A 62,586-nucleotide genomic window follows, 5' to 3' on the forward strand; every position below is an offset into this window, starting at 1 on the left:
GGTTTTTTTTTTTTTGGTTGCAATGCTTGAAGGAATTAAACACAAAAATGGGTCAATGATGGCTCAATCATTCAATTGGTTTAAGGAAACATCACTATTAAGATCAGAGAAATCTTGAAATTAAACATTATGACTACAATTCTTGGTTCAAATAAACATATTCATTCTAGTGTATTGATGCTCATCAACAGATCAAATATTTTTAATGCTCATCCATATTGAAATGATGATGATGTAAATAAGACTGATTTGGATATTTGATTTCGTCTTCACATCACATCTTATTCTGTAGTGTGGTTCACCGGGGGAGAGAGAATTTTTCTTTTCAATTAATGGACTTGTATGCAAATAATTAACAAATTAAGGTTTAAAATTCTTATAACATACACAGAGATACGCGAATCTCCTAGATGTACTAATCTGAAGTTATCTGACGATGCAAAGGTGCGACAGTATTTTCACTCTCACGCGCGAGCTCGCGTGATAGCAGGACTCTTATAAAAATTGCCATAAAAACTGATTGAGTATGATTTCTTGCTAGCCGAGCAAATCATAAATAGTTAAATACGACCCTGTACAATTCTTCTTATCCAAATATTCACCTCCATGGAATATGCAAACCATGGCCAAGAGTTCCTTGTTAGATGTGAGTTAGTCAATTATGATCATACCAAAGAAATGAAGGCATTTGATGATACAAAAGCTGGTATCAAACGAATAGTTGATGCGGAAGCACTCAAGAAAATTCCTAAGATATTTGTCTGTTCGTGGGATGAGCATGCTAAGGATTAGAGATTGTTCATGCCTAACTCAAAGGTGTTGCACCAATGAATAACCGAATCAACAATGATTGTGATCAACAACTCTTTCAATGTTACTTCCGTCATCAACCACTAAACTCGACGGCATGCAGCATTTCTGTATTCCAGTATTATTATATTGTTGCGGGAAACCAATTTCTAAATTTCACGAACGCTGGTTAGTCATTATAGTCTGCATCTAACATAGCTCATGCGGCGATTTCTTTTAATCTGAAGAAAGTTATTGAGGTTATTAGTTTTGTATCTAAATCTGTAAAAAGTCGACAGATATCCAATTTAAAATCAATTGACAATAAGTGAAAAACCGTCTCTTATATTATATTCAACCACCGACTGGTGGAGTCCAGCTTGCATCCATCGAGTAGGTGTAAGTGATTCCATGCGTTAACATGAAGCTTAGTGTTAGTTACACCGATAATCGTACCATACATTCATATGTTTTGTTGAAGGTTAAACCAAGATACTACGTGAAGCAAACAGCAGCAAACAAAAGAAGTTTATTTGTTAAAGGAATGTCCGACAGTTTAATAAAGCAAACTGCTGAGTAAGGAAGGTCCATCAGTTTTATAAAACAAACGGCTGGGTAACTTAATATTTAAGAGTTTGAGTTTCTAGAATTGTCTTTGTTTAGAGTTTGATTTGTTGGGAAAGTTCTTTGCTTGAGAGTCAAGTTTGTTAAACTATAAATAAGTTGTTGAGCCATGAGATTATACACATCAATAGAAGCGAGTTTTTTTTTGAGTAGTTGTGTGTTTCATTAAGTCTTTGATATCAGATTTTCTACATCTGGTATCAGAGCACTGGTATCAGATTCTAGGGCTGTGGGTATGAGTTTTTGTTAAGTTGAAGAAGATGACAAGTTTAAGTTCAATTAAGGTGCTGGTGTTTGAAGGTAGAAACTTTGAACACTGGAGGTTACAGATGGAGAATATTTTCATATACCAAGAGGTATGGGATATCGTGAAAGATGTTTATGTAGAACCAGCAGAAGGAGTAGTACTTGAATGAGCTGAGCAAACTCTATTAACTGAAAACAGAAAGAAGAATTCTAAAACTATATATATTCTTCATCAGGGTATTCATGAATCTCTCATGGATAGAGTTATTTATTTTAAATAAGTTAAAAGAGCATGGGATGGTTTCATAAGCTACTACACAGGATCTGACAAGGTCAAGAAAGTTAGATTACAAACCCTGAAGAGAAAATATGAATTACTGCAGATGGAAACTACTGAAACAATATCAGTTTTTTTCTCAAAGACATTGAATCTTGTCAATGAGATGAAGGCTAATGGTGATATTGTAGAAGATTCAACAATTGTTGAAAAGATTTTAAGAAGCTTACCTGAGAAGTTTGAAGCAAAAGTAACTGCTATAAAGGAGTGTAACACTGCTGCAACTATGACTTTTAATGAGTTATTAGGTTCATTACAACATTAAGAACAAAGATTGTTAGAGAAAACATATGGTGCAAAACAAGTTGAAGAGGCACTTCAGAGTCAAGTTAGCTGGAGAAGCAATCAAGGAAAACCTAATAATGGAGGGAGATCTAATACTGGAGGTTATCAAGGAAGAAAACCAGTTGATAGATCAAAAATTCAATGTTACAACTGTGGAGATTTTGTGCACTTTGCTCCAGAATGTCCAAAACCTAGAAAGACTACTGAAAATAACTATAAATCAAATTTCAAGGCTAATATTGCTGAAAGCCAAGAAGAAGAAGAAGCAGAAGAGCAGAAGACTGAAAACATGCTACTAGCATGTCATACAACAGAAGAACAACCTCAACTGAAGTGGTACTTGGATATTGGTTGTAGCAATCATATGTGTGGAATAAAAGATTTATTTGATAAGCTTGATGAGTCTGTCAGATCAACAGTAAAGTTTGGCAACAGTTCTACAATTCCAGTTATGGGAAAAGGAATAATAGGAATTGTTCTTAAGAATGGTTCAAAACATACATCATGGATGTGTTTTATGTACCAGGTTTACATCAAAACTTACTGAGCATGGGTCAATTGTCTGAAAGAGGATACTCTATGAATATTTGCAATGGTTTGTGCTTCATCAGAGATAGAAGAAGAAGGTCGATAGCTAAAGTACAGATGACCAAAAACAGATTATTTCCCTTGAGTATTCAGCATCAAAGGGAAAGTTGTTACAGTAGCAGTGTGCATAATGATTCTTGGTTATGGCATAAGAGGATGGGACATGTGAACTTTAATATTTTACAAACCTTAGCAAAGAAGGAGATGGTGTCAGGATTACCTTTCATTGAATTTTCAGAATCAAGATGTGAAAATTGCATCTTTGGCAAGCAGCACAGAGATCCATTCCCAGTCAACAAAGCCAGAAGAGCTGATCAACAATTGGAGATTGTTCATAGTGATCTGTGTGGTCCTACTGAATTAACTTCACATGGAGGTAATAATTATTTTATAACTTTCATTGATGATTTTAGTAGAAAGGAATGGGTTTATTTGCTTATACAAAAGAGTGATGATTTTCAAGCTTTTAGAAGTTTCAAAGCTTATGCGGAGAAACAGATTGGTAAAAGCATCAACATATTAAGAACTGATAGAGGAAAAGAGTATACTGTAGTTGATAAATTTATGGAAGAGCATGGTATTCAACATCAATTAACTGCAAGATATACACCACAACAAAATGGAGTTGAAGAGAGGAAGAATAGAACCATAATGGAGATTGCAAGAACTATAATAAGAAAAAAAGATTTACCAAAGAATTTTTGGGGATATGCAGTTGACACGACGGTATACTTACTTAATAGATGTCCTACAAACAGTTTGAATAACATGACACCAGAAGAAGCTTGGAGAGGTGCAAGACCAAGTGTAAGACATCTGAGAGTCTTTGGACACTGCATATGCACATGAGCCTAAAGAACTTAGAAAGAAGTTAGATGACAAGAGTGAAAAGTGTATTCTTGTTGGTTATAGTTGAGTAACCAAAGGATATAAGTTATTTAATCCAGAAACAGGAAAAATAATTATAAGAAGAGATGCGATCTTTGATGAAGATTCACAATGGAATTGGAATACTGGATCAACAAACAATGTTGATCCACATGTTGTTGTCAGAACAATTCCAGTTGTAGTTAAAGAAGAAGTGCAGATTCAAGACAATGTTGAAGAACATCATGAAAAAGAAAGAACAAAAGCAGTACAACAATAAGAAACTACAAGACCAAGAAGAAAATATATCATACCTGCTATGTTGAATGATTATGTTTTAATAAGAGATGATGAAGATATTGATGAGGATGTGGTGAACTTTGCATTGTTTGGAGATTGTGATCATGTAACCTATGAAGAAGCATCAAAAGAACAAGGTTGGATTCAAGCCATGAATGAAGAACTGGAGTCAATTGAGAAGAATGACACATGGGAATTGACAACACTTCCACCAGGAAAGAAACCTTATTGGTGTTAAGTGGATTAATAAAACAAAATACAAGTCAAATGGTGAAATAGATAGACTGAAAGCAAGGTTAGTTGCTAAGGGATATAGACAGAGGCAAGGAGTTGATTACTCAAAAGTGTTTGCTCCAGTTGCAAGACTTGATACAATAAGAATGATAATTGCTTTAGCTGCACAGAAGCATTGGAAGATCTTTCAGATGGATGTTAAGTCAGCATTCTTGAATGGAGTATTGGAAGAAGAAGTTTATATTGAACAACCAGCAGGTTACATTATGGAGGGGAAGGAGAATGAAGTATACAAGCTAAACAAAGATTTGTATGGTTTGAAATAAGCACCAAGAGCTTGGTATACAAGAATAGATTCTTGTTTCATAGTATCTTTGTATGTGGATGATCTTATTTTCTCTGGAAATAGTTCTTAGATGATCAATGAATTCATGGAGGATATGGTGAAGGAATTTGAGATGACAGATCTTGGTTTAATGTCATATGTTCTTGGCATAGAAGTTCAACAAACTGAAAGAGGAATTTTTATCAATCAACAAAGATATGCAGAAGGAATACTAAAGCTTTCAAGATGGATAATTGCAATCCAATCTTAACACCAGTAGAGGAGAGATTGAAGTTGACAAAATAAGGGTCAGGAGAACTTGTGAATTCAACAGACTTTAAAGGTCTTGTTGGATGTTTGAGATATTTGCTGCTACAAGACCTGATATCATGTATGCAGTTGGATTAGTTAGTAGGTTTATGAAAGAACCTAGACAATCTCATTTACAAGCTGAAAAACTTATTTTGAGATATGTTAGAGGAACAACTAGCTTGGGAATTCTCTATAATGTTTCAGAAGATCCAAAATTGGTTGGATTTACTAATAGTGATTGGGCTGGTGATACATAAGGATGAAAGAGCACATCAGGTTATAGATTTCAGTTAGGAATTGGATTTTTCTCTTGGTCATCAAAGAAGCAACAAGTAGTTTCTTTATCTACAACAGAAGCTTAGTATATAGCTCCTAGCAACTGTGCTACACAAGCTGTATAGTTAAGAATGATGCTGAAGTATTTATTTCAAGAACAAAAGACACCAACAACAATAGTTTGTGATAACAAGTCTACAATTTCACTTACAAAGAATCCAGTGCTTCAAGGAAGGAGTAAGCACATTGATATTAAGTTTCATTACATCAGAGAGCTTGTCAGTAACAAGGAGATAGCTGTGGAGTTTTGTGAAAGTAAAGAGCAGGTATCTGATATTTTCACCAAGTCTTTGAAGTCCAATACTTTCATTACTTGCGTGGAAAACTTGGGATGATTAGTAAAGAGTATCTTGGTTTAAGAGAGGATGTTGAAGGTTAAACCAAGATACTATGTGAAGCAAACAACAGCAAACATAAGAAGTTTATTTGTTTAAGGAATGTCCGGCAGTTTAATAAAGGAAACTGCCGAGTAAGGAAGGTCCAGCAGTTTTATAAAAAAAGGGCTGGGTAACTTAATGTTTAAGAGTTTGAGAATTTGAGTTTTTAGAATTGTCTTTGTTTAGAGTTTGATTTGTTAGGAAAGTTCTTTGCTTAAGAGTCAAGTTTGTTAAAATATAAATAGGTTGTTGAGTCATGAGATTATACACATCAATAGAAGCGAGTTTTGTTTTGAGTAGTTGTGTGTTTCATTAAGTCTTTGATATCAAATTTTCTACATGTTTATTGTTTTCTCCGAAGATCTTATCATCGTATCATATATTGATCTTTATTGTTTTCTCCAATCAGAGATGCTAGAATATTATTGCAAGCGTTCATGGATACCATGCATATTTGGTAACAAGGTTTATACTATAAAACATTACCCAACAAGGAGAAAAGGAGAACAAATTTGTCGAATACATAGAAGCTGCAAAAACAGTGATGCTATACTTCAATTATGATTTAATCTTGCTTACTTTAATAATTAGTGCTAATTAATGTGGGTGGGAGAGTAGCACACAACAACTTGATAATTAGTGCTAGCTAGTGGGGTGGCTAAAAGAGAAGGTTTTCTTTTTTTTGGCGAATCTCACAAAAGAGGTTTAATTCAAGGAATCAAAGGAAAAAGAACGGAAAGGCAAGGCAAAAAAACAAGTTGATTCCGATGATGCATATACCTGGTACGTGGATATTCCAGCTTGAAGCACCGATACTTCAAATTTAATTTAATATTATTATTAGGTTTTAAAACCACCCGATAATGAAAACTAGTATTCTTCAAAATAGTACGATTCCAATAGTCAAATTAATCAATTGAAATGAACCACTCCAACAAATCATGTCATACGAAGTTTAATATTGTACAAGTGCCTCAACTTGCACCTCAATTAATGCTGGCGTATCTAAGGACGTCTTAACCTACGAGGCCCCGGGAGTGGCCAGAGGTAAAGTGGTCGTTAAATTAAAAAAAGATTCATGGTATTGCTTTCCAACTTGTAAATACAGTCCCTATGCACCAATACGCATATGAGTCTATGACCTCAAAATATAATTGTTCACTTGTTTGTGTAACTTGAATTTTTTTACCAGAGTTTTTGACTTAATGGAAGTGAATATTAATGCAATTTGTTTTTTAAGTGAATGATCTTAATAAAAACTTCAAAAGTGCCTTTAATGATATGTTTTTTTTAAGTAGACTCCGTCTGCATTTGTGACCGTCCCACTATTAGTTAATCTATTTCATAATTAAATTTAGTTATAAAGTAGATCAATTAATAATGGGACAGAGGGAGTACTAATTTGGCATTCTTGCTACGTGGTTCTGTGGAGGACTAGAAATTTTTAGGCCCAGGAGGAGATGATTTTTTTTTTCTAAAGCCGTCTTCCCCTAGAATAATCCCTATAAAAAGGTCATGCTGGTATGTGATTAGACATCCAAACTCGCATGTATCTCAAACATGCATCTCCAATGTGTTTTGGTCTCATTCTCACTGATAGGTTTTTACTACTTGAGAGTGCGACCTGAATTTTTCTTATTAGCCCCATTTCTATTACTTATTTCTTTGTATTCGAAACATAAGAAGAGTAATCAAGTTATAGTGCGTTGGCCAATTGTGAGTGTGTTTCCATCGATCTTCCAAAACATGCATCGTATTCATGATTGGACAGTCGATGTTGTCAACTTCTGCGGAAGCACGATAGTCGAAAGAGGAGCCATCTTTGGGTATTTCACTAGATTAGTCACTGCTGATCCTCGAAACATCGAGTACATACTCAAAACCAACTTCTCCAACTTCCCTAAAGGAGATGATTTTGCAGAACATTGGACATATTCGGCGATTCGCTAATTATGGATTCACCAACATGGAATTATCACCGGAGGATGACACGAAGAGTTCTCATGTCAAATATATCGCGTAACATTATTGCTAATACAAGCAAGAAGGTAGTGCAAGATTCTCTCATCCCTTTTCTACATCATGCTGTCGAAAATTCGTTGGTTATCGACTTACAAGATGTGTTCTTGAGGTACACCTTTGATACTTCATTCAGCGTCCTATTCGGAAGAAGCGCAAATTATCTTTCTCCCAGTCTTCTTCCTAATGAACTTGCTCAAGGTCTTGATGATGCTATGGAGGCTTTGTTTTATAGAAACGTAATGCCCAACTCATACTGGAAATTCTGTCGCCGATTGATGATTGGTAATGAGAGAAAGATGGATAAGGCGTGGAAGACTATAGATCGGTATCTGACGATGTACATTAAGGCCAAAAGAGAAGATATGAGTAAAGGGACTGCAGAAACAAGTAGTCTATTTGAAGGAGATATGAGCAACCTTATACAGAATGAGAATGATGAGGTATTAATACAAGATGACAAGATCTTTCGAGACAGTGCAATGTCATTTTTCATTGGAGGAAACGACACGACGGGTACAGCTCTTACTTGGTTCTTTTGGTTGGTTGCCAAAAATATGAACGTAGAGGCCAAGATTTTAGAAGAGCTACAGCTTATTGTATTCTCGAAAAAGTTACCACAGAAGAAACCGGTGGTGTTTGATATAAATGATTTGAAGGATGCTGTGTATCTCCACGCTGCAATATGTGAGTCTCTAAGGTTATACCCTCCGATTCCGCATAACCGGAGGACCTCTCTGGAGAAAGATGTTCTTCCAGACGGAACCATAGTTGATCCTGGTATGATGATTGTGATATCGATGTATGCCGCTGGAAGGATGGAGCACGTATGGGGAAAAGATTGCTTGGAGTTCAAGCCAGAACGATGGATCAGTGAAAATGGGAAGCTAAACCATGAAACCATGTCCAAGTTTTTTGGGTTCAGTATTGGTCCTCGGATTTGCTTAGGTCAAGAAATGGCTTTTGCGATGATGAAGTTAGCAGCTTCAGCCATGATTTTTAATTTCCATGTGGAAGCTTTGGTGGATCAAATTATCACGCCCAAACCATCTATTGTACTAAAAATGAAGAATGGTTTGATGGTTAGGGTTAAGGAAAGGGTCCTCATGGGTAATGCTTAAATTTGAAAAGAATTATTTATCATCTTACTGAGCATTATTTATCAATTGTACTAAAAATATTTATAAAAAACTAAAAATATTTATAATAACAAGGTATAATAAAGATAAGCGAGATTATCAACTAAAGAAAAAGATTTAGCTGTAGTAATAAATTAAAGATAGATTACCAATCTAAACTCTAAAGGCTTAAAGGCCTAAACAAATAAAGCTCTCACATTAAATGGTAAGGAAACCCTCTCTTTCAATAACGAAATAGGTCTCTTTTTATGTTTTGTGAAACGAGCGTTTTGGTGAGGACACTTGGCAACATATGATTGCTTTTAAAGAAATAAGAAAAAGATTAAAAAAAGAAAACCAATTCAATGGGGAATTCATGACGTGATAATGTTTAGGCGATGACACTTGGCAACGTAGGATTAGTTTAAAAATTACAAATTTAAAAGGAAAACCTAATTTACTTATGGAAGTCCAAATAACTACTACATTAGGACTCTTTTTTCCAAATTAATATATAAAGGAAAAAAAAATCAACATATTTTCTATGAAAATAAAAAGAAAAAACAAATAACCACTTATTTAATGTATTTGCCCCGCCACACTAAATCAAAAATACATCATCACGGGGAGGGGCGAAGCCTCGCGATTCACCAAATCAAAAATGCATCGCCACTGGGCATGGCGAAGCCCCGAACACACCAAATCAAAAATGCATTGTCGCGGGGTGGGGAAGCCCCGCAACTCATCAAATCAAAAATGCATCGCCACGTGGCGTAGTGAAGCTCCGCGCACAACAAATTAAAATGGAGTGCTACTGGGCGTAGCGAAGCTTCGCGCACAACAAATCAAAAATGCATTGCCACGGGGCGGAAGAAAACCCCGCGCACAACAAGTTAAAAGAAAAAATACGCCCAATGCGTAGCACGGGCACAAACCTAGTTAAATAAAAAGGTTGAACTAGCTAGCTCTTCCCACCCTGTCCATTTCAGAGCCGATACTTCGACTTTTCTCCAACTCCGAATATTGCAAACCATCCACCAGTTAATATAGCAGAAATACCAATCATTGAAACTGCACGACGAAGACCGTATAGTGCATCCTGTAGCTCCATGAGTCTTTCCTCAAGTTTAATGTTTTCTATAAGCTCTTTAACAAAAGCTTCTTCATCTGGAGGCAGAGTCTTGCTGGAGAACCTACCGAGCATGGATCCAGTAACATGTCTAGGAGCCATGCCTGGAAGACAAACACTGCTTGAGAACCTCCTTAACATGATGGATGGAGTAACAAGTCCAGGCACCGCCATGCCTGATCTGCTCGATCGTTGATAGGATGTATCACACGGATTTACATAGTCGCTGGTATCTGGTATGTTTTTCTTTCGGAAACTTGCTCAACAAGTTCAAGATGTTGGGGTTTGCCTGTCTGCGGTATCAAATATAAGATGCTGGGGTTTGCCTGTCTGTTGGTATGTTTTTTTTTCTTAGCAAAAAAAAATAGGGGAACTTAGGCGCAGGCCCAGAATTCTTTTTTTTTCTTACCGCCAGGCCCAGAATTACTTTTCCCTACAGTCGCACACAACATTATTTAAAATCATTAAAAACGTGCAGAGTTCCTCAATTACCCTTCAGCGGTTTTATTAACTCCCAAAAACGGTCGGAACCATTTCTTTTCTCTTCTTCTCATTTTTTCTTCATCCGTTCTTCTCATTTTTTCTTCATCCGTTCTTCTATTCCTATTCCTCCATAAACATTGTAACGGATGATTGATTATTGAAGTTGATCAAACCCTAAAAATCAATTTCAAACTCTAAAAAACCTTAATCCTAGAATTCAGTAGAACCAAAATGGATGAAACACCGACAAAAACACGTCTTCAGAAATCAAAAGAGAAGAAATTAGGTACTAAAACTAGTTTAATCGATCTTATTCTTGCATGCATTCGGTACATTTGATTATATTTGATTTTCGATTTTAATTTTTGTTCTTGATGCTTCAGATGAAAAAGGAAAAATGAAGTTGAAGAAACAGAAAAAACCCAGTGAGATTTATCATTAGCTTCATCTGTTAGTGTTTGATTTTGTTTTTTTTTAATTTATTTTTTTAATCCTGAATACCCATAATTTTTTTTGAGTTATTACTTTATTCTTCTTCAATTTTAACATAATTTTCTCCTCAATGTGATTTTATCTTCTGATGTTGAAGATGAACAAGAAGAAATTGATAGTGTCGAAACAATGAAGGAGATGCAAATCAAGGCAAAGAAAGCAAAGAAAGCTGCACCAAAGGAAGTATTGGGTGATGTAGATAATGAGGATGATAATACAAATGATTCCGAAGATGGTAAGATTTGCTTTGAATCTAATAAGCAATGTGTTGTCTATAAACAAGGTGCGTTGAATTCCTTCCTGTTCCTGTTATGCATCAGTTATGCACCTTAACAAATAGATGCATGACATATTATTCAGTTCCAATATTCAATGCATGACTAGTTATGCACCTTAATAAATCAATGCATAACATGTTATGCAGCCCAATATATGAATGCATGACCGATTATGCATTTTTCAATATTGAAAAGGAGTTAAGCAGGGTTGTGTTTTTAAATGCATAATAAGTTATGCACCTTAACAAATAGATGCATGACATATTATTCAGTTCCAATATTCAATGCATGACTAGTTATGCACCTTAATAAATCAATGCATAACATGTTATGCAGCCCAATATATGAATGCATGACCGGTTATGCATTTTTCAATATTGAAAAGGAGTTAAGCAGGGTTGTGTTTTTAAATGCATAATAAGTTATGCACCTTAACAAATAGATGCATGACATATTATTCAGTTCCAATATTCAATGCATGACTAGTTATGCATTGTTTAGACTTGCTGCATCACAGGTTATGCATATAAAAAAATGTTGTTATATTTGTTATGCATTCCTTTGTTGTTCTAAAATAGCAGTTCTAAAATGCATTTTTTTTGTTCTTTTTTTTATGCAGTTAAACCTAAAACCAAATCTGCAGTTCAAGGAGGTACTTATAGAGCAGGTTTTCTTAGGGTAGGTCACTTGTTTAGTAAGATAAAAGACAGAGGTGGTTTGAATCCGTTGCAGGCTAACATGATGAATGTGTGTGTGTTTGGAAAGTTGTATAACTGGTTATATGCTGCAAACATGGCATACTTGGATGGTAAGAGCAACAAGCTGATGGATGAAGTCTTTCTATCATATGACCATGAAGATTTGAATCAACATTCATTCAAGTTTTCTGAAAACAAGTCCATAGCATCAACGTCTAGTGAGCTTGTTGTTACATTTTTGATTCCATGAATTGAAGGAGACAGAGGAAATGATATTCTGACTGCGAAGGCAGAGATAGAGCTGACTCAGTCACATCCCCTCGTCAAGCAATTCCCATTCAAAACAAAGCCAGAATTTATCACCAAAGATCCCAAAGCACGGGTAACAAAGGTGTGGATAGATGATATTGAAAGGCTGGTGTTGGAAAAACTTGATAAGAAAGGTCATGAAGAGGAAGTTGTCTGCCTTATCTGCCTTTACATTCTAGTCGTCTTGTTCTTTTGTCGTTCAAGTGGAAACAATTTAGATGTCTCGTAAGTTGGTTTGGTTAAGGATTTGGAAACCATGGACTCTGTCTCTTTTCCTGATCTTATTCATGAACACCTGATGGAGAGCATCAAGACTGTCAAAAGAAACAATCTTCATATCAGGAATTGCAGTGGTTGCACTATATATTCTCTTGTGAGTTAGTTTTTTTTTACTTTCATAACATCTGTCAATAAATATTACTTTCTTGGATACAGAATATCTTATTAGTTATTATTTTTTGCATCTTTGGTTGGCTGAGCATTCTAACATAGATGAGATATCATCAGACATCGTCAAGGTCATTTCCAATGCTACACCGAGATCTGCGAAGTGGGACTTGGCAGCAATGAAGAAAGCAATGATCAAGAAGAATATTAAGTTCTTTAATGTACCTGTTTGTGAACATTTCATGATTTATAATTGACCTTCATGCATCTATGACCGTATCTCTAAATTCCTTAAAAATGAATGCATAATAAGTTACGTTAGCAAAAAATGATAACTGCATAATAAGTTATGCACCTTAATAAATCAATGTTTATATATATATTTTTCAATATTGTTTATATATATATTTTTCAATATTGAAAAGGAGTTAAGCAGGGTTGTGTTTTTAAATGCATAATAAGTTATGCACCTTAACAAATAGATGCATGACATATTATTCAGTTCCAATATTCAATGCATGACTAGTTATGCACCTTAATAAATCAATGCATAACATGTTATGCAGCCCAATATATGAATGCATGACCGGTTATGCATTTGTCAATATTGAAAAGGAGTTAAGCAGGGTTGTGTTTTTAAATGCATAATAAGTTATGCACCTTAACAAAATCAATGCATGACATATTATTCAGTTCCAATATTAAATGCATGACTAGTTATGCATTGTTTAGATTAGCTGCATCACATGTTATGCATATAAAAAATGTTGTTATATTTGTTATGCATTCCTTTGATGAGTGTCATTAATCATGTTGCAGTATAATGAGAAATTTAGAGATGAGTACAGTGCAATGGAGATGGAATTCTGTGAACCAAGAAAACCAAGAAAAAGGAAAGAGATATATGATCTCGTCGCAATGAATCTTGAAGAGAACATGGACAAGTATGAAGAAGCATTTCTGGATGCGATTAAGATCATTGAACAAGAAACGTGTCCCCCCGATTGTGCTGAAGCAAGGTTGCAGATCATTGAAGCAAAGCTGAAAGACATGAAGCAGACTCAGGAGAGGAATAGACAGAGTGGAGTAGATTTCAATGAAAAGTTGTATAATTACGTGATGGAATTTCTCATTGATTGTGGCAACATAGAAGTGCAGGAGGAGTCGTCAAGTGGACCTAGTGTCAATGTATCATCAGCTGAGCCAAGCGACCCACTGAGCCAAAACTTGCCAAGGAAAGAGACTCTTGTTGAACTGGTATCTTCAACTGAACCACCTACACAAGAATCAGTTCCAGAAGTTATCAGACTCGATAGCCAAGACCAAACGTCTAGTCAAGGTATCCAGTCTTCACCTTTCAAGTTCATGGACATGAAAAAAGCTGTTAATCTCTCCAGCGACGACAAGGAAACAGAAACTCAAGTGGAATTGGAGACAACACCAAATATAGCAACAACACAAGAAAGACTTGAAGCACAGGCTGATGATGACATTCTTCCAGAAACTCAGAAGAAAGCAGAAGAATATGTGGTGCCCGCATTTAATCTGCATTTATCACAAGCTGCTGCTGCAATTAAAGATGATGCGGGTGGACCACAAGAGCAAGCTGAAAATCTGCAACAACCCGCTGTTGAGATACCACAACATCAAACTGAAGAACCACAACAACCATAAGAGCCAGTGGCTGAAAAGCCACAACAAGTAGTTGTTGAGATGGTTGTTGATGCAGAGAAGGAGATGGTGGTTGAGAATCCTTTAACTCCTGGTGCCACACAAGATGCTGAAAAAGAAAAAGGATATAATGAAGATACTGAGATGGAGACCATTTCAAAAAACCTGGTACCTAAAATATAACATCTTTTATTATGGTATTTTTATTAATGTCAAATCAACTATGTACTACTTATTATTTTTAATCAACTATAAACTGTTTACTATATTGTTGTTTTGTTGTTTAATCAACTATTTACTTAATTTCATAATAAACTGTTTATATCTAACACATTTTGGTTACATGAATCTCTAGGAAGAAGACGTGGGAGGGGAGTTTGTACCAAGAACAGAATTTTGAAGAGGTCACCATTGAAGAAAAAGTCAGTATTGAAGCGAAAAGCAAACAAGGCAGAAGAGGATGGGAAGCAACCAAGAAGCAAGGTAAGAAGATCAAGGAAAGGACAACATGGAATAAAAGGAAAACCAGTGTACTACTCAAAGATTGTGAGCTAGGGAAGCAGAAGAAGCAAAAAGACAAGCCTGATGAGAATAAAGTTGAAGAAGAAAATCCCCGTACGTCTGTTGGCTTGCCGTTCAAAAAATTACCTCCGCTGGAAACAATGGAATGCTTTCAAGATTACAAGGATACAATAAAACCAGCCATGATGGAAGTATTGGAGACATACTTTGAGAATGCCAACAGCCTGTAAGTACATCAAAATTACCTTTATGCTTGTTTGCATAATATGTCATGCAGCTCCCAATGTTTAATGCATGGTTAGTTATGCATTGTTTAAAATATCTACATCACATGTTATGCAGCTCCAATGTTTAATGCATGTTCAGTTATGCAAAAAATGTTGTTATATTTATTATGCTTGTTTAAGAAATCAATTCATTACAGGTTATGCTTCTTATGAAATAAATGCATAACAAGTTATGCTTAAAAAAAACCATGCATAACACAACCCTCTAGTTTATGTTTTTGCCGCATGTCACTTAAATAAAACATCTCACCAATTATGTCTTATGTCATCTGCAGAAATTCGGCTTGGAGTATCAGAGAAGGAGAAGACCCGTACTTGTTGGATATTCGGATTCACGGACATATAATAAGGAAGCTAATGAACAACGAATACTTAGAAGACCAAGTATTACGCTACTACAGTTATAGGTTGTTCAGGAAGCGGGAAAATGAAAAGATGGCTGATAGTGTTGAACATAGGTATGCGGAGTCTGCATTCATGACGCCAGATGCTTGGGTAAGTCAAGAAAATAAAATTATTTTGTTACATAACAAGTCATTCCTTCATATTATCTTATGCCCATATAATTACTTCAGCATAAAATGTTATGCAACTAGATTGAACTGCATAACAAGTTATTCAGCATTGTTTTCTACACCTGTTGTGCACCCTTTCAATTGCATCCACTAACTTTTTTTCCTAAAAATTATTTCTTTTGCAGTTCTTTGTTAAAACAAAGGAGAAAGATGGGATTGACAAATTTGTTGGAGAATTCATCTTGAATCTCCCTATTGAAGTTGAGAGAATGTCCATTCCAATGAACTATATGACAAAGGAAAACCCTGCTGGTACACATTGGACATTGTTAGAGTATGACTTTTCAGAGGGTGAGTGGAACTAATATAACAGTGTTGAAGGCTATAAATCTAACTGCAAGAAACAAGCTCTCATAATGGCAAAGGCTTGTATGCCGTATTTGATCCAAAGATATGATGAACTGAATCTATCACCACAAATCGTGGATATAAAGCGGGAACCACTTGTATACAAGGATATTTTTACCAAGATTGTTCCTGAACAAGGTCATCACCCCGACTGCCTCATATTTGTATGCTATTATATGAAGATGAGCATGAAGTCTCAAGTCAGGGACAAATGGCTGAAGTTGGGAAAGGAAGATGCAGTAGAAAAAGCCAACAAGAAAAGAGTAAGTCTGGTATTGAAAATGCTGACGGATCTTAGAAACAGTTGGGCGATAGATGCCAATGAAGACATCTGGGATGATGTTGCGCGTCAATGTGATGAAGCTGAGCGTCAAATGTGAAGCTGTGCATAATAGAAAGGCTCAAACATAACTTTATTTTAACAACCTGTGTGTTGTTGGTAGGCTGAGAAATTTAACTTGGGAGTGAAAACTAATGGGAAAGTAGTTAGTGTGAAGCTTAACTTCAGTCAGTAGTTATGTGTAATGTGTTGGTATGAAAACTTATCTTTAGTCAGTAGTTCTTGTCAGAACAACTTATGTTATCTTGTCGATGTTTATATATATATTTATTGTATATCAATGCTGGTTTCAGTGCTTCTATTTGCTGCAATCTTATTTCATTTAACTGTACTATGATATAAATCTTACAAGGAAAATGAAAGAACAACAGGTTACATATAAAAATCTAAATAACAAGTTATGCAACAAAATAAACCTGAATAACATGTTATTCCTAATAAAAATAAATGTGCATGACTTGTTATGCAGACGCATGACTTGTTATGCAGATGCAGATGCATGAAGGCAACACATTTGCATGAGTCGTTATGACACCATCTTTAAAAGAATAAATGCATAAAAGATCGTGCATCGTCGAAAAACAATGCATAAGAGATTATGCATCTTCAAAACAATAACGCATAATACGTTATGCATCATAAAAACTAATGTATAACAAGTTATGCATCATCAAAAACTAAAGCATAATCCATTATGCATTTAAGAATAAACATGAAAACATTATCTGATAGAAACAGAAAAACACACAGTGAAAAAAAAAGTATTTTTCATAAAACCAATACGAAAAAGAAACTAAGTAAAGAAAAAGTACTTGTTCATAAAAACTAATACAGAAACTAATGAAAGAAAAATGAATAAGGTTCAAACATAAAATTAATAGTCTGAAGAAACAAACAAGATAATTGCTCTTCTTTAACTTCCCTTAGGATGCTTCGGCGGCTTCGGAGGCTTCTTGTAACAGGTAGGATTTGTACATGTTTGCTTGTTATGATGACCAAGCTCAAAACAATTACCACAGCGAATAGCTCTCCTGGGCGGGTTCTCATATCTGCTCAAATGCCTATTAGCTTGTGGTCTCCCTGGCGGCCTCCTAACATCAGGTACATCGATAATATCATTACCTTCATAAACTTCAGGCCTGTTATAGTTCGGAATAGGATGAATTGCATGACTGTAGGCATTATTGAAGTATGATAGTGAAATAAGGTTCAACAAAATCATATGGATTAGAACCAGACATTGTTATCGATGCGAAAGCATGCACACATGGAAACCCATAGACGCGCCACCTCTGACAGGTACATGTCCTTGCCTCAAGGTTAACACTATGAGAACTGTCCCCTCCTTCCACTTCATAAACATGAGTATCGGACTGTATAACCAGCCAGGTTAAACCCCATCAATAAGAGCCTTCATCTTATTTTCATTCTTCGGTGTGAGAATTGTTATGAAACTATTACCCGTATTCCGCCTTTCTGACATCATACTCATCACATCCTTCCTTATCTGATCCAGAAGAGCATTTGCAGGGAGCTTCTTGTGTACCTTCATCCAACTATTGAAGGATTCAGCAAGAGTAGAAGATGTCCTACCATACCTACAACCCTGGAAAAAGGCATTTGACCACTTCTCTGGAGGGATATCTTTATAGTCGGCAACCCAACCACAACCAAGACCCCTAATAGTAGCGATGGCAGTTTGGAAACCTTCGCGACTAAGAGCATAAGAAGCAGCTTGAAATGAATCAATAACTGCACCACCATACCTTTCGTCAGATGCATTAATAGGTAAGTTCATCTTAAGATGATAATAGCAGAAACTATGGAAGGCTCCAGGAAAGTAAAATGGAATCGCTCTCTTTAATCCTTCTGCACGATCAGATAAAAATGTGATTGGCCTTTGATCATGATCAAGAACATTACTCAAATTCCTCATGAACCATTCCCAGTTATCATTATCTTCACCAGGTACCAGGGCCATGGCTAGTGGGAAGAAGCCTGCACAGAAAAAAATATAAAATCAAGCCAGCGTCTACATGAAGTATGTGCAGCTAAAAAAATGCATAATGGCTCATGCATCTAAACTAAATAATGCATAAGACATTATGCATCTAAAACAGAAAATGATGCATAACCAGAAAAGTGAAAACAAATAATGCATAATGTCTTATGCATCTAAACTAAATGATGCATAAGACATTATGCATGTGCATAAAAAGGATGCATAAAATCAATAAGTGAAAACCATAATGCATAAGACATTATGCATCTAAACAAAAATGCATAACATTATGCATCTAAAAAGAAATGATGCATAACCAGAAAAGTGAAAACAAATAATGCATAATGTCTTATGCATCTAAACTAAATGATGCATAAGACATTATGCATGTGCATAAAAAAGGATGCATAAAATCAATAAGTGAAAACCATAATGCATAAGACATTATGCACCTAAAACAAAAAATGTATAATGTCTTATGCATCTAAAACAGAAATGATGCATAACCAGAAAAGTGAAAACAAAATGCATAAGACATTATGAAGCAAAAATAAATAATGCATGAGACATTATGCACATATATAAAAGGATGCATTATCAGAAAAATTACCATTTTCAGCATTGATAGCGGTTGCAGCCATGAGGCATCCTCTATATGTCCCTGTAAGAAAGGTAGCATCGACATAAACCATGGGGCGAAGGTAACGGTAACCATGGATGCATGCCTCGAAAGCAATAAAAAGACGCACAAACTTATTTGAAGGTGCCTCATCTTCTAATTCAGCTGAACTATCCTCGTTCGCTTCAGGTTCATCCGTTTGAACTTGAAAATCAATCCAACTCCCAGGATTTGTGCTGCGAATGGAATCTACATACCATGAAAGATGCGAATACGACATGGCTTCATCACCAAATATATCCTCATACACTTTCTCTTCCGTTGTAAGCTTGGTAGTATTTCACATTGATCCCGTAGCTAGTTTTGAAAAACTTTGCCAAATCAGATGCTTTGAAACTCGGATCACTTCGGATTTCATCCTTGATCAGACTAGAAACAAATTTACTGCTGAGCCTGTGGAAAAGCCTTTCAGTTCCAACACCACAGGTATGACTGCTCTCATATTTCTTAACCTTAAGCATCTGTTTTCAACATCAACAGCACAAACCTTATACTCCCAAGGGCAATTTTCTTTTGAGCATTTTGCATAGAACCTGCTAGGTTCATTCTTCTTATATACAAGAACAGCCCAGCTTTTAACTCGTATTTCTTCACTACGATACGTACCTCTACTACACCTCCAAAAAACACTTTACCAACTTCACCAAGTAATTTATCCCAACCTTCAGTCCTAACCTTGTTAACAGGCACAGAACCATCTTCAAGGAAATTCACCATAGCTTGTTCGGTTCAGGTTCTATTACACGACTACTTGAAGCTCTACTACGACTTCTGGAAGAATTACAGCCAACTTCGACAAGTAAATCAAAGCTCTTCTGACCTTTACAGTGGCAACGAGATACAAAACATTGAAGCAGAATATCAGAATCAACTCGCACAAACTTGCTTCCATCATTAAAGGAAAATCTGACATGATGCGGTAATAAACGAGTCCAGTTCTGGCAAACGGCTGTCTTCAAAGACTCCAAAGTTGTGTTGACATCAACAGGATGTGCTAAGAATTCACTGAAGTAGTGAATTACAGCTAGTGCACTACCAACAGGCATTTTCACCCTGCAAAACACAAAAGAGAAAAACCAAACATATCTATCCTGCATATTGCTTCACAAAAATTCTTACTCAAAATTAAAAGATCAAATCAACAACAACAAACAATCTACATTAACCATAATCAGATGAGAAATCAACAGGATATCAAAATCAATAACAGATAACAGATCAAAAATAAGAATGGAAAAACAAATCAAATAAAAAATCCAACAGAACGAAGCAAAACCTAGTAAATTGGTATGTCAACATCGGAACATGAAATCGAAAAAAAATATTTAATCGAAAAGATCTACATTGATGTTAACAAATTCAAAACCTAGAAAATAAAATAAAATTCAAAAACAAGCTTAAAAGATCTAAAAAACGATTCGAAAAACTAAATTAAGCTTCGGAAACCTAAAATAATAGATCCTAATCTTACAGAAACTAAAACATAGAATCGAATCAAGATTAAACAAAAATCAGAATCAAGATTGGAATAAAAACGAACGAACCTGAAGCTTTGCTGAGTAAATTGAATCTCTCTCGGTAATCAAGGACAAGTGAGGCTAAAGCTTGCTGAGTAAATTGAACCAATCTCTCGATAATCAATCTCTCGAAAATAATCAGGATATACTGAAACTGAAAGTGAGACTAAACTGGGAAATAAAAAAGAAAATAAACGAATTTTGAAAACTCTGGGCCTGCAAATAATTTGTTGGCTGCTTTTGGGTGCGCCCGTGAGATTTTGTGAGGGTGGGTTTCACAGTAGAAAAATGAGTAAGAATGGTTCTCCCTGTAGTTTTCACAAAAAAAATACATGTAAACTTTCTACTTTTTAGTATTGCCCGCTCCCTATGCCCAAATCTCAAACTTAATGTCAAACATCCTACAATGGGCCCCAACTCGAAACCAATCCATAGAAGGGGAGGGGTAGAATTTATGGAAGAGCATTGTCGTTGGGAGGTGGGAGATGAGAAATTAATATTCATTTGGAGGATTATTGGATTCCCGATACAAAACCAACCACCTGAGGCCTATTCCTATGCACATGTCAAAACATGAAATTTGGCATATGTACATCCATTATGGGTATGCCAAACTACCAAACTCGTATGTCTATATGTCAGTTCTGGCATATAGGCATACACGACAGAGTTTCCATCGAGCGATAGAGATTCCATCCCTCGGTGGTCTTTCCGTCGCTCGTTGGTCACCATCGCCAGCGCTGGTCTTTCCATCGCTCAGTAATTTTATATACTCCTACTTTTTTATTATTTTAATATATTTTTATATTTAAATCCCACTCAATATATTATAATACTAAAACTTTTATAAATACTCCACCACATAAACACAAATATATATTTTATTCATTAGGATCCCACTCAATACAATTAAATATATGTTTTTAATCAAATTTGACGTATCTATCATAGTAGGGAAACTCGTTTTCCATGCCACATGGCATGCCAAATAGCATTTTTTTGACATGTTCATAGGAATAGGCCTAAAAGGGAACTTGGCATTTTAATATGAAAACAGTTGATCAACTTATAATTCCTCTTAAGGATGAATGAGATGTCGTAGATGTTTTGAATACTTTGACAGGGAAACTGTCAGGGACATTCTGAATGTTAAACAACCTTGTAGTGGTTAGGATAAGATAGATGGACACCTGTTGAAAATGGTTTATTTTCTGCGAGAACTGCTTCCAGGGTTGTGATTTCTACAGGTAATCTCCACCCCTTTAATGAGTGCAAGGCAAACTGAAATGCTTACCTGGATTAGAGTCCAGCCATCGGATTTCATTTTCGCACAAGGATTTAGTTATAAATACAGTCAAATACAGGATTATATCCTCAATTATTTATAGGGAACTTTGATAAAATACCCTCGTACAAAAATAGCCACTAAAAAACTGCTCCCTTTAATTTAAAACTCGTTAGACTGTCCTTACCGTCCATTTTCGCGTTTTGGGCCCGCATAATGAATCGATGGTCATTTACCTGGTAAAAAAAAGGGTAAAATTACCATAAACTCCTACACTATATATTAAACTAGTGAGAGAAAGTAGATCTCGTTTTTCATTTCAGCCTCTTATTCTTTCTCTTTTGTTTCTGAAAAAGAGAAAAATTGATGATTCAATTGAATCGATAGGATAATTGATATGTTTGATGGTTAATCAAATTAATTGAAAGTGAACGTGGATATATCTGCTATGACAACGACTAAAAAGGAGAAAGGGATATCCATGTAACAAGATTGGAAACCCTAACTTTTGATTTTGTTAGATCTGTGTTTGCATGATGAAATAGAGTGATTTTGAAGCTTTTTTGTATCAATATAAAGTGAAACCCTAATTTTATGTTCTTGAAATCCTAACTTTTGCATTATTGTTTATCTTTTTTCCTTTGTTTTATCTGTGAAGAATCTTCAATCCCTATCATTCTTTTTTGTTTTGTTCTTTTTTTTTTGTCTGTGAATCCGAATCTGGAAAAAAATGATATTTGTGAAGAATCTGCATTGGGTCTGTATTTTTGTGTAAATTTACAGAAATAATTTTATAGAATCAAATAAATAATAATAGTAATCCCCATAAAAAGAAATTAAATGTTTAATTTTTTTAGAAAATTTGTGTTTGTAGTTTTTTTTTTGTCTGTATTTGTAATACATTTGTATATCTGTATTTTTCAGTGGAAATATTGATAAGGGAAAAACCAAGTTCAGAGATATAAGTTGTTATCGCATTGAGAGTAAGATTGAGTTTGCTTTCAAACAGTTACAAAGAGATAGGATGAGTCTCGGGATATTTGTGCAAATGGTTCACATGAAGTTATGTTTGGAAGATATAGATGATGTTGCTTTATTATGGATGTCAGAACATGGAGTTCCATGGACACTAAAGAATGATCATACCTTTTTATGGTTTTTGGAGATGGCTGTAGTAAATTCCCATGGTTTTATTCAGTTGCTTGTGAAGGTTAATAATCCAGAATGAGACAAGGAGGTCACACCTAAGAAAAGAGCATCAAAGTTACCTCAAGTGAGAAAAATTCCAAGACTTGGAGGTGATAAGAACAAAAATGCAGGTGGTTGTAGTGCTAGAAAGTTGTTTGGACAAGGAAACTCACAGCCTACTCAAGCAAGTGTTGTTGGTGATAATGTGAGAGGAGGATCAAGTAGTTCACCAGTTCAAGTAGATGAGGAACCAGTTTTAGATGATGATTATTTTGATGAAGAATATTGGATGAAGAAAACGAAAGAAAATGATGAGCTAGTAATTCAACTTGAGAACAAAGAAGTGGATGAGTGCCATCATGTAGAAGATCCTGAAGCTGCAGCTGCTTATAATACGAATGTAGATAATGAAGATACAAGTGATGCCGAAAATGAAAGTACAGATGAAGGTGCTTATAACCTGCAAACTTGATTTAATGTTTTTGTACTTGTGTACATTTAATATGTATTGATGCATTAGTTACTGTTGTACTAACACTTTAATTTTATGCAGATAATGATGATTCAGGTGATGATGATGTACAAGTAAATGACCAAGGTACAAGAAAATTCAAACTTTAATGCTCTTCTTTTTTTATGGTTGTAGCATATTATTGTACTTGCTTTTTATTGTTATTTTTTTGTTATGGCTTGTTTATATGAGTGATGAAGATGTAGAACTAATTGGTTTGTACTTATTTAGGTAAAGAGGGTGAAGAAGACCCTCAGTATTACAAGGATTTCCAACATGATAATCCTGATTTTGAGGATGAACCTGATGAGCTGTTTGATGACTCAGACCTTGTTCAACCGCGGGATCCTTCTCAAATGATTATAGGTACTGAATTTCCTGATAAACTTGCATTCCAAAGACATCTAAAGATTTTCTGTGTATTAAATGAATGTGAGTATAAAGATGAAAAGAGTGATAAGAAAAGAATTAGGGTGTGGTGTGAAAATAGGTGTGACAATAGAGGAAAAGTTGTGTGTGAGTGGTTTGTTTTTGCTTCAAAACTACAACATCAGTCTACATTTAAGGTGAAGACTATTGACTTGACCCATACATGAAAGAGAGGATTGTAGAAGACAAGATGATGAATAGATCTGTAGACCCTCAATTAGTAGCTGAAGTTATAAAAGAGAATTTGAAGAATAGCTCTGTAAATATAATTCCAAGACCAAGACAAATTCAAGAGGACTTCAAGGCTTCTCATCTGATTGATATTACTTATCATATTGCATGGAAGGCCAGGAACTTAGTAATGGAAGCTAAATATGGGGGTTATAAAGAGAGTTACAAACTAGTTCCCCAGTTTTGTAAGATAGTGTGTGACTCCAACAAGGATTCAGTTGCAACTTTATCTTATTGTAATACTGACATGGCATTTGAGTCCATGCCAATAAGTTTTTCTAGAGCTATGAAAGGATGGAAAGAAGAATGTAGATCAACTATTGGGTTAGATTCTTGGCATCTAAATGGTAAGCGTGGCGGTATGTTGATGGCTGCAACAGGGTTAGATGGTCAAAATGGACTAGTCACACTAGGAATTGGTGTTTTTCCTGCTGAAACAATTGAGAATTGGACCATGTTCCTCAATGACTTGAAGCCATTACTCTTAAGTCATCAAAAGCCATTGGCATTCATTTCAGATAGGCAAAAAGGGCTGCTTGAAGTTGTTCCTACTGTGTTCCCAAACTCACATCATAGATTTTATTGGAGGTGAGAAATTCTTCAATTTTTTATTTGCTTTCAGCATAAATTTTCATATCCGTTGCTAGATACTTATAAGTTTTTGTTGTTTCAGACGCTTGTATAACAATTTAAAGAAGCCCTTTAATGGAAAGAAATTGTATAGCTTACTGTGGAATGCATCCAAATGCTACAAGAAGAAACATTTCTATGTAAAATCTCATATTATTTTTATTTTTGTTAATATGAGAATATGTTTATACTTTGTAGGTATTATTATGTGCGAATATGTTTATAGTTTGTGTATGTTGTATGCAGAAACATATGGAAGATATGAAGAAGGAAAATCATGCTGATGTGGTGTACCTTGAAGAGGCTGGTGTTGATTCATGGTCTAGATCCTTTTTGGATGATACTAGTAAGTGTGAGCACCTAAATAACAACTTTAGTGAGTCATTTAATTCCATGGTGAAAAATCTTAGGGACAAACCAATATGTATACTAGGAATTCTTTATAATAGTTTGGTTATGAGTTTGTTTCGCAAAAGGAGAAAGGAAAGTGCAAAATGGGATCCTACTGGATTGGTTCCTACTGCTATGAAACTAATTGGAAAGATGTGTAAGTTGCTTGGTGCATTTAAAGTTGACCCATACGTTAGTGGTAAGTTGTATGAAGTTACAAATGAAGGTAGCAAGGAAGTTTTTGTTGTCAAATTGGATGAAAATCAATGCAGTTGTCTACAATGGCAACTCAGAGGGTTTGTTTGTCAGCATGATGTGTGTTGTTTAAAGTCATTCAGACCTGATTGGACAAAGTAAGTACATAACAACTGCATTGTTATTTCAAAACCATTACTCTTATGTATGTATCTCATATTACAACTGCATTGTTGTTTCTCAAATTTTGCAGGTACTGCTCTCATTATTATATAGTTGCTGCATACAAGACCGCATATGCTCTTGTTGGGTTTCTATTTCCTGCTCAAGAAGATTGGCCTGAGGTATTTGGAAGAACATGAAAACATTGATGTTTTTGATTGTGTTTCACATCTTATTCTAGTTATATGCTACTTCTCAACTATCTCTTTAGTTTCTTACTCATTATCATTATGTGTATTATTATTTAGTTGGAAGAACATGATAATATTGAACTAAAATCTTCTATCAAGATCAGGAAATCAGGAAGACCTGGATTTAAGAGGAAGATAGCATGGGATGAGCCTAAAACACCTACAAAGTTCTATTCATGATCAAGATGTAAATCAACTAGTCATAACAAAAGTACATGTCAAGGTGGTAATGTTGGCAAAAAAAAACCTAAAGCTAAAAGGCAAAGAGCTCAAGTAAATGGTGCTACCTTTACATCATTTGACAGACCTACTGCATCTACTTCTAAGGCTAAGAAAAAAAAATCATCTCAACCATCTAGTGTTGGAAAAACAGCAGTTGCATCTTCTTCTAAAGCTAAGAATTCTCAACCATCTAAAGCTCCTTCTAAAGCTTGTACAACTTCAAAGAAGCAGAAAATGAGTCAGACAAAGAAGTGAATGGCAATATAGTGAAGAAGACCCTCAGCAGTTAGGATTATGTGTCTTTTTAGTCTTTTTATTTGAACATCTATGTTATTTTGGAACATCAATGTTATTTTGGAACATCTTTATGTATGAAATTAACACTTTTTATTTCTTTTAAACCGGATGTTACATATGAAATGACTCATGCTTACATATTAAGATCTTTCCTAGTTTTTTGACTAAATCAACCATTTTTTTGTAGAATCTCTAACTCTTTCCTTTGCATCAATGAAGATGGCATCTAAAGCCCATCTAAAAGCCTCACATTTTTTACAGATAAGGTAAGCTATTCCCTTGTTGTGTTGATTGTTGCATATCTTCAGGTACATTCTGGAATTGCAGGTTGAAGAGATGCAAAGTTGATTGTGCAGTGGAAAACTTTCAAAAAAATGATCATCTTCTACACAAGCCTGGTAGCTTTTCATTGATGGTAACAACATCAACTTGGCTTTGCAATGGTCAGAAGCATCTTCAAACCATTCGAAGTAATTGCAGGTAGGTATGGTGCACTTGAAAAACATTTTTCCATAGTTTTCAGTTGTCGTAGATCGAAGAAATGCTCTTACTCCATGACAGGGAACATTCTTGCACCTAGAATATAGCTAAGGGCACACTTTTGGAGAATGATTACCTTGTTCATACATAGCACAATCACTGATGTTTTTTTCCATGCTCATCTTATTATTGTTGTTGATGCTACTACTACCTGGAGAGTCTTTTGCACCTCTACCCATCACAATTTCTGAGTTTTCAAATAATGGTGAATTTTTTAGAGTTGCAGAAACATATGGAAGCTCATTTGTATATATAGAGGTTAAAGAAGATGGATTTGAGAATAAGACCGTTGGTAGATTAGATCTTATTGTGGGCCGTTGATTTTTCTTCATGTTCATGGTTAGATGGATGCCACATGTTTCCTTTTGACTCGACTCGACTCGGCGTCTCAAATCGGTGATTCAAGAAAATTCAGCTCTACTCAGTAAGAAGGGTTTCTAGACATTTTGACGCTGCCACCTAAGCATTAACAATTTTTGAATAAAACGGTCAAGGCAAGGGTACTTTAACAAATGAATAAAAAACGGGAGCATTTTGTTAGTGTAAAGTGAAATGTAGGTGTACTTTATCAAAAAGACCTTCTTTATATATCAGATTCTTTTTGTATTTACTAAAATGCCATTTTTATAAAACTTGCGACGAGAACTTAAAAACCTCATATCTTTTAGAATGTATGTATATGATCGGAGAACTCTTTAAATTCTTTACACAAAGAGCATAGATAAGAACATCAAATTTTAATCTTTTAAAAAAAATTGTTTCTTCCATGGATAGAGGAGGTAAGGAAATTTTGACATGCAATTCCCTTATATATATGTCATACATCCCAGAAGTCACATATCATAAGATATGACGTAGACTCGACTTGTAATCAAGTAAAGGGAGCTAGTGCGTAACGGTTCCCTTATATATATGTCATACAGCCCAGAAATTGAAACAAATCAATATCTGTATCGGGATCTTCAAAAAATTCAAGGAAAAATTTCCCTGAACATCATTCATATATATTAGTCATTTATTTTTCATGTCCTCGGGAGTTTCTTATTCGTGTCTTCTCATTCTCTAGTAGTGAGTGTTATGCCCATGGAGGATTGTGTGACTATAGCTAAAAGTTTCTTCTGTTAAAAGTTTCTTCTTATTCTCCATTAGTGAGTGTTATGCCCATGGAGGATTTTGAGACTATACCTAAAAGCGTGAACAATTTTGTGCATATCTTCCCAAAATATAAGCTTCAAATCCGTTACAGATTGATTTTTATTCGCAAAAATAATTTCCAACGTGTCAGATAATGTGATAATAAAAGTGTGAAGAGACCCCTCATCTACATATAATACTTTTCTTTTAGGTATTTTCAAGAGTTTTTTTCTTTGAATACAAAAGTTCCAAAATTACCATAATTTGGTCCAAAGAGTAAATGAATTTTGTAACTTAGTTGAGATTTTATTATCTGGTCATTTTACGTCTTGGTCTATTACCGTAAATCTTTTTAAATGGAAACGAGAAGTATTGAAACATTGGAGTAAACTAAACACTTCCAAATAATGTACTCAAGCGCAAATTTTCTCGCTTGTTAACGGAAGAACATCAAGTTTTTTTGGGAGAGACTTATCAATGGCTGCATTGGAGGGCTTTTTGGTTTAGATGGCCCCTAATTATTTAGTTGATTCATGTTATCAAATTGTTTGAATTGAAACAAAATGTCACCAAATTGTTTACATTTTTTTAAAGCATAGTTATATTAGATAAAATTTAAAAAGGGTTACACGTAGGAATGTTGTTCCTCTGGTGTTATTTATTACAAATTGTTTCAAAAAACTGGGAATTAAAAAGGGATTACACATGGGAATGTTGTTCCCCTGATGATATTTATTACAAATTGTTTCAAAAAAATGGGAATTATATGTTCCCATATATTAGCCTGAAATACTCTCTTTTGGCTGTTATCTGTCGCATGGTTGGAGAGGGCGTCCGCTGCCTGGTTGCCTTCCCTGCAGTTATGTAGAATTTTATATTGGATGATCATGAATTTTCTTAAAATTTTAGAAATCATTTCTCTCATGTACCATGGAAGTATAGATCGATTCTGGATGATCATGAATTTTCCAGACTCTCTTCATTAATAGTGATTTGTTGTGGTATAAGCTTTTCATAATTCCTAGTCCTTCCTCAAGTATTGGTCGCATCAGTTTATTCCACCTAATAGCAGTTTTTTGATCGACGCATCATGACCCCAAAACAATTCCTAGTGATCTTGTCCACTTTCTTATGTGCATGTGCCGGCAGAAGATTTGTCTGCATAATGTGGTTTGTAGTAGGGTGAGTGAGGTTTTAATGAGTACAACCTTCCTGTTTTATTGAGGCATTTCGTTTTCCATCCTTTTGCTTTGAAGGTCATTGTTTGTAGAAGTGGAAGAAAAATATGTGCTGATGATCTCTCATTCTTGAATTGGACTCCTAAACACATAGGCAGTGTTGACGTAGCTGAAATGTCGATAAAGCTTTGAATTTCACCAATGTAAGACGGATCAAGACGTGGATGGTGAATTATGGTGGATTTGCTGGTGTTGATGTATTGTCCGACCAAATTAGAGTAGGAATCAAACAATTATTTTAGTTGAATGCATTTTTGGTTTGATGCTTTAAACATTATTAATAGGTCATCCGCGTACATCAGGTGAAGAATCAGTGGTGCCTTCTTGGAGATGCTCATACCTTGAATGATGATCCGGTGTTTCGGTTGCGCCAGATATGTTGACAACATTTCCGCACATATAATAAAGATATATGTTGATAGTGGATTCCTTATCTTATTCCTCGAGAAAGGGAAATATATCCAGGCGGGGTGTCGTTGACGTTGATGGAGTATGTCACTGTAGAGATGCAAATCATGATAATATTCTATGAATTTTTCAGGGAATCCAAGTTGTGTAAAAGCGCTTTTCACGAAACCCCAATCCAAACTGTCATATGTTTTCTGAATGTATAATTACGTCTTATTTTTGGGTCTTTGGTTACGGAAGAGATTCTGATGTAATAAAATGTTCACCTGCTATCGCTATGTTATCTTGGATCGATCTCTAAGGTACAAAGGCACTTTAATATGGGCATATAATGAAAGGTAGTAATAGTCTTAAGCGATTTAGTAAGATTTTGGCGATGATCTTGTAAGTAACATTGTTTACATTCCCTTTAAATAGTCTAAACACGCCATTTTCTTTAAAGGGAAGAGCACATAAGAAAAAAATCTAATACAACTTGTAGGAATATTTATGAAAGCCATATTTCTTTTTGAGAGCTCAAATTCAGTATTTGAATTTACTTATATTATTTGAAAATTTAATGAGAAAAGGGAACCTAGTATGTCATCGGACATAGAAGGTACTACAGTTAACCTGATACATTACAAGTTTTTGAGTCATATTTAGACATGATACAACTAGACTTTTCGTATAATCTCAATGCGAGATTGTTTTTGGTCGGTCAATAAAAATAAAATCATTGAAAAAAGATTAAAGGGTATTGTAACCCAATAAATACAACGAAAACAAAGATCGAATTTGGAATCGGCCACATAAGGAAAAGAAACAAGAATCCAAGAGAAAATAGTAAGAATAACTTACACCAAACGCCTCATATATAAACTCAAAGATATTGATAGAAACTCGAGTCTCATAAACCTATCACCAACAGCTAAGCCCAACATTTAGTGTTTGACTCCGCCCAAAAATAAGCTTGAATCTTGATATCTCTAATTATACTTTCCAAATTTTTATTTTTGTAATCGAATACTTTAGTGTCTAAATATTCGAATTGTGGTTCAAAGAAAATGAAACTGGCCCCAAAACTCCAGAATTTGTTTTATGGAGACCTAAAGTCTGCTTGAAAATCCAATTTCCAATAATTTGATTTGAAATCTGTCTCGCTAAGAAATATATATATTTTGAAGCATATCATAAAAATTACTTATTGAACATAGCATAAAAATTTGGAACTCCCCAAAATACATTTAACAACCCAATTTTTTCTCATCATCCCCTGATATCTGGCATTATTTCTTGTTCAATCTGAAATCTGAATGAATGTAGTCAAATTTTATAACAGGATAACGGATATCCACTTCGAAATCGAATTCAAATGAAGAAAACAAATAAAATGTTTATATTTTGAGATGAATCAATATCACGTAATACAGGAAAAATGGATACAAATATTTATTAATGATTTTTGTATACATTGTGAAATAAAGAAAAGCAAAAAAAAAAAAAAAAAAAGTGGATATACATTTTCATCAATATAAAATGTTTGTGTTTATACTTGTAATATATCAGATATGATAATTCGAAATGCGGATATATACTTCCATGTCTTATTATTTATATTTTCAAGTAAAAATTTAGTTATTCAAATCCAATTTATATTTTCGAAAGATATTTGATATTTTGAACGTGAATTTGAATGTATTTTGGAGTCTTCTGTTGACGCCCTCTTAGAAGGCTAGAACTCCACTAAGGGGTGGAAACTTGAGTGGTTGGTCGGATTAGAAGGCTTGGCGGAGCCAATCCCCGGTTAGAATTTCTTTTCCTAGATTCCCCATCGAACACGTGGAACCCATGGAGATGCATCCAAAATCTTCCCAAGTTATATTCGTCGGGTTGGCTAAAATTTTGGGACCGTGTACAATGAATATTCGGTATGGCAAAAATGCCAAAGAATTAAAGTTATTAGATGTTCACTTAAACACCTAAAAATCTAATCATAACACACACACATAAGTGTTTGAGTGATCAATGAAGTCTTAGAAGTATTTGAGAGAGTTCTAGTGATGCTACATATATTTAAAAAATAAATCTTTGAGCATATACTAAAATCTTAAACTAGGAAACTTGGTACAACAGTTTATGAACCGTTAGGCTTGTTCACGAGTGAGGGTGTAACGGTTCGTGAACCGGGTTCGCCAACCCTACAAGACTACCAAACTCAGTTGACCACAGTTCGTGAACTCAGTTTCGTAACTGCTAGCCTTTAATAGTATCTTTCAAATTTATGTTCACAACGGTTCATGAACAGTCCCCATCTAAACTCGCGGTTTGCGAACTGGTTCGTCAACCCTCCTGTATTTCTTAAAATCAGATATCTATGGTTTTCGAACTGGTTTGCCAACCTACCCTGAATAGAAATATCAGAAAGTTCAATATTTTTCTCTTATGATGTTTGAAACATTCCTGCATGATGAAATCATTTACATGGGTAATTTTCAATTGATCCACTAATTAATTTACACATTCAATTGTTAAGAACTAATATTGGTAAGGATCGTTGAACATCTTTGCTTAGAAACATATTTCAAGATTTTTAACAAGACAAGCTTGACTCAGAACTTCTTCTTTGTAAATATACTAGAAGTCATATGACATCGTCCCAAAAAGATAGAATGATAAGATAGTTAGTAAAATAGAATGGTTCAGTCTTCACATATTTGATACAGAAATTCTCAAAATGCCTTCGTCGATCTTCAGTCTTGAAGGGTGATGTCTAATATTCAACTACCAAATTTTAACCTAATATGAGACTTGACTTAGTAGACTAGAATTAAAGATATAATTTTGATCATTTAACATTGACAACAAGTTTGAGATAGCAAAACTTGTGGGTTCAACCGAGAAATTTTCTAACACTAACATTTACCACTATAACTCTATCCACACAATGACGAAGATATCTTATTCGAAACTCATCAATACCAAGCATTTTATTGATATAAAGAATTTATATAACCAACGTACATTAAAGTTAAGCCAAATTATCAACTAACACAAAAGATTTAGCTACACATTGTAGTAATAAATTAAAGCTAGATCACCAATTAGATAAAATGATTTAACTAGATGGATCTTCCCATCCTACTGCTACTTATTCTTCTTTTCTTCAAATATTCCAACATATCCACCTGCTAATATAACAAAAATACCAATCATTGAAAGTGCACGAATAACAAAGTATCTAGTTCCATGCATCTTTCCAAAAGTTCAATATTTTCTATAAAAAGGCGTTCGGCCTCTTTAGCAAGACCTTCTTCATCCTTAGGCATAGTCTTGCTTAAGAACCCCCTTATAGCATAGATCCAGTAATAAGTAGGCGTCATTCCTCGAAGAGAAAGACGGGAAATCAGGGGAGATCCAAAAAAAATAATATTTTCATTCTCAGGTCCACAATTAATTTTATATACTGTGACACCCATAATTATATGAAATTATTATATGAATCAATACATAACTGGTTATGCATACTATCTTTTCAGGCATAACTCGTTACGCAGCCTAATTTTCAGGGGTATAATTGGCAGCGCAACTTGGACATAACATATCTAAAAATCCGCGCCTTAGAATTTTACAAACTTTATATCGTTGGAAATCTTTTTAAAAGAGCTACGCAACGAGTACAAACAATAATATCAAATTTTTGTTTTTAACGAAAAAATCGGAGGTGATCCTCATTTTAGGGAATTTTTTTGAAAACTTGATACTTAACCATTATGCAGTCACCAAAAACGATGCATAACACATTCTGCAGACGCATAACGAATTATGCAACCATTTTCTCCACTGCATAAGAAATTATGCATCTATGACAAGTTATATTACCATTTTTTGGTTGATTTTAGCCGTACATATAAAAAATTGATGCATAATGCAGTATGCATCCATATTTACGGATGCATATCAGGTTATGCATCTATTTTCTCGATGCATAATGCATTATGTAGCCATATTTTCGGACGCATAACAGGTTATGCAGGTTTTCTGGACTGCATAACAAGTTATGCGACAAATTTTGTAGATGCATAACAGGTTATGCATCCATTTTCACGAATGCATAACATGTTATGCAGACAGTTTCTCGACTGAATGACATGTTATGCAGTCATAACCACATCATCATCTTCTTTCATGTTTCATTAACTCCCACGCAAACCATTATCTTTCAGTTATTCGGGGGCTCTTGGTCAAAATCATGTATTTACACCATCATCTTCTTTCATGTATTCACAATACATTACACAGCCACCAAAAAATATGCATAACACATTCTGCAGATGCATAACGAATTATGCAACCATTTTCTCCACTGCATAACAAATTATGCATTTGGATAACAAAGTTATGCATTGTTTTGGTTGATTTTAGTGCGTACATAAAAAATTGATGCATAATGCAGTATGCATCCACATTTACGGATGCATATAAGATTATGCATTTATTTTCTCGATGCATAAAAGATTGTGCAACAATTTTATCGATGCATAATGCATTATGCAGTCATATTTTCGGATGCATAACAGGTTATGCATCTATTTTCACGACTGCAGAACATGTTATGTAGATATTATTGTAGGTGCATGACAAGTTATGCAACCTTATTTTTTGTTGGTTTCAATACTAAGAAAAAAGTAGCTGCATAACGTGTTATGCAACCGTTTTCTGGACTGCATAACAAGTTATGCAACAACTTTTGTAGATGCATAAAAGGTTATGCAACCATTGTCATAGCTGCATAACAAATTATTCAACCATTATGACTAAACATCAACACCAATATGACCAAATACATATGTGGCTTCCCAACCAACAACACCAACACCTCTCAAAAACGACTAAAACTATAAAGTACCATAATAATTCTGAAAAAAAGCAACAAAACAAAAGCATCCACAACAACTATTTTCCACTGCCCCTTGAAAAACAACCAATGAACCCATTGAAACCGGCAGCAAACCTTTGTTACAGGGTCAAGAAAATATGGCAAACTGACCCACCTTTCTTCCTTGTTTTCTCGTCAAATACCAGAGCCAAATACTCATGTATTCATAAGCAACTTGTTCTTGAATCCAGCTCAACTGGTAATCTTCTAAACGGACTCAGACACCACTTTAAATCCTCTCCAAAACCTGTGCCAAGACTCACCACTCTATAGTTAAAAGGTGGCAACAAGAACTGGCCGGTCATTCAGGCATTTAGCCAAGCACCTTGTGTGCAGTTTTGAGTTGGTGAAAGATTGTGTAATGGATGCATCTTGAAAACTACCAGAATCAATTTCTTACCAGAAAATGTGGATTAGAGACAAACCCACTGTCCTAAACATTCACATAAACCTCAGACATTCATCAAAATGCACTTTATTCACTGAAGTTAACAACAACAACAACTTTCCTCTCTTCTCTGGCTGATATAACTTCTGAAACTGTTCACTATCAATCCTTGTTGTGAAACCAAATTCGATAAAAACACATCTTCATTTTCTTCTCCGCTTCACATTCCTTGTCTTAACCTCCTCCATTACTCACCCAAATCGATGGCAGCAACTCGTTTTCTTCCTTATCTCCATCGGCCAAAACTTACATCTCTTAAACCTTCTATTGATACCTTCACATACGACGACGGAACCACTGTCAAACTTCTGAATCGACCAACCAATTTCTGCATCTTCCTGTGTTGAACTCACATCACAATTTCGAGACCATCTGCTGCCATCTTGGAATCAAAGACAAACCCAAGTTCTTAAATCTTCTCAACATCACAGACCCACCTTCGTATTCCTCTTCCTTTCCAATCAACACACAGACTACAACCCATTTTTCGCAATTCAAAACCAGCAATTTCTTCTCATCTGCTTTGATTTCAAAATCTCACAGATCCCCTTTCCTCTTCTTGAACAGCAACCTTCCATCTGATTGAAAAAACCCCAATCTCAGTTTCTTCTTTGATTCAACCAAAATCATAGTAGCAAACTCTCCCTCGAATCTTCGTTGTCTAAATTCTTCGATTTCCTTATCTGAGTTAAAAAGAATTGAAGATGATGAAGAAGAAAAAAGAACGACAACCGAATTTTATAAATTATGGGTCTGAGAATAATTTTCTTCCAGAAAATGGGTGCGCGCCTTTAGTTTTGGGAGCGTGGGTTTCACAGTGGAAAGATCTGGGAGAATGGGTTTCCTTGTAGTTTTCACGCTTGAGAACCTCCTTAACATGATGGATTTGAGTAATAGGTCCAGGCGCCATGCCTGATTTTCTCGTTAATAGGATTTACTGCATGGATTTCCACAAACGATTCTTTGATTTTCTTTCTGGAGATTGCTGTAAGGACTCTCAAGCTCGTCAACGCTATTAGACTAGTCAAGAGACGTATTAGCCATTAATAACTTGATTAGTCTAACACGAACGTTAATTAATATAAATTAATCCAACAACGATTTAGATACGAAACTAGTATCGTTAAATAGAACTCGAAAAGTTACGCAGAATGGACTACTCGAACGTGTCATTCGGATACCGGAAAAATAGTCATTTGTGATTTAGCCGACAGGATGCCCTTATCCTCTAGAGGAGTGTCCCGTTAACCAACTTTGGTCTTATCTACCTAATTGAAATGATAAACTCGTATCCCTTTTCTTCTTCTATTTTATTCTTCTTTTTTCTTATTTCTTCTTCTCTTTCTTTTTTTCTTCTGTGCTTCTTCTTTCTTTTTCCTGTCGAGCTCAATTCGAAGAATTGAGTTTGTTATCGTGTGAGAAATTTATAGAAGCCTGTTAGTATGTTGAATCGAAGGTGCAGATGTTTGTTTTATGGTTGGTTTAGCCCGAGAGGAGGAGAACTGGTATTGTTGTGAATTGAGCTAGGGTTTCTGGAGAGGATTGAATTTGTGAGAGGTTGAGGATGAAATCGAGCTTTAGATGATGGGTTTTCATTATTGAGAACAAGGAAGAAGAATTATTCATTGAATCGATGAATTATGGTTTCTCAGGATGAATAAGAAGAATTAATGAGTAGGTTTAATTGATTGAGTATCGAGATGGGGTTAATTAGATGTTATAGATTTATTCTTGAGGAAATGAAGAGTTGGGGTTTCACGGGAAAGCTCAGGGAAGATTAAAAAGAAGAAGTTGTTGTTTTAGGAGATTGAATTAAGGTTGGGTTTGCTCTGAATTGAAGTTTAGTTGGATGTATTGGGTTAATGTCAATTGTGTGAGAAATTGAATCAGAAATTAGGGTTTTTGAGAATTGAAGATGGTGATGAAGGTTGTTGGGTTGTGGTTAGCTTTGAGATGACTATTCAGTTGGGTCAAGAGAATGAAGAATCTGATTTCAATTTGGATGAGTGGAATTATTGGAGGTAACTGTTCTTATTAGATAACTTAGTAATGTTATTTGATTTTTCATTTCTGAGTTTATAAGTTTGTTAATTGGAATAAGAATTAAGATGATACAAGAATTGGTGGTTGTGTTGAATTTGATAGATGATTATTATGTGAGTTGAGGTTTAGCTGAACTGAAATGGTTTGGATGTGAATCTACAGGGATGATTGATGTTATTGGTGAAGTGAAATGGTTAGTTGTGGTTGTATTAATATGGAATGAAGTTGTGTCTAGTGGTGGTTAGAGTTATGTTATTATAAGGGTATGTTTTGATGGATGTTGTGATGTGAAGATATAGTTTTCGGTGAGCGAATTGTTGGATGTTGCTGTAATGGATTAAATGGTGTTGCAGTGCTAAAGTTTGATTGTGCAGGTGAAATAAAATGGAGTTAAGAAAATGAAATACAGCTCTTTGGTTGATTTTGTAAACTCAGGAAGTTGGGTTTGAGGTTGTTGTAAATGATATGGGGTAGCTGTTACTTGGTACTAGTAAATTAAGGAGGAGGTATGTGTTAGTGGTGGTTTTGTAATCTCAATTATGTATTGAAGAATGGTGGTGATATCTGTGTAGTGGTTATTGCTGAACTAAAGTGGCAAGGATGTGGAATTAGAAGTGTTGTTGCTGAATTATGTGGGTGGTTTTGTTGAGAATAGAATGGCAGGAGTGAATATGTTGTTGGAGTTATGTGAGTTGTTGAAGTATATAGAGTTTGTGTTACAAGCTGAGTTGTAGTTGACTTTAGTGATGATTATAGAGTTGCAGTTAGTAGTTGTTGCAGAAGCTTTGAACTGCTGAATTGCAGGTAGGCTTAAATTACAGTTGTACTGATTATTGAATTCTATTTGATTGAATGAAATTTATAGTAATTTTATAAACCTCTGTTCTTGAGTATTAGGCGTGTTGGTCATCCCAGTCAGTTTTAGCTGAATAAACTTGTTTAGCTAACTTAGTGTGACTGACTGAGTTAACTCAGTGACCAGACCTGACTAGGCTTGACTCAGTAGACATTGACCGCGTTAACCTTTGACTGGACTTTGACCATGGACTTAGATGTTGACCGTTAGTTGACCTGTGACTGTCAGTTTGACCGTTAGTTGTCTTAGATGGATTGGACCTTAGTTAATGAGCTTGCTTAGTGGACTTGGACTTAGTACGATGTATTCTTAGCTTGATATTTTGGACCCTTATGGTCTGAATTGACCTTTGACTTCTTCTAAAAAGTTATAGATATTCATAAGACTTAGTTATTGGACTATAGAACCAACCTAATAGAATTAGTAAATCTTTATATGTTCTAAAGATGGATAATGAAAAGGTGTAGAACCATAATTGGGCCTAGAACCATTAGATAGAATTATATGATTCTTGTGTGAGCCATTTTGGCTAGATTCTTAGAGTTCTTGTATGAATAACAGTTAGTCGTTATTAACAACGGTCGATTCGAAGAATGAACCAGTGGATCGTGGATTTCGAGGTAGGCGTGGCTTGTCATCAAAAGAGGTAGGAGTAATTTTGACTCTCTTGTAACTATTGATGTTTTCTTTTACAAAGATTTATGTTTATCAAATTCATGCATTGTCTAGTTGGGCGTTCCATGCTTTGTTTAAATTGCATTACGATAATTCTGTTGTTTATGTTAATCTTTCCATGGTTTAAAAAGGACTTGTAATGTTTTGTTGTCAATATGAATTGTTATGGGAAATGAGAATTTCCACGTGTGGTATATAGGTACGTTTCTTCACATATATATCTACATGAATTCTGGTTTTATGCTTACTATTGGTCAACAGGGGTGATATCAATAGCTATTAGGTGTGTAACTGGTTGAGACCATATTATACATTGTTTGAAGAAGGAGTTTGTCCATATACATGCTTGTTTATCTCAGTGACTTGGTCACTCTTTAATGTTTTGAAAAACATGTATTGTTTTCCAACATTTTCTTTTGATTACTTGAAAGTTAGATGTTATTCTTGCTGGGCACCCCTTTTAGGGATGATGTGCTCACCCATTCCCCACTTTCAGTTTCAGAGACAGATCAGAGTTGCGCAGCGAAAGCTTTGAGGCGTTTGTTAGATTACTTTTGCTATGTTTATTATGTTGTATTTTCTATTTGCAAACCATGACTATTGTACATGTACCATTGGAGAGAAGTTTTGTATATATATATTTCAAAAGGGGGCTAGTTTTTGGGTTAAGTTATGCAGAAGATTTCTTATTGAATGTTTAAATAAATGATTTAGATTCTTAGTGCCTCTTCATTTAGCTAATCTCTTGGATTAGTCAGCTGTAGGTCTGTCAATGGAAGAATATCCGTCGGATACTTAGAAATCCGATATCCGACATGTTAAGCACTACCGGATATTCGATATCCGATAATATCCTATAGGATATCAAAATCAGATATCGATTCCGATAGGCTAAGCTGTCGGATATCCGATAAATATCCGATAGTATCCGGTTATAACAAAAAAGCTTAAAAACCTTTGTAAAACATTTTCATAATTGACACTTATGGGATATTTATCCGATAATATCCGATACTAGACTCGAAATTAGGATAAATTATAAATAAGTTCATATACTATCAGATATCGGATATTAACATTTCGGATGGGGTCTAATCCGTTTCCGATATGTTAAGGAAGAAATATCCGATAAAATATCCGATCCGATATCCGATATCCGATAAAACGGATAAAATCCTATAGGATCTCGAATACTCGGAAACGGATACCGGATATCGGACAAATATTGACAGGCCTAGTCAGCTGCTAGTTTAGGGGACACTACAAATGCTTAACACAGAAGTTCCTCCGGACTATGGAATGATATACTCCCTCTTATTCTGGAAAGGAGATACTATTATTTATTTATTTTAGTCAAAAAAAAGTCAAATTAAAAAAATAAAAATATCTGTTTTCTAAAAACGGAGTGAGTGTATAGTTATCGTACATCTGAACTTGTTTTTCTTTTCTTTTTTTGGTTATGGGCTTGACCCCGGGCCCTAATCTATATGTCAAACATGCCTCAGTCAGTAGCCCCCAGCTTGAAACCATTCCATGAGGAAGAGGGGTAGTGAAAATTCCTGCAACATTTCCAGCAATGGAAGTCGGATTCTCTGCAAGGTGTAAATGATTATGGATAGTGCACTATGCATATCCGAATCCAAAATTGTTGCATGAAACCCGGTCAATTTGAAATCAGAACAACTATTATCCTTTTCCACTTTGAATTCATATTCAAGATTTTATCCGGACAGCGATTAATATCCGATTCGAAATCATAAAAAAGAATAAATTAGTCGTTTGTACTTTTACATGAAAGTTATTACATGTTAAATTTATTTTTGATAAGGTTGATGATTTTCTTATTGAATTATAATCAAATATTTATTAGTATGAATTATGTATGCTTATGTATAACATTTCGAATGATCCAAATGTTGATATCTTCGTATTCGATTAGTTACATTAGCCGATAAAAATTCGATTATCTGGATCCAATTTCATATTTTTGATAATATATAATTGATGTTTTGAATTAGAATCAGATGAAGTTCACCATTTTCGCAAGTCCAATGACGCCCTCTATGAACTCCATTGGCGGGTTCGAACTCTGATTTGACCTAAAAGTACTCCATACATGTGACCTTCATATGTTCAAATGTTCGAATTACAGCTAGTGCCTAGGTAGACTTGTAAGTGCTGTGGAGGGCCGAGGCCCGAGGAATCAAGCGGCTGCGGTCATATATAAAGGAAAATGAAATGTGGAAAGGCCGGCTACGGCCATATTTGATTCAAGATAAATTTACTTGTAGACTTGTAGTTGTGGTGGCGGGCCGAGGTTTAAAGCGGCCGTATATAATCCTAATTAAATGTCAAAAGCCCGAAGTCATTTTCTCTCTCACTAAACAAAAACCCTAAGTCCCAATTTTGACGTCTCTCCATCCATTTTGATTCTCCTTAATCAAAATCATGTCTCTTCATCTCCTTCGGTCAATCCGAAATCTTCAATCACCATCACCATCATCATCATCAACCACCACCATCAGATCTTTCGCTAATACTTACAGATCTCGCAGAACCCGAATCGAACCATTACTCTCAACAATCCATGGAGATTCCTCCTCCCCAATCCACCCAGAACCCCGTTCATCACTCACAGGTAATCGACTCATCCTCCACAAAAAAGTCCAATCCTTAATCCGTTCAGGCGATCTTGATTCAGCTTCATCAACAGCTCGTCTTGCATTTTGTCACGATACACCACCGACTGTCTTCACCTGTAATTCAGTCATGGCATCACTCTGCAAATATGGTCGGTATGAAGATGCTGTTGATTTATTCAGATTCTTTTTTGTTCAGTCTAGAGTTATACCAAATGTTGATTCGTATAATGCTGTGATTAATGCGTATTGTAAGTTGGGATTGATTACCGAGGCTTTGAATGTTTATAAACATATACTTGATCATGCTCCGTTTAATCCTTCCAGGGAAACGTATAAGCATCTTACTGATGGGTTTGTTGGTTTAGGGAGGATTAATGAAGCTATTTTGCTTAATGGTGAGATGAGATTTCTTGAAGATGAATTGAATGTAGTTTGAGATTTTGGGGTAACTTCACTTTGGTAGTCAGTTTCTAATTGTACTGAGATTTTGATTTGAATAAGAATCATAATTTTTGTCATTGCCCCATTTACTCTTGATTTGAATTTAACAGTCCTAATTCTCGCATTGGATTTTCTATTTTAAAGACTTATACATGCCATGGTTCTTCTTGGTAAAATCAAAATCAAGTTGTTGAATTTCTTTGTAATATTATGAAGACTTAGTTTTTTAGAATTGTCTGTTGGGTATCTTGGTATAGCATTTGAACTGTTTTGACTGAGCACGAAAAAGGGTCCTATCAAGTCACTGCCTAGTTAGGTGTCCGCAGATATACGACACCTATATTTAGATGTGGGCAAATTTCTGTTGATAGTATACCAGGTTTAGATAACCAAAAGCATGTTTAGAATGTACAATCCAGAAATTAACAGCTTCATTTCTGTGCCAGGACCTTCGATTTTGTGCAATTCTGTAAGTTGGGTTTGATTACCGGGGCTTTGAATGTTTATTAACATATACTTGATCATGCTCCGTTTAATCCTTCGAGGGAAACATATAAGCATCTTACTTATAGATGATTGGTTTAGGAAGGATTAGTGAAGCTATTTAACTGAATGGTGAGATGAGCTTTCTTTAAGATGAACTGCAGTACTTGAAACTTGGGGAAAACACCAATAACCAATTTGGTAGTTGTAATTGAATTGAAATTTTGAAGTGAATTGAAAATCTTAGTTTTTCTTAATGCTCAATGTGCTCTTTATTCTAATTGTAGTGGCACAAATTCCCCAGGAGAATCGATGTTGTTCTGCGAATGCAACTTATAGATATGTTAGCTTACACTATGATTTCTTCTTTGTGAAACCAAAATAAATAAGTTTGGTTTCATTTGCCACCATTTTATTTTGGTGTTTGTGGAACTGGAAGATGGTGGTGGAGTAGGCTGCAGTTTTCACCTGTGTTTACAGAGTAAATTCTGGAAGAAAAAAAAAAGTATTGCAGTGGTTTTGTTACATAGACCGAAACTTACTCTTGTTTAGCATTCTACTAAAATTGTTCTGAAACAGATCAGAGAATTCGTAGAATGATGATGATATAGCACAAGCAAAGATAGTTTAATGACCCTGACTGAGATAAGAGGGTCTTTTCAGTTCACTGTCACTGCCTAGGTGAGGCAGGGAAAGCTGAATGCTCCATATGTTGAGAAATGTACAGTCCAGAAATTGAAACAGCCTCATTTCTCTTCCAGGACCTTCAACACATCAAGGAAAAAGTTCCCCTACAAAATGTGCAGTCCAGAAATTGATAGTTGTCTAATTTATTTTAGTCGGCCACGGGGGTTATCTAAATTGGATCTCGTTAGTTGGGATTCCAGGAATTCCATGCTGGTACGGGTTTGCATCATCGTCATCATCGCCACCAGAAAATCTGGATCTGAAGTTTGTTAAAGCACCCTGAAGTCTACTGAAAATGAAGGACATATTTGCTTAGAGAATGAAGCTGAAATGTTTAGTCATCTCCTCCTCCACAAATAGAAGTTTATGCTCTTTTCTAATCAGTTTCAGTATGAAATGTATATGCATTTTAGTCCTCCGGATTGGATGTAATCCTAAAAAGAGCAAAACAAAATTTGAAATCATAAGCGGACAGAAGAGGTTGTTTTCCAGAGGGAGAGGGATTCTAAGTGAACTAGCACTAGCAGTTGACTGCTTGATCGACAGAAATTGGGTTACTGACTTGCAGTGCAGATTCCGATGGAGTAGATTTTAGGTTCCATCGGATTATAAGTGCCAATGAACAAAAATTTAGGACAACACTTCAAAATGATGTATGACAATTTTGGTTCATGAAGTAGATGTAAGGCCATGTGGCACTTCTTGGGTCATAAGCAGAATTCGTGCCACAGACTCGCAATACAGATTTTGAAATTCTACAGAAATTTCAAATCTTGAGAGAGTGAGCATATCATCACCTGTCCAGGCGCATAAATAGATAGATTTCAAAAAGGGGAAGTCCTCGATGGCCTGGAGGCCTGGCAAACCAATAACCGGAGGCCTGGCAAACCAATAACCGGATGACCTTGGTTAAGGATACACAACAACCCCCAGACTCGGATGAAACTGAACCAAACAAAAAAACATCTGTTTCTCTAGCGCTAGTCTTCTCTGATCAAATGTAAGTTGTAGATTCTCTCAAAAAGTTGGTGTTCACACTGCATTGACCTGTCACCCAATTTGTTTTTAGCCAAAACAAGAAATTCAGTTTACAGTAATTGTTCATTGACCTGTCCATCTCCTTTTCTCCATTCCTGACTATGATATTAAATGCATGAACTAATTTCTGACTTGTTGAAACATTTGGCTCTACTACATGTCATAGGTGGTAGAATTCGCAAAGCAACTCATGCAGGATAGAGTTTCTTATAATCTACCATTGTCTCAAATTTATATTAGTGCGTATGGCTTTGGCCAACCAAGAACCAAGGGCCAACTTGTGCAAATGTACACATTCCCTTACTGCAAACATTCCACGATGAAACTGTTGGTATCTTTAGCTAAATTTTCTCGGAAAATGAGAATCCACCATGAAACTGTCACCCGTTTTAAAGTTCATCTTCATGATTTAAGATTCAAAGAAGACAAATTTAGTAGTGTTGACTGATGAAAAACATTCATACTAAAAATTAGCATTTGAACAGTGTAGACGAATATCTTTGAGACGAACACTGATTACACTGCTGATTGTATCATCTCGGTTAGAAGGAGATCAATGAGATCGAACAAAACCCAAAACTTCTGGGTTTCTCTAAAGATGAAAGTTGCAAATTCTCCCCAAAAGTTAGTCATCACTCTAACCACTCTACCCTGTATTGTCCTGTCATCAAAAAATCAAGCCAAACTAAGAAACTCGGTTAACAACAACTATCCATAACGTGATATAAAAATTGTAAGATAGAACGCAACCCAGTTCTAACAATACAGGGACTTGGTTGGTTTTTTGAAGGGTGTTAAATACATGAAGTAGACTCTAACTTGTTGAATCACTTAGCTCTACTGTATCCCATTGGTGACCTTGCTTATATTCTACAGTTTTTTCAAAATTTCCGGCAAAATGTTATTCAAAGTTCCATACTAACTAGGAAAAAGAAAGGATGTCATGAAACTAAAAGACATGAGACATGTAAGTTTATGTATAGTAGCAGGCAAGGCGATGCATGCAACAATGGATGAAAGAATAAATAGAAGAGTGAGTATGAGATAGAGGTTACCGTGGCTATCCCTCGTTTTCTGATTTTATGGAAGGTTGCTTAATGTCACCCTCCTCTGCATGTTTCCACAATAACTCGATCCCATCCAAGTGAGCCATCCCAACCACTGCCACAACCTTTTCTTCAAAAGTTCGAAGGTTCTCAAACATAAACGTGTCTCTGTCTTCAGTGAGCACCTTGAACTGTGCAATTTGAAATGGATTTGAATATTTAGTTTTTCTATTCCTTAAAGAGGAAAAACGAACAAGAATTACTATAAGATGTATTGCGACCACAAAATCAAAAAGAAATGACAACATATAATCACGGAAGAATTGCACAGCAAGGGAGGAAAATACTCCTGTTTCTTCTTGTTAAAACGGAACTTTCATGCAATGCTTTCTTTTAGGGTAATTCAAAAATAAGTGCTAGAGTGAGACAGTAGAATCTTACAATCTTCGGATAATGTTTTTTTCCGGAGAATATTAACTTTCTGTACATATGATCTCGTGTATTCTGTGTCTTCATAGTCATCAGTACGCAAACTATTCCATATTAGTTTCCAAGAGGATGCTTTTGCCACCTTTTCAAGGGTGAGCTGCAAAGTAAAAATAAAAACTTAAGTATCCTGCTTTAGAAAAGATTACTCGACATACTGAAAGCCAAAAAGTTGAAGATTACTACATTAATATCTTGATCAATGAGGGCACATCTTGCTCCCACCGTTGAAGCTTCTTCCACTGCAACCTAGAAAGCAACTCTAAAATTGTAACATGGCAAAAATATGTCTAACATGGGTAAACAACAAAATCAAGCATTAAACAAGTTGATAAACATTTCGAAATTTATATATAACAGCTACCTTAAACTCCAGGCCTGGAAGTTTACCATCTGCGCGCATCTGGCGTTCTGGACAACTGATGGCAAACCTACCCAACTTCATGCGTAATCCCCCTGGAGAACTCATGGATTGGCAAAGCAAATCAAACAAGGTAACTTCCTCCCGGTTGTGATTCATATCTGTGGCACGTCCTGCACACAGCTCAACCTGCAAACAAGCATTGTCATTCTATTCCTTTAAACTGAAGTACTGAAAAACGAACAAAAAATCCTAGTATGAGCAAAAAAATTTATAAGAAGCATGTAACTATAAATGTATTATTAAGTTCCTTTCTATAATGAAACTTAAGACAGTCTAAGCTACACAGCTCAACCATTATTTAAGTCCGACTAGACAGTCTCAATCAAGAAAATGAAAGCGCGTAAATGATACATTGCAGGTGGTAACCTTGAGCTCTAGTTGCCTGAAAGCTTTAATTGGATCCTTCAAACAGTCAAAGTGGAGGACATACTGGAAACTTCAAATGGATGTCATGACTCTGGAAAGGATCTAAACATGTGCTCAATTACCCAAATGTCCCATTTATAGACCTACCTCAGCTTACAATAATACATTATACTGTCCATATTTGGATTGATTATACAGGAATAATAAGATAATTCTGGCAACAAGGATTTCGAGTCCTTCGAAATGTGATAGTGGTCACTGTACATGAATTTCTAATGGGTTGAGTCTCCAGTATAAAGAACATGGCATTGGTTGAAAGTTGGAATGTGCTATGAAGATATCATTCAATTCAAACTGACGGTCTGGCTACTTGGAACAGTGATCAGTGACACATAAAGATCCCATTCAAAGAAACCCAAACCAAAAGGCTAAACTCATTCAACAAGTAAAATATGTTGGCGATGGAAAAAATTCAAAGAAGATTGATCCAACAAGAGTAGTTAAAGAGAGTGTTACTGTTACCTACCGCCACTATATTGGGCCTTACATAGTTGATCACCTACATTGCCAAATAAAATTTCCATTAATAATTTACAGAGTTCAAACGGTACTAATACATATTCACAAGGGAGGTATGTTAGAAAGAAGCCCAGCAATAAACAACAATCGCAAGAGCATTAGCACAATCTACACTTGGAAGGTATTTATGAAAAGAAACGAAACCAGCAACGTAACAAAAGCGTATGCATCAGTAATATCGATTTCTTAGCAAGAACCACATGAATACAATCCATCTAACTACGTACGATATTAATCACCAAAATAAAGTACATGACTACAAACTTCATGTTTCAAGAGAACAAATACTCAAGTGCAAAAATGTAACAATCAATTCATAGAGTTTGCTCAACTGGAAACTACCAAGAGGAATACAGTTCAAAATCAAGTTGAAGCTTGTTGTTGTTATTCTACACTGCATCTATTCTAATACTGTACTCAGGCTACACCAATTCTTCAGTGAATGGCTGATTATGTAAGGGTTTTCTAATTGCAAAACCAATGGCTTGAACAAAGAAAATTTTTGTGTAATTCCCCACATAATTGAAACAATGAGATAAAAATGAAAATAAACCCTAGAAAATCAAGGTCTAAGAAAAACCAAAAATTTAGGGCCTGTTTGGTACAGTTTTGAAAAACAGTTTTCAAAAATAGTTTTCCACTGTTTTAAAAACATACATTTTTTTCCTTGTTTTCATTTTCTAAAAATTGTTTGGTAAACTGTTTTTGAAAACAACGAAAACCAACTAAATCGGATCAAATGTAAAGATTCGTCTAAGAGATAGTGATATTAGCCATGACTCACTTGCAGTCATTCCCCATCTCTTACTTTGTTCTGAAAAGAAGAAAAAAATAAAGAAAAGAAAAAAAGAGAAAACACAGAAAACAATAATTTGTTGTTTTCATTTTTTTGTTTTTAAAAACAGAAAACAGATAGAAAACATTTTCTGAAAATGTCCTTACCAAACGCGTTTTCTCCTGTTTTCTGTTTTCTCTGTTTTTAAAAACAGAAAACTGTTTTTGAAAACTATACCAAACAGGACCTTACCTTCTTGACGGTTTCAGCACTGTGTTTAGAAATATGATTAGTTCCAACAAGATAGACTTCTGACCCCATCTTTGAATTCTTCAGTAGAACAACTTTTCCGTCAGTAGAGATTCCAGGAATGCCATGCTCGTAAGGACTCGCATCACCACCATCGCCGGAAACAGAAGATTGATCCAAAATGGAGGAGGACATTTTGGTTTCGATAAACAGTTGAGAGGGTTTGAAATGTGAGTTTTTCCATCTGCCCCTCCATTCAATTGAAGCTCTCTTTTCTCAAATTTGTTTGTTAATCAGTTTTGGTATGGAAATGTATATGCTTGTAATCTCTTCTGCGAGTCAAAACACTTGCACCTCATTTATGTGTTCGGAAAATGAGATCCATTTTACATTTCCCTTTCTTAGAACATGACCAGCTGAAGAAAATATTAGCAGTGGCAACTGAGGATTGATGAGAATATTCTTATGATCATTGTGTCTCATCTACATCCGCCTTATTGTGGGTCGGGTGAAAAGCGACCCATTGTTATGGTGGGTTGGTTGCGGGTGAAAAGTTTAATTACCCACCAGCAGTCGGTCGGGTGGTGGGTGAGGCCAAACCCGACCCAACCCGACCCATGTGCAGCCCTAGTTCTTCGTGTTCTTAGTTTCAGAATGTTCGTTTACAAAACTAGTTTTTTTAAAACTATTTCTAACCGAACATGACACTTTAACTTCCATTTAAACCATATTTTGATGATTTCTACTCAATTTTCCCAATCAAAAAACGAATTAAAAAGATTGATGGGTTTTTTAATCGAACGAGGAACATCAAGAAAAGAGAGAAGAATAAGAGAATAAATTTTTTTTTCAAAACTAAAAAATTTCGAATTCCCTCCTGTTTTTGTTTTTGATTTTGATTTTGGTTAACAAATGCATTTGAATTAGATTTATATAGTTATTAGGTTAGTTTTAATTTAAAATTAAAATAATGGGTAAATGTGTATCTATCTAATTTTAAAACACCTCTTATAAATATAGAGAAGTTGGCCTAATAAAATGATGTTTCCAAAAAGACCATGATCCCTAAACAAAATGGTTCAATCAAAAACCAAGGGGGTTAACTTGTGTATGATATAGATAAGAAAGCCCGACAATTTTCCTTGACCGCTAGTTTTAACTGTTGTTCTGGTGTCATTATTTATGTTACTGAAAACAAATGAAATTCCTAGGATCCTAGCAGGCTAGCAAAATTTTTAGAGAGTGGTAAAACAAAACTCAAATTTTAGTGCATAATCCATTTCGGATTAAAAATATCACATACAGTCTCTAATTTATGGAGTATCTGCTAATAATAAAAGTAGTCTTAATCCATGTATCTATGTAGCAATGTTTCACTCCAGCAATCATTGGATTTTTAATCCACGGAATGCCTCAAGTGACTCCACGAGACCAATCAAGACCCAATAATGGAAATAATCATAAACAAATTGTATGTAAACTAATCTTTTTATATTAACATGTTTATCACTTACAACACAACTGATAACTTAATCATGCCGAGCTGTTTTTTTTAAACTGACAAATGTTGCATATCATACAATTTCAATTCCCCCAACATTTCATTGTAAATCCCTTGTCTCCAACGCTACGGTTCAAGATTACCAATCCTATCATTTGCAAGTACAAATTATCTCTCTTACCAATAAAATTGATGTAAAGGAAGAATTTCACTGAATATTGATGTGGACACATGCAAATTTGCAGCAAATACATGAATAGAAATTCATCCGTAGTCAGTAGTCGGAATCAATAAAGTGCGCGTTCACGTTTTATTCGTTTCACGAATAATTCTTCCAGCTGCTAACTAGGGTACCATATTGGCTGCATCCACGAAACATCGTAGGGATGACTCCTGTTTGAGAGGACTGCCATTTTTTTTTTTTTTTGGATCTGACTGAAATCACGTGACTCATCTGGATCTAATTCAATGTGTTTATTTTTCCGAATAACGTCTGACTCAACTGTTTAAAAAATATGCGAGGTTGCTAAAATTGTTCAAAAACAATACACATTTACGGCTAGCTTTAAAAAAAAGTCCAACGAATTTAATAAGTCTGCTAATGGCCTAAATTTAATAGCCGAATTAATAGGACGGTTGTTTCCAAAATTCGCCAAGTTCGTGCTTTAATCTGTAGAGCCTCGAAATCCACAAATCCGATTTTTGTGTTTTTTTGTTCGTTTTGCGAATAATTCGTCGAATTGCTAACTAGGATACTACAGCAGTGGAGAGATGATTCATGTTTGAGAGGACTAACATCTTTTATTTTTATTATTTTATTATTATTATTTTTTAGATGTGACTGAAATCACCTGATTTATCTGGATCCGACTCAACGCGTTAGTTTTTCGAAACAAAATCTGACTCCACTAATTCAAAAATATGCAGTCAATGACTTGGTCACGAGTCAGCAACATTTTATATCCTGATTCAAACGGGTTCGAGTCAGAGCTTATTTCTGAGTCAGGTCTAGAATCAATTATGACTCAAACTAAACTAACAAACAGTCTAATATTTGACTCGTGGAGCCGAATCACATCCCCACGTCAGGTCAGTTTAAAGAAATAAAGAAATAAGGGTACTGAGTGTTGGCTCCGTTAGAAGGAAGTTTAATTTTTCTAGGTCGCAGAAAAGGCACCCAATCCATCATTGGCTTTGTGCTTCTTACAAATTTCCAAGCATACGAATGATTATTTTGTGAAACCAGAGAAACATTGATTGTTATCATTAAGTGTTGCAATTCTTTAAGCTACAAATTTCATTATATATTATAAAATTTTACATGGAATGAGACGCAATTATGGAAATATTTTAGTATTATATATTTATTTAACTGTGCATTAACACCGTCATGAGTATAAGCAAGATATTTTTGATGAGATGTAGGACGAAACTAAAATTACTAGATACTTAAACGGAAAATATTAGACAGGTTAGCGTCAATAAAGAGAAATTTTGAACAATGTTATAATATACACTGCTATCGTGCTATATGGGTTCAGTGAAATCCCAAGGATCGACATGTAGGTTATTAATTCCGAAAACATTCAGTCGATTGACATTGCTGATTATGTCACCTTGGTTAGAAAACTTCTGTGTTTCTCTAAAGGTGAGAGCCTAGTTAGTAAGTTCGCGAATGATTCGTCCGCTTAATTCGCCATAAATTCTTTAGCTTTTACTTTTCAAAGACTCCACTTTTTGGGCTTTACTGCCTTCCGAGCATACACGACCGAATATTAGACGTGTTGTAATTTTTATGAAACAAAAACGACTGAAGAGATTTGAAGGTGAAGGTGAGAGAGATCTCAAACTCACTAACCAAGCATCTAAACCACCATACGACGTCCTCTTGGATAACTAATGTTGTATATATTATTAATATCATCATATTAAGTTTATTTTTTCTTTAAATAACTCACACATATGCATAAAAATTGGTCTATGACCTTATAAATACAAATTATTTGTTATATATAGATACCGAATTTTCAGAGCCGAACTCACATTTATAAATCGAATTATACACGTACGTATGCCGTTCCGAATTACTGATGAATCACGTCCCGTTGACCGAATTTTGGACCGAATCTGGATTTTACAAAACCGTATAATACTCGTACGTTTGCCGTTCCGTACGTTTGCCGAATCCCGAATTGCTAACTAGGGGTGAGAGTTCGAGAATCTCCCAAAAAGTTAGTCTTTACTCTAACGACTCTACTCTGCATCTATTCACCTGTCATCAATAAATCAAGCCAAATTAAGAAACTCAGTTAACAATAACTATCCATAACAAAATATACAAATTGTTAGAGGGCAATGCCCTATTTTATGACAAATGCGCAAAAAATGAAAGGTACATTGTCAATCTCCTCTTGTCCAATCCTGACTATATACTACATGGTCAAGCATAACCCATAAAACAGGGACTTGGTTGGTCGTTTGAAGGGTGTTAAATATAGTAGAAATTGACGTTTAGTCCCATTTTTGTTGGTCCTTAGACTTTTTAGTCCTGTCCTTCAAAGCCTAGTACCAGGAGATTCTAATTCACCAAATTCCAGGCGTTACCCATTACCACTTTCTTCCATTTACTCAACCGTTTCCACTTCTTAAGCGATCAGGGTATGTTTCGTTGCGACTTGTATAAATGGGTCTCACCTATTTCCACCAAAGGACAAGTTTTGGTCAGGAACATACAACACTCAGAAATCACCTGTTAGCTTTCACATATGTTAGCTCTCTACTTTCTGATACAAGTCGTCAAACAACTACTCTTCCAGAATCAACTATTCTGGTCTCAACACTCTCTTCGCTTCCCTCCCCAAGACCAACTCTTCTCCTTCACTTTGTGACCGAAGCAAGTCTGGAACGGCCATTTCTTGGTTTATGCCGGATTTGTACAGATTGATCTCTCGAATCAAAGTACTCCCTTGCAGTACATTGTTTAGGGTTTAGACTCGTTTCTCACCCACACACCCGAAATTACCAAAATCAGCAGAAACTGTTTTCACCCTCAAACACCAGGATAAGCACACGACCATTAACATGATGGGATACATAACATAGGATCTCTAAATCAGTATATATGGAGATTCCGATTTTATCATATAAGGTACTTGGTTAAAGACTGGTTTCACCATTAAATCCTAATAAGGTTTTGAATTTCATACACTAAGTGAAGGTTCATATAGCCATATTCAGAGGAGACATCTTTGGTTCCTTGACAGAATAAGGAGCCTATTGAAAATGAGTATATGGTTTGAGATGCTTAAAGCTAACAATGATTTTTATTTCTTTGTTTCTATTCAGGTGAAGAACGGAAGAAGTATTAGATTTTGGCACGACTGGTAGATTGAAAGAAGATCTCTAAGGGAGAAATATTCTAGACTTTACATGCTGAGCAAGTTTAAGTTTGTGTCAGTAGCTGATATGAAGAATGTTTCTTGGAACTTTGTTTTTACTAGAGAGCTAAACCCTGCAGAACTTTGTTTTTGCTGGCCATGGAACATGATTTACGAAATTTAATACTAGTATAAGATGAGGATGCTGATATAGCTGGGGCATGGTCTGCTAAAGATATCTACACCAAACTTGATGAATCGGGTACGGATTGGGATTCTTACAGAGCCGTGCAAAGCAATTTACTCCTCCTAAAGTTTTGTTTCTCATTTTGTCTTTTATGCATGACTCTTTTCAACAAGAAGTATGTTGTAGGCTGGAGGAGTGGAGATTAATTCAAACTTATGCCTTTTTTTTTTTTTTTTGCAATAATGACTTAGAAACTCAAAACCATCTTTTCATCAACTGTAACTGGGTAAAGTATATTTGGACGTGTTTTTATCTTCTCTTCAAGTTTTATGGGTTAGGCCGTTGGATTTCAAGATAATGTTATTGATTTAGAGTTTGGACAGAGTTTCGAAAAGACTCAATTTAATTTGGCACTTGCTGGGAGATTTGGTTAGAAAGAAATATAAGGGTACATGGAGGAAGACCTAAGGCTAAAGATGAATTGGTGGGCGCAGTTAAACTAGATATTTTCCTAAGGAGTTCTTCTACTGATATTTTGTCAGAATTTTCCGGTGGATCAAATCATCCATCAGGGAAGATATTATTCATATATAATGAAAAAGTTAAATACTACCTTCGTTTAAAACGAATACTATTATTTTTAATTTTTATTTTAATTTGGCTTATTTCTAAGATAAAATGAAAAAGTGATAGTATTTATTTCCCAAAAACAAAAAGAGTATTTAATAGTAAACTAACCATCGTTCAATATTAAAGTTAAATATTAAGAAAAAGATTAACAGAGAAAGAAATATAACTTTCTGGTAATCCTCTCCCTGAGTCAGCCGTTCTATATGTTCATGTTTCACTTTATACACTAGATAACAAATAATATTTTTCATACATTTTATGCAGGAAGTATAAACAAGAGTTACATGTATATCATGCGCTTTTATATAAACTTGAAAGAGACAGTTCGATCTAAAACTTGAAAGATAATCCAAACTATCCACGTTTTATTTGTCATTGAATTTATTATATTCTCAATTAAAAGGTTTACAAAATAAGATGTTTGGGGAAACTAAGTTACATAGATCCATTACTAGTTATCCATTTTCTGTGCAAAATGATAATAAAGTGGAGTTATTCAGTAGAGGAGACGGAAGATCTGATTCAAATGTGATTCAACAGCTCTCTGTACATAAAAGAAAGGATCCTAATAAATTCATGTTACAAAGTAAGCCAAGTAACTACGCAACCTCGTGAAAGCTCCATAGAAGGATGTTTTGAATTTCGTATAAAACTGTTATTTAATGGCTTAGTTGATTGCAGTATTTATAGACACTGATGTGATAATGTCCATTTTTTACTGTCCCATAAAATTCGGCTGCTATTACTAATCATTTACTCGTTTTTTATTTCTGACTCGTAAAATATTTCAGCTACTGACAATTTGGTTGGAAAGATTTTAGCTACTGGAACATAGTTGGTGATTCGAATTAGGAATTATGTTAAGTTAATTTAATCGAGGGGTAACTAGGTCATTTATTTTAACTAGGACACCCCTTAGCTCATCATGATGGATGGCGGATAACAACCCTGATTTTAGGCATACCTAAATCTTTCTAGGCATACAAAACAATAGTCCCATCTTGGGTGACCTTATAAGGGGTATCCTATGGGTAGTTCAATTACCTATATATCCTGAATACAAAAATCTAAAATCAGTTTTCTAAAAAATTAAAATCAGTTTCCCTTAACATCTCTTCTTCCTCCTCCTCTAGCCGAACTCTTCCCCCTCCTGCGAAAAAAAAATCATCGTGATTAATTGTCGATTCGTAAAAATTTGATCATTGATTAAACTCAACCACATAATGACTCGTACAAAGAAAAGCAAAGACTAGGCAAACCAAATCGTCTTCTAATCCATCAATTGAAGAAAAAGAACCAATTGAAGATGAAGGTGTAGAAACTGAAAATCAACCACCAATTGAACCAACTGCATCTCCAACTCCGGAAATGAGGATAAGAAAGTAAGTTTTACAAACCAAATCTCCTATTTGCTGTTTTTCATCAATTAAATGACGATTACAGTGTTGGGTTCGGCTCAAAATTGAGTTGCGTTTTTAGCCAAACTGTTCTTCACAAAATCTTCCTGTAAGTGTACATGAACAGTTTGGCATGAAATTTCAAGCCGAAACTAGTCACAGATGGAGATGCATAGGGGTTCGGCGTATTCGATAATCATAATGTGCCGAACCTAGCACATTTACGAGGTTCGGCTATTACGATATCCTCAATATGTGCCTAACCAATAACAATATTTTAACCCAAAAAATAACAAATTGATGTTTGGCTCATACGATTTTCGAAATATAAGCCGAACCAGTAATTATTTTTTTCCGGGATATTCAGGATGTTGTTCGGCTTACTATGAAACTTTCATATAAGCCGAACTAGTGTCTAGAAAAAGGGTTGGAATTGAAAATTATAGGTTCGGCGCATGCAGTAAACAGATTCAGTGAGCCGAACCGTTCATCAATTGGTAGATTCGGCTCATAGATGTGAACCTAACCTCAACTTGTTTCGCCGAACCATGATCCAAAAAATCATCTAAACAACCTTTCATAATTCTGAAAATTATCTTAATCACTAAACAAAATATTTAATCACTAAACAAAATATTTAATCACTAATCAATATTACTAACACTAATACGTAAAGGGCAGATTTGCCATTAAAAAAATTTGGGTTAAGGGGTAATCTGATTTTGCTATTTCACAACTTTTTTTTGTCTTTATACAGTATGCCTAATAAGATTTCAGTATTTCCAAAATCAGGATTCGCGGATAAGGGTCCCTGCAGAAGAAAAAAAAAACATTTCACCCCAAAAAGTCGTTCTATAACATGTCTAAGTTATATGCTTAAGCCCAATCTTGAAAATCTTTCAAGCCCATATAGCTTGTCCAGCCCATCCCATGTGCTAGTAACTATTGGTGAACGATTCTTTGGGGACCATCATTTTTTTGAGGGGACCATCATTTGATTAGGCCACTTTCCCTGTGATTATAAAGAGTGACCTAAAAGGTAGAGAGGACTAAGTTACCCTTTTATTAATTAAATAAATATTTATTTAATTAATTAATTAACTTTTAAAAAATTTAAATTTAAAAAAAAAACTTTTATTTTATTTTCGAATTTTCAAAAAAAGAATTCTAATTTTTTTGTATGTGGTTCGGCTAGGGGAAAAATAATAAATCTAGTCAAACTTGAAGTACGACTAAAAGAAAATATATAAAAGTTTTTTTAGGTAGGAGTTCGGTTAAGTAAAACATTTCTAAAACTTTTGCGAACGCACTGAAAGTAAGTTCGGTTTGCAAAGATTTTTATGAATATAACCAAACCCTGTTCACTGTATTTTTAGAGAGGAGTTCGGTTAAGTAAAATAGTTCTAAATTTTTTGCAAACGCATCGAACTTTCAGTTCGATTTGCAAATATTTTTATGAATATATTTGAACCCTGTTCAGTGTATTTTTAGATAGAAGTTCGGTACAAAATTTCTAAAACTTTTGCGAACGCACCGAACTATGAGTTCGGATTGCAAGGAAATTTTTCGTTCTAACCGACGTGTTCTTGGTGTTCTACGTTTCGGAGAGTTCGGTTAGAAACTACGTTTTTATAAACTACTCCTAACCAAACAATACTTTGTAACTAACATTTCAAACCTAATTTGATGATTTCTAATCGATTTTTCAATCAAAAACAAATTAAAAACAATGGGTTTGTGGAAAAATACCTCCGAATTTGCATATCGCTAAAGGGTTTGCAAGAAAAAATACTTGCGCATTTGTACTTGTCGAACCAGAGCTAATTAAAAAAAAAGAAAAAAAAATTGAAAAAAAAAATATTTTAAATAAATAAATAAATAAAAATAATATAAAGACAATTTGATCATTAACTAAAATATGTGGATAAGAGATGATTTCACTTTACTTCTAAATGTCTTTCTAAAATTAAAATCGTGGTTCCTCAAAAAAATCATGGTCCCAAAAAATGGTTCCAATTGATAGATGTTTGGGATTGTATCAATAGAATCGTGCCATAATTGCAAGTGTTTCTTGATTGCCAAATAGATGTTTGGGATTGTATCAATAGAATCGTGCCATAATTTCAAGTGTCTTTTGATTGCCAAAGAGGTGTATATGGTTGTGGCGGTTTTCTATTAAAAATGTTATTGAGCGTCTCTCCAGCAATTTATGGCTGCTTGTCAAAATACCAATGGAATCTGCATTTCCATTGACCCAACTCGGATAATGCTGAGAAAAGGTGTTACAACTTAGAAGTAGTTGTTAGGTAATTAAGGAATTGAGACAGGTGCCGACATCCAAATACTCCTTGCAAAAGTTACAGGCAGGCAGAGAAATTAAACATTTTTTCTTTTTCTGGATAAGTAGGAATAATCTAAGAAAAAGGCTAGTTACAAAAGCAGCATCTGAAAAGTTTGATCAAGTTCTAATAATTGAAAATTTCTCTTTTGTTTGATTTTGGACAGACATTTTCTTATATAAATTCATTCAACTGTAATTGGAGCAGTAGTACTACTGCCCAATCAACTCCGACTCAAACTGCACGGAGTCCGGTTGAACCGGAGACTCGTCTACTGTCGTTTCTGGTGCGTTACTGTGAATTTCTTTGGTGTTTTCAGTTCATGTCTTGCTTAATTGAACTTACAGGACTCTAAATTCTTTCTGAACCAGGTTTCGCGCGAAATACGTGCGCGCCGGTGTCTTAGGACAAACTTAGTTTCTTTAGATCATCACACATGGGAGCCAAACAGTCTAGCAGCAGCAGTAGGTATTCGAATTCCTCTTCTTTCAATCGGGGGTATATGTCAACGCCAGCGCGCACCTCTACATCCTCCTCCTACATGCCTTCCCCTGCCCATAACGGATCAGGCGACATTCGCAGTGGAGCATGGTCATCGAAATACAACAAGATTGATGATGATTATCGTTCCTTAGATCAGGTACATTAATAAAGTTAATTTTTGACCGGACAGTTTCCGGCTAATCAGAACTTGATTTGCTTGACATTTCTCTTATTTTTCAGGTGACAACAGCTCTTGCCAGAGCCGGTCTTGAATCGTCCAATCTAATTGTGGGAATTGATTTCACAAAGAGCAACGAATGGACGGGCGCTAGATCGTTCAACCATAAGTCGCTTCATCACATTGGAGATTATCCCAACCCATATGAGCAAGCAATCTCCATTATTGGAAGGACCCTTTCTAGTTTCGACGAGGATAATCTTATTCCATGTTTCGGGTTCGGCGATGGTTAGCTCATTTGCGCAATTTAGTCAGTTCCAAATATTACCTTGTCTATGTCCATCAATTTGCTAGAGCTAACAGTTGAATGTATTGTCCTGCAGCATCTACACATGATAAAGACGTATTCAGCTTCTATCCGGACCATCGGCCCTGTAATGGATTTGAGGAAGCACTGGCACGTTATAAAGAACTAGCTCCTCAACTTCGCCTGGCAGGGCCAACATCTTTCGCACCTATAATAGAAATGGCTATCGGAACAGTGGAAAAGAGTCGGGGTCAATATCATGTTCTTCTCATTATTGCAGACGGCCAGGTTAGTCAATTTGTGCCATTAGTACAGAATCTTAATCCATGATATCTTCTTTTCGCGTTATTTGATGTAGTTAGGAACATCCAGTCCGTAAGAAGTTCTTGATATTGTCCAATTTTGCACTATGAAAAGAATCTCCAGTTCACTTCATATTTATATATTTGTGAAATAGGTGACACGAAGCGTTGATACTGACGTTGGCCACTTAAGTCCGCAAGAACAGGACACAGTTAATGCCATAGTTAGAGCAAGGTTTGTGTTCTTGTATCTTTTCAGCAGAACATATTACCATTTTTATTTGATTTTCTTTGGGTCATTCTGCTAAATGTTAACCCTCCCTCTATTGCAGTGATTACCCATTATCAATTGTTCTGGTCGGTGTTGGTGACGGGCCGTGGGATATGATGCGCGAATTTGATGATAACATTCCGGCTCGAGCTTTTGATAATTTTCAGGTTTGTCAGGACTTGAACTGTCATATGCTTAGTTTTGCCCAAAACTATCTTTAAAAATGTTGTTTTCTTGAATCTCAGTTCACAACTTCTGTATGCAGTTTGTGAATTTCACGGAGATTATGTCCCGGAATATCCCGAACAGCAAAAAGGAGACAGATTTTGCTCTTGCAGCACTTATGGAAATACCTTCACAGTACAAAGCAACACTAGAGCTTCAACTATTGGGGTATGCCATTGGTTTAATTATAAAAAACAGTTGAGAATTGTTGTCATTTCGGTTATGTTCAAGTTTTCATGTCGATGATCACTTTGTGCAGTCGTAGTAGAGGAACTAGTTGGAGGAATGCACTACCTACTCCTGCAAGGGCTACCCAACACTCCAACAGCTTTAATTTCCGCCAGGCTGCCTCTCCCTCTGCTCCTCCGCCACAACCTGTACACAACCAGGTAAAACTACTTGTAGTATGCAAGAATTCAACCTTCTTGTGAAACACCGATCTTGGAGTTGCTATTATTGTAAAAAATTGTCTCATTGAGCGACTAATTTGATGTCATTTCACTTGTGCTACAGGGTTGTCCTATTTGTCTTGGACAGACGAAAAATCTTGCATTTGGATGTGGACATCAGGTAATGTATCTTGAAACAAAGTAGTGCATTTCCATTTTAGAATACGTTCACTAAAGGCCTCTTGCAACTAACACAGTTTACAACTCGTTTTCTTTCTTTGGCCTATACAGACATGCGAGTCTTGTGGTAGTGATTTATCATTGTGTCCGATCTGTCGAAGGCAAATAACTCAGAGAATAAAGCTATACTAAAACAAGTATCTTACACTAGTAGTTGGTTTGCTTCATTTTTAATCGAATGTGTTCGTCTCAGAATTTGTATAGACATAGCCCATATGGTAAGTGGCAGTGCCAAGATTGAAGTAAAAGGAGGAAAAAAAAGAAAAAACGGTAAAAAAAGTAAAACATTTCTTTATGTAAAAAAAAAAGGCTTTCTCAAGGATTTGTGAAAATTTGCAAATAAGAAAAAGGTTCTTGGGTGCCGGGGTTGCTTTGTTTTATTTCATAGCTTTGTTTTAGGATTCATGTCTCTACATCTATCTGAAATGGATATGCAACTTCTAAATGAAATATACTTCTTTTCACTTCACGTCCATCGTGTATAGCTGTCTGTATATTTGAGATTAGTAAATCTGATAAAAGATTTTTAGGCTGCTGTATTAAACCTGACATAGTTTAATTTATATCTGTCTTTTGCAAATGACAAAAGTGGCAATAGGAAGAATGATGTACGGTTTTTTTGTGGCAATGGTAAACTAAATTGTGTATTGTACTCCTGTAGTAGCAGAAAATCCAATTACTACACCCCTTAGATAATCTATACAATAAACTAGGAAATCATCATGAAGAACACTTAGAAGGATTTTATTAAGTTTAGAAATCAATACAAAGAAGTAAAGTAAAACCTTTAACTTGGGGAGCAAACAACTTTTTCTCTCTTAAAGTTCTATCTCTACTCTCAAAAAGATCTCTCTTTCAACACAAGGGTGGTTGGTCCTATATATAAGAGTTTTACATAATGGAGGACAGCTAATAAAGCACCTATTTTCGGGTCTGGCGTGCGACGTCCTCGCACGCTTACATTTGGATCTTCTCGCACATGCTCTTGGAACTTCGCACTGACTTCACACTTTACTCGTGACCTTATGACGTCATCAGCTTCGTTATCCGGAATATACTACGTGCGAGTACATTCGCCCCCTTATATTAGTATTGCTTCGCATGATACCCATGGGTGCGGTATTTAACCCCTACATTTTGCCTCTTCTCTTAGCGATCTTTATTATGGAAAGAGCGATGAGAGAAACTTCTCTTATAATCCTCTTCGCACCTTTAATGCGATTTGCCGCACCTTATCAATTTTTCATATTCTTTTTGACCGACAGGTTTCCGGATTTTTAGCATAACCGTTCACACGTTCTCACTTTTTCATATTTTAAACTCCTTGATGAATGCATTCAGCCTCGGCTTTATGATTACATCTAAATAAGATGATATATGCTTATTTTGGTCATGAAATGTCTCTTTTGGAAATTTCATTAGGATCCCGCTCTTGTACCTTTGCCAATTTTATTGACAAAAAGGGGGAGAATTAAAATGTAGTTCACACTACAAATACATATGGTTTTCGGATCATTATGTAAGGGGGAGTGGTTTCCATGAGATATGGAGTATTTACTAAGGGGGAGTGACATATCACCATAGTATTGTTGTTAAAGTTGTGATACAATTGAACTTTGACGCTGTGTGATGATACTATGACACTGTATAACAATGATTGAGAACTCTTTTTTTCTCGTTGTTATAGCTACGGATTTTCAACAACGATGATGCTAAACTTACAACCTTTGGGATCATTGGAGTACTTGGAAGTGACGAATATTTCGAGTAATGTTGAAGATTAGGCATGTGGAATAGGAGCTATAAAAGTTTATTTATATATTTTTTTTTTGTATTCCATATGTATTGATAGTTTTATCACTAAAATTGACAAAGGGGGAGATTGTTAGAGCATTGCTCGGTCGAACATGCGTTGCTATCTCAAGCATGTTTGTCAATGTTAGTGATCAAAACTATAAGTCTTGATTTCTAGTCTACTATCGCTAAGGTCTCGGACTAGGATAAAAAGTGTAGTTGAGCTCAAGAACTCCATGGAAGTCATAATACAAGACGAAGGACTACTCAACGAACTGGTGGATCTTCATCGACTAAAAGGTATGTGGAGACTTGAACTTATCTATCACTCAAAAGTCTATTTATCTCCTATCTTGAGACAAAAGTCGTTTTGCTATATAGACTTAGATTAATACACATTTGGTATTTCGAGCCGAGTTTATCTCGCATATCTATTTATCGAAATATGTGTTGGTAAGCTTTCGCTTTAGCCAAGTTCATCTTTACCTAGTGAAGAAAGTCATGTTATGTTTCAATCACTTTGAAAATTGCTCTGACGAAAAATGGTTTCACTACAACAAAACACACTTTTAGTGGCAAAAAAGTTTGTCCGGAAATCCCTTTTTTTTGTCTCAAAATATTTTCTGAGATGGATTTTTTTTTGTCGCGAAGTTGTCTCAAATACCCCGTCTGGGAAAGTATTTTGCGACAAAATTATGAACGGTCACGAGAAAACTTAATTAACAACTAAAAATTTATTGTCAATAAAAGTCTCTTTCACCAACGAAATAAAATTGTCTGCGAAAGATATTTTAATGACCAAAAAATTGGCCACCGAAAAGCAATTTTTGGCGGGCAATTTTTTGGTCGCAAAAATGTAAATTCAAGGACAAACTAATTTGTCTTTAATGATTACTATTTAAGACCAATTAAATTGTCTCAAAATCGAAAGTTTTGTGACAATTTAATTTGTCCTTAATGATAACTGTTTAAGACCAGTAAAATTGTCTCAAAAAAGGAAGTTTTGTGTCAATTTAATTTGTCTTTAATGATAACTATTTAAGACCAAAAAAATTGTCTCAAAGGTAAAATTTTGTGTCAATTTAATTTGCCTTTAATAGTTATTATCAAAAACCAAAAAAATTGTCTCTAATTAATTTAGTTAGAGACAATATAAATAGCCCCTGAATATCGAATTTTTGGAGACTAACTTGTTCGTCTCCAACAAAACAAATTTAGTGACCAA

At 35.2% G+C, this 62,586-nt stretch overlaps 3 protein-coding genes, 1 long non-coding RNA gene and 1 pseudogene across 4 annotated transcripts; 4 read left to right on the plus strand and 1 right to left on the minus strand.

Moving 5' to 3' along the window:
* Window positions 1-7,172: 7,172 nt before the first annotated feature.
* Window positions 7,173-9,436, plus strand: LOC113353383 (annotated as a pseudogene).
* A 14,614-nt stretch (window positions 9,437-24,050) lies between these two features.
* LOC113351168 lies at window positions 24,051-26,223 on the plus strand. Its single transcript, XM_026595205.1, has 6 exons — window positions 24,051-24,706; window positions 24,792-24,888; window positions 24,995-25,491; window positions 25,587-25,677; window positions 25,804-25,913; window positions 26,052-26,223. The coding sequence occupies exons 1-6, from the start codon at window positions 24,051-24,053 to the stop codon at window positions 26,221-26,223; spliced, it is 1,623 nt and encodes a 540-aa protein (XP_026450990.1).
* Window positions 26,224-36,271: 10,048 nt separating this feature from the next.
* Window positions 36,272-39,197, plus strand: LOC113347798. The gene is made up of 3 exons (XR_003359247.1): window positions 36,272-37,798; window positions 38,412-38,496; window positions 39,022-39,197. It is a non-coding gene; the product is annotated as an uncharacterized LOC113347798 (long non-coding RNA).
* A 5,679-nt stretch (window positions 39,198-44,876) lies between these two features.
* Window positions 44,877-47,936, minus strand: LOC113351169. The gene is made up of 5 exons (XM_026595206.1): window positions 47,745-47,936; window positions 45,713-45,898; window positions 45,535-45,597; window positions 45,350-45,448; window positions 44,877-45,053 (listed from the first exon to the last, which is right to left on the minus strand). Exons 1-5 carry the CDS (start codon window positions 47,934-47,936, stop codon window positions 44,877-44,879), a joined length of 717 nt encoding a protein of 238 aa, XP_026450991.1.
* Window positions 47,937-57,287: 9,351 nt separating this feature from the next.
* Window positions 57,288-60,036, plus strand: LOC113353384 (E3 ubiquitin-protein ligase RGLG2-like). Its single transcript, XM_026597004.1, has 10 exons — window positions 57,288-57,458; window positions 57,544-57,812; window positions 57,896-58,121; window positions 58,217-58,428; window positions 58,598-58,677; window positions 58,775-58,880; window positions 58,979-59,106; window positions 59,198-59,327; window positions 59,452-59,508; window positions 59,619-60,036. Exons 2-10 carry the CDS (start codon window positions 57,609-57,611, stop codon window positions 59,697-59,699), a joined length of 1,224 nt encoding a protein of 407 aa, XP_026452789.1. The 5' UTR covers window positions 57,288-57,458; window positions 57,544-57,608; the 3' UTR covers window positions 59,700-60,036.
* The last annotated feature ends 2,550 nt before the right edge of the window (window positions 60,037-62,586 follow it).

The sequence above is a fragment of the Papaver somniferum genome, chromosome 2 (assembly GCF_003573695.1).
Source record: "Papaver somniferum cultivar HN1 chromosome 2, ASM357369v1, whole genome shotgun sequence".
Classification (NCBI taxonomy): Eukaryota; Viridiplantae; Streptophyta; class Magnoliopsida; order Ranunculales; family Papaveraceae; genus Papaver; species Papaver somniferum.

Coding starts and splice junctions, on each gene's coding strand:
- LOC113351168 (XM_026595205.1), top strand. CDS start 24,051: ATGAAAGAGAGGATTGTAGAAGACAAGATGATGAATAGATCTGTAGAC. Junction 24,707..24,791: donor CATCATAGATTTTATTGGAG/GTGAGAAATTCT, acceptor TTGTTGTTTCAG/ACGCTTGTATAACAATTTAA. Junction 24,889..24,994: donor ACAAGAAGAAACATTTCTAT/GTAAAATCTCAT, acceptor TGTTGTATGCAG/AAACATATGGAAGATATGAA.
- LOC113351169 (XM_026595206.1), bottom strand. CDS start 47,936: ATGTCCTCCTCCATTTTGGATCAATCTTCTGTTTCCGGCGATGGTGGT. Junction 45,449..45,534: donor TCATTGATCAAGATATTAAT/GTAGTAATCTTC, acceptor TTTACTTTGCAG/CTCACCCTTGAAAAGGTGGC. Junction 45,054..45,349: donor CAGAATACACGAGATCATAT/GTACAGAAAGTT, acceptor CAAATTGCACAG/TTCAAGGTGCTCACTGAAGA.
- LOC113353384 (XM_026597004.1), top strand. CDS start 57,609: ATGGGAGCCAAACAGTCTAGCAGCAGCAGTAGGTATTCGAATTCCTCT. Junction 58,429..58,597: donor TCATTATTGCAGACGGCCAG/GTTAGTCAATTT, acceptor TTTGTGAAATAG/GTGACACGAAGCGTTGATAC. Junction 59,328..59,451: donor CACAACCTGTACACAACCAG/GTAAAACTACTT, acceptor CTTGTGCTACAG/GGTTGTCCTATTTGTCTTGG.